The following is a 72,089-nucleotide window of genomic DNA, read 5'->3' as shown; positions in this document are numbered from 1 at the left end:
AATGTTGTGTTAGCTATTTACATTTCGAAGTATATATGTTCGATTCCCTACCATGTTTGTTATTTGTCATGCATTTTACACACGAAAAAATTACCGGTCTGGGAAATGTAGCGCGTACTGAAATTTTCTCTGTTTCCTCTTCCAGAGCTGCTGCTGTCACCAAGTTGTTTTTCTCTGTATTAATTAAAAGGGAGATGCGTTACACTATTTTACGTTATACTTGTCCTAGAAACCCCTGTAAAATCACAAACCAAATTGTTACTCACTAAGAAACTTGCTCGTAGCTTCAGAAAAAATACGCTTTTTTCAACAAAACATTGGTTGGTTGTTTTGTTAGTTTAAACAATATTTACGTTTACTGTTGCAATCCACTGTTGTTCCAAGCAATAACAATAATCGCCTGAGCTTTTTGTGCTTGCTTTAGTTTTGTTAAATTTGTGTAGCATATTTTCAAGCAGGGCTCTTCAACCTTTTTAAGGAAATCGCCCCCTTTCTAAGACACTGGTTCAAAATCTCACTCTGTGAGATTATTGTTTGTGTAAAAGTTCTGCCTCTTCAGCAGATGTGGACCGTTAGAATCCAGCAACACGAAAGCTTCAGTTAACAGTTACAGCCGAATGTGTTTGCTACTACCACACACAGGGTCCATTTCACGCGGTTGTTCCAACGCGTCTGAGAATTTTTTTACATCTTAGGCAAAATAATATTACAAATATGGGCAAACAATCGCATTTGTTTGTTGAAAACAGTGGAGCTTTACTCGGTAGAATCCCATATATTCAACATCAAATTACACTACATTTAACAAACTAAAAAATACAAATACTTTGCAGTTTGGAAAATGCTAGTGGGCCTATGTGGTCTGTGAAAGAGAAACAATTTTGAGGACAAGCTCGTTACCGCCGTTGCATTGAAAAAGTAAGGCCCATCCGTCACCATACACAGCAAATAAGGTGTCCCCTGTGGCAAGTTAAATGTCCAAACTTGCTTTCGAAACAAAATGTATTCAAATAGCATCATGATTAAGCTGATGTGCCCCTCGTACCTTTTTTTGGTTTGAAAGACAAATAAAATCTGCTAGTAAGTTAAAGTTAGCTGAGTCTTCCAGTTCTGAGTCTTCAACATACTTATAAAATCAGTAAAAGTAAATCGCCCCTCTTTGAAGTAAAATCTCCCCCGAATTTAAAAATTGTCACCATCGCCACCTCGGTGGACGGGAACCCTGTTTCAAAATTTCTAAAGTAGACCTAACAATGCTTGTTAACTTGGTGGTCTAAAGATGATGTTGGATAATCACACCCACAGACAAACCTCAAATCGAATACATTTTACCTGGGCTTGTCTTGTCAGATGGTATTTGTGAATTTGGTTGAACCTGAATGTAACAAAAATGATGTTGATTAGCAAATGAACACAAAAATTAAAAAAATACATTATTACCGGCTCTGGTAGTGTTACATTGGTTTGTTGTGAGCACTCTATAAACAAGAAGTCATTTTAAGTACGTTTACATAAATAAGTTCAGTAATGGTTCCAAGCATAGGCGCCGAGTAGGCGGTGGCGGGGTGGCCTTGGGTTTGTAAAGCACGGTGGCGGCCCCCGTGGATATTTTGGTTAGTTGTAGCGGTATCGCAAGAAATATCGTCAAATCTGAAGAAAAATGGGAACAGATTTGCTTTTAAACTAGCGTGCTGGCGATTCAGTAACAAAACGTGGCTTAAAACTGCCACCAGTTCAGGTTAGTGCTTTGTTTCTGACGTCAAACACACGATTGTCTGCCAATGAATGTTTGCCCATTGTTGTGTACAATGCAAATGTGTTGTAATAAATGATGTACGCATCAGTGACGTCACGCAAAATGACGTCATTTTAACCTCCGCCACCTTGCATTTTTGAAAACTCGGCGCCTATGGTTCCAAGTCAGTAATGCAACTTTTTGCCAAGTGACTGCAGCAGGTAACAAAAACTCACGACACAATGCAAATATTTGTTTAAACCGATTTTGTCACAGCAAGAAACTTTGTTTAAACGTTACTAATACGACTTTTTACACTCTTTGTTACTTAATTAAGATAAAATTAAGCAAACCTTCTAGATCCATAACGCTGTTGCAAAGATTATTGTCTTGGGAAACAACGATAGTCGAAGATGTTTTCCGGTTGCGCCAACCCTATACATATCCCAAAATTGCAATAAACAAAGTAATAAAACGAAACAAGTCAAAGTTTACACAAACAAAAACAGGACAAATTTTCAAGTACTTGTCATATTTTGATCCATCCAGTGCCATTTGCAATTTAGTTACTACTATAGTTCAGTAATAGTTGTGCCAAGAAAGTGATGCGCCGAAAGGAATAAGATGAAAACTACCCTGTTACAGATTGATACTGGCAGACCATGATTGTTAACAACTGTAAAGCATGGTTAATGGTTGGGGATGTTGCAAGTAATGCGGAGTTGTGAAATGCAAAAACTGTCTTTGGACTAGAATTTATCTCGTAACAGTGTGACATTTTTTGCCAACAACGTAATTTTATTACTTACCTTTCTTTTACGTACGAACAACAACTCCTCCTGAAACGAAGAAAACACAACGTAGTAGGACGTTAAGTAATAGACAACACAACGTAATAGCGGATAGGATGGTGCAGATGTGAAACATGCATGCTTTACATACGTAAATGTTTGATTTGTTTCTCGCAACAAACAAGTTATCAAATTTGTGGTTTGTTATATATTGGTTTGTTTTATTTCATTGATTCTTTATTTAAATGAAATATCCAAAATCTCAGGTTTTTTTGTAGTTTTTTATTTACAGAAGTTTCTATGTTACCGAAGTGATGTGATTGTAATTTACAAAAGATTAAATAACGAAAATAGGACAATATTTTATGTCATTTATCTGGTGTCACTGGCAACACATTCTCAAATTGTGCTTTAAAATAACTTATTGCGGAAGTAGTAAATGTATAGTAGCAGTTGTGGAATGAAACTGTTGTGCCAAAACGAACAAAGCCACATAAGAAAAAATCACCCTATTTTTAAGTTTTTTTTTTATTAATTCCCACTATGGTTTGAAGAACGTCAGCGCGAATAAAGCCTTACAGATTCATCGTGACAAACTCATGTTTGTCAACTATTATTGAGCACAGGTAATGGTCCAGTATGCTGCATAAATGCGGATTACACGGAAGCAAAATCATCGTTGGACCTTAATTTATTTCTCAACACTGCTGCATTTTCAACGCATAATCTAAAAGTTTTACTTACATCTATTGCCCCCTTGAACTTCTCCGCCTGAAAAGAACAAAACACTATGTTAGAGCATTTTTCACAACGATCTGTTATTTGCAGGTTGGTAAGGTTCAGTATGCATAAAACTAGTGACTAAATACCCAGCAAACATTAAACGAAAAATATAAAACCAAAACAACAATTTTTGTGTTTGATACACACTGTCAAAGATCATATACACATGCAAAAAAGTTCACGACCAAATGGCGAATCGTTTGTTTTGACAACTTACACAAAATCGCGTTTCATTTGTTGCTATTGTTTGTGCCACCTGAGTGAAATCAACCAACCATCGCAATTCCCCAAATCAAAAAATAGGATACTGAAACTTTGACACAATAATCATAGCTTAAAAACTTTTCAGCCAAGAAACGTTTGAAAAAAAGTGCAGAAACGTTGTTTTTATTTATTAATGCCCGTATTTTGAATTAATATACATCTATATCAGAGGTCATCAACCCTTTTTACAACGGGCCAGGTAGATTTAATAATGATGCACAAGATGCCCATAGTTTTCCAGTCAATACAGCGTCTGTTTCTAACCTACTTAGCGTGGCAATTATAAGATACCGCCAATGGATGGTCTTTCTAAAATACTATTTGAGGTATACTGTTGCGAAGGTTAATTTTTAAAGTTAGTCTCACCTTTCTGAGCAATGTTCCTACATTAAGAAAGTTAGTGCGGATAAAGCGTTACAGATTCATACCGACAAACTCATGATTGTCAACAATTGGTAATTACAGTTAATGGTTCCAGATGCTGGACAAAATGCAGATTTTTAACATAATTTAAAATTTTTACTTACCCCAATTTTATGTTTGAACTCCTCCGCCCGAAAAGTTAGCATTTATTACTACGTTTCGTCCTTACCGGGTTTTATCTTTTTATTTATTCATAAAACTTAGTGAATATAAAACTAGTGACTAAATTACCGGTAGATACAAACCCAAGCCATTTCTTTACCGATTTTACTTCAATAGTTTCGCTGCCAGCATTCGGAGTGTTGATTGACTGTTTCACTGTTTTTTCTTTGAATGTTAATTTCACAAATTCGTTTTTCGCTAAATTAAATGAAAAAAGTCTAGTTTCAAATTCTTATTAGTTTTCATTCAAAACTACATTAAAACATTAACCAATGCGGTGATCTTCAACAACCACTTTAGAATTAATCTTTTCATGTAGATTAGTTTTTAAATTTCTGCACGTAACATACGGAAAAACTGACCTTTTTTGCTTGATTCCTCCATACCTTCACGTTCTCTTTGCGTTTGCGATCGTTTTAAAACACGTGCATCTATAATTTAGGCAACAGACTAAAAGTGAAGCAAAGTGAATACTCATACGCAATAAATGACTTTGCCAATGTGATGTTTCCTATTTAGCTTTTGTAGTTGAGAGGTTGAGAAACAGACTTAATTTCTGTAAAGCTATGTTTCAAATCCAACTTATATGTCCACAATCCAAGTTGTAGAAAAACGTAAAATATTTGTTTTTTTTATCTATTTTATACGTTTGTTATTAATTATAATGTTATTTTGTAATGCTGTGTTACCCACAACGTTGTTGGCAACGTTTTTCAATATGGCACCCCGAATGTATTTCAGACCAGGCGTCCATTGGCGATAATAGAAGTTTAGGCATCTATTTCATGCAAACAAAAAGTTCGGTTTCGGAAAAATTTGAAAAGTTCGTTCGGAACAAAACTAAAGCATTGGAAACGTCATATTCGGCCAAAATTTGTCGGCCAACCGAAACTTCTGTGCATCACTTGTTGTAACCAAAGGTCTGAAATTATTTCTGTGCTTACCTTACACGGCAACTTAATGAAATTAAAGGTAAATGTATTTTAAAATTGACAAAACAGTGTTTTTTAAGTCTTTACTTTTGCCTGGAATTCCTAACAAGTTGGTACGTAATTTGATGTGTGTGCAAATGTTTGCAATTAAAGTCCTGGTAACGGTTTTTTTAATGACGAAATGAAAGACTTATTTAAGTAAGTTTATCGAGCTTATTGTTTGTGCATGTGACTGTTGTACTGTAACACTTTTATGTTTGCTGAGAACCAATGCTGGTGTGCAAATAAGTGCTGTTTGTACAACAAAGAGGAACTAGACAGTGTTGCGTACGTGACCAAGCAGGAAACCGTAGTGCGGTGGTCAGTGCAAATACACTCTGCACAGATTTTCTACAAAAATTACCCCCTCTACCCTTGCATTGCGCATACAATATAAATTACATCTTACCTGTGTGAGACCACTTCGGATCACTCATAGCAATTTCAAAACAAGACAATGATAGTTACTGTAACGACTGAAAGCAAAAAAAAAATTTTGCGACTATTATTAATGCTTCATGCATTTAAACGGACATATGACGTTACCCAACTGACTTATCTCATATTATTTTAGTTTCCAATAGAGTTTTAAACCCAAAATCAAGAGACATAGGTGTTGTTGTATTTGAGGAAATCGGCGGCTTGACCGCAACAAACTTGTGGTGTTGACTTATTGCGATTTTGCTTTGCCTTATAACCCACTTCAAAACTTCAGAAATAAGCTTACTTAGTGATGCACCTACCAATTTCACTGCTATTTGGGTTCACTTGTTGACAGTTGAGTAAAGGCCTAATTAAATCTGCTTATTCAATTAGCCCTTACTAACAATTACTTACATGCTTATTGCCTGTTTGTACACGTGATGTATAAAATTTATTAAAATCTAGTTAACAAGATTTACCTGCTTTAAACAAAAACGTGATCAAGCCCGTAATATAAGCATTAGATTAACGACAATTGCTGATCTGTCAACTTTTGATGAACGGCGTCGTATAGCTTTGGTAAAGACTTGCACTTAGTTGTTCTACCACAGAGTCACCGAACTGTTCTACTGATTGCTAACTTACTTGCCCTTTGAACCCCAATCAATCAAGTTTGGTATTGACATAGTACATGATAAGAGCTTAAGACAATATTAGCCTAATGCAAAAAAATATTTGCAGAGTCTGTCGTACCGTTGCGTGAAATATTAGCTCTTTCGCCGGTAAAACCAGTAAATGGATCGCACGCTACCCATAGTGACTACAGAAACGTGCCGCTGACATGTGGCACAGCTGTAGATGCAGAAGGAAACATTCCACTACGTTACATGAGAGTGCGCTCACTTGAATAAAGAAAAACAAAAAGGGCAATGTATTCGATTGTTTGCGGGTTAAGTGCAGCATAATAGAAGAAATCTGAAGAAAAATGGGAACAGATTTGCTTTTAAACTAGCGTGCTGGCGATTCAGTAACAAAACGTGGCTTAAAACTGCCACCAGTTCAGGTTAGTGCTTTGTTTCTGACGTCAAACACACGATTGTCTGCCAATGAATGTTTGCCCATTGTTGTGTACAATGCAAATGTGTTGTAATAAATGATGTACGCATCAGTGACGTCACGCAAAATGACGTCATTTTAACCTCCGCCACCTTGCATTTTTGAAAACTCGGCGCCTATGGTTCCAAGTCAGTAATGCAACTTTTTGCCAAGTGACTGCAGCAGGTAACAAAAACTCACGACACAATGCAAATATTTGTTTAAACCGATTTTGTCACAGCAAGAAACTTTGTTTAAACGTTACTAATACGACTTTTTACACTCTTTGTTACTTAATTAAGATAAAATTAAGCAAACCTTCTAGATCCATAACGCTGTTGCAAAGATTATTGTCTTGGGAAACAACGATAGTCGAAGATGTTTTCCGGTTGCGCCAACCCTATACATATCCCAAAATTGCAATAAACAAAGTAATAAAACGAAACAAGTCAAAGTTTACACAAACAAAAACAGGACAAATTTTCAAGTACTTGTCATATTTTGATCCATCCAGTGCCATTTGCAATTTAGTTACTACTATAGTTCAGTAATAGTTGTGCCAAGAAAGTGATGCGCCGAAAGGAATAAGATGAAAACTACCCTGTTACAGATTGATACTGGCAGACCATGATTGTTAACAACTGTAAAGCATGGTTAATGGTTGGGGATGTTGCAAGTAATGCGGAGTTGTGAAATGCAAAAACTGTCTTTGGACTAGAATTTATCTCGTAACAGTGTGACATTTTTTGCCAACAACGTAATTTTATTACTTACCTTTCTTTTACGTACGAACAACAACTCCTCCTGAAACGAAGAAAACACAACGTAGTAGGACGTTAAGTAATAGACAACACAACGTAATAGCGGATAGGATGGTGCAGATGTGAAACATGCATGCTTTACATACGTAAATGTTTGATTTGTTTCTCGCAACAAACAAGTTATCAAATTTGTGGTTTGTTATATATTGGTTTGTTTTATTTCATTGATTCTTTATTTAAATGAAATATCCAAAATCTCAGGTTTTTTTGTAGTTTTTTATTTACAGAAGTTTCTATGTTACCGAAGTGATGTGATTGTAATTTACAAAAGATTAAATAACGAAAATAGGACAATATTTTATGTCATTTATCTGGTGTCACTGGCAACACATTCTCAAATTGTGCTTTAAAATAACTTATTGCGGAAGTAGTAAATGTATAGTAGCAGTTGTGGAATGAAACTGTTGTGCCAAAACGAACAAAGCCACATAAGAAAAAATCACCCTATTTTTAAGTTTTTTTTTTATTAATTCCCACTATGGTTTGAAGAACGTCAGCGCGAATAAAGCCTTACAGATTCATCGTGACAAACTCATGTTTGTCAACTATTATTGAGCACAGGTAATGGTCCAGTATGCTGCATAAATGCGGATTACACGGAAGCAAAATCATCGTTGGACCTTAATTTATTTCTCAACACTGCTGCATTTTCAACGCATAATCTAAAAGTTTTACTTACATCTATTGCCCCCTTGAACTTCTCCGCCTGAAAAGAACAAAACACTATGTTAGAGCATTTTTCACAACGATCTGTTATTTGCAGGTTGGTAAGGTTCAGTATGCATAAAACTAGTGACTAAATACCCAGCAAACATTAAACGAAAAATATAAAACCAAAACAACAATTTTTGTGTTTGATACACACTGTCAAAGATCATATACACATGCAAAAAAGTTCACGACCAAATGGCGAATCGTTTGTTTTGACAACTTACACAAAATCGCGTTTCATTTGTTGCTATTGTTTGTGCCACCTGAGTGAAATCAACCAACCATCGCAATTCCCCAAATCAAAAAATAGGATACTGAAACTTTGACACAATAATCATAGCTTAAAAACTTTTCAGCCAAGAAACGTTTGAAAAAAAGTGCAGAAACGTTGTTTTTATTTATTAATGCCCGTATTTTGAATTAATATACATCTATATCAGAGGTCATCAACCCTTTTTACAGCGGGCCAGGTAGATTTAATAATGATGCACAAGATGCCCATAGTTTTCCAGTCAATACAGCGTCTGTTTCTAACCTACTTAGCGTGGCAATTATAAGATACCGCCAATGGATGGTCTTTCTAAAATACTATTTGAGGTATACTGTTGCGAAGGTTAATTTTTAAAGTTAGTCTCACCTTTCTGAGCAATGTTCCTACATTAAGAAAGTTAGTGCGGATAAAGCGTTACAGATTCATACCGACAAACTCATGATTGTCAACAATTGGTAATTACAGTTAATGGTTCCAGATGCTGGACAAAATGCAGATTTTTAACATAATTTAAAATTTTTACTTACCCCAATTTTATGTTTGAACTCCTCCGCCCGAAAAGTTAGCATTTATTACTACGTTTCGTCCTTACCGGGTTTTATCTTTTTATTTATTCATAAAACTTAGTGAATATAAAACTAGTGACTAAATTACCGGTAGATACAAACCCAAGCCATTTCTTTACCGATTTTACTTCAATAGTTTCGCTGCCAGCATTCGGAGTGTTGATTGACTGTTTCACTGTTTTTTCTTTGAATGTTAATTTCACAAATTCGTTTTTCGCTAAATTAAATGAAAAAAGTCTAGTTTCAAATTCTTATTAGTTTTCATTCAAAACTACATTAAAACATTAACCAATGCGGTGATCTTCAACAACCACTTTAGAATTAATCTTTTCATGTAGATTAGTTTTTAAATTTCTGCACGTAACATACGGAAAAACTGACCTTTTTTGCTTGATTCCTCCATACCTTCACGTTCTCTTTGCGTTTGCGATCGTTTTAAAACACGTGCATCTATAATTTAGGCAACAGACTAAAAGTGAAGCAAAGTGAATACTCATACGCAATAAATGACTTTGCCAATGTGATGTTTCCTATTTAGCTTTTGTAGTTGAGAGGTTGAGAAACAGACTTAATTTCTGTAAAGCTATGTTTCAAATCCAACTTATATGTCCACAATCCAAGTTGTAGAAAAACGTAAAATATTTGTTTTTTTTATCTATTTTATACGTTTGTTATTAATTATAATGTTATTTTGTAATGCTGTGTTACCCACAACGTTGTTGGCAACGTTTTTCAATATGGCACCCCGAATGTATTTCAGACCAGGCGTCCATTGGCGATAATAGAAGTTTAGGCATCTATTTCATGCAAACAAAAAGTTCGGTTTCGGAAAAATTTGAAAAGTTCGTTCGGAACAAAACTAAAGCATTGGAAACGTCATATTCGGCCAAAATTTGTCGGCCAACCGAAACTTCTGTGCATCACTTGTTGTAACCAAAGGTCTGAAATTATTTCTGTGCTTACCTTACACGGCAACTTAATGAAATTAAAGGTAAATGTATTTTAAAATTGACAAAACAGTGTTTTTTAAGTCTTTACTTTTGCCTGGAATTCCTAACAAGTTGGTACGTAATTTGATGTGTGTGCAAATGTTTGCAATTAAAGTCCTGGTAACGGTTTTTTTAATGACGAAATGAAAGACTTATTTAAGTAAGTTTATCGAGCTTATTGTTTGTGCATGTGACTGTTGTACTGTAACACTTTTATGTTTGCTGAGAACCAATGCTGGTGTGCAAATAAGTGCTGTTTGTACAACAAAGAGGAACTAGACAGTGTTGCGTACGTGACCAAGCAGGAAACCGTAGTGCGGTGGTCAGTGCAAATACACTCTGCACAGATTTTCTACAAAAATTACCCCCTCTACCCTTGCATTGCGCATACAATATAAATTACATCTTACCTGTGTGAGACCACTTCGGATCACTCATAGCAATTTCAAAACAAGACAATGATAGTTACTGTAACGACTGAAAGCAAAAAAAAAATTTTGCGACTATTATTAATGCTTCATGCATTTAAACGGACATATGACGTTACCCAACTGACTTATCTCATATTATTTTAGTTTCCAATAGAGTTTTAAACCCAAAATCAAGAGACATAGGTGTTGTTGTATTTGAGGAAATCGGCGGCTTGACCGCAACAAACTTGTGGTGTTGACTTATTGCGATTTTGCTTTGCCTTATAACCCACTTCAAAACTTCAGAAATAAGCTTACTTAGTGATGCACCTACCAATTTCACTGCTATTTGGGTTCACTTGTTGACAGTTGAGTAAAGGCCTAATTAAATCTGCTTATTCAATTAGCCCTTACTAACAATTACTTACATGCTTATTGCCTGTTTGTACACGTGATGTATAAAATTTATTAAAATCTAGTTAACAAGATTTACCTGCTTTAAACAAAAACGTGATCAAGCCCGTAATATAAGCATTAGATTAACGACAATTGCTGATCTGTCAACTTTTGATGAACGGCGTCGTATAGCTTTGGTAAAGACTTGCACTTAGTTGTTCTACCACAGAGTCACCGAACTGTTCTACTGATTGCTAACTTACTTGCCCTTTGAACCCCAATCAATCAAGTTTGGTATTGACATAGTACATGATAAGAGCTTAAGACAATATTAGCCTAATGCAAAAAAATATTTGCAGAGTCTGTCGTACCGTTGCGTGAAATATTAGCTCTTTCGCCGGTAAAACCAGTAAATGGATCGCACGCTACCCATAGTGACTACAGAAACGTGCCGCTGACATGTGGCACAGCTGTAGATGCAGAAGGAAACATTCCACTACGTTACATGAGAGTGCGCTCACTTGAATAAAGAAAAACAAAAAGGGCAATGTATTCGATTGTTTGCGGGTTAAGTGCAGCATAATAAAAGATGTTGCTACAAACTCTTGATTTCACTTTTGCCTCAAGCAGTTTAAACAAGCCTGGCTGACTATACAAATTTACAAAAGACTTTGTATATTTGCGTGTCTATTTGACTCAAAATGACACATAAAAAAGGTTGTACGGAACGAATATGATGCGATTAAACATCACCTGAAAGTACAGATGACCTGACATACAATGCTCTACAGCAAATAAAAAACGTTTGATGACAAAATTGAAAACAAAAATAGTATTTATTTGTGTAAAAATAAATATTGTCTCTGGTTTTCGATAGCACGTCACGCGATGCAGTACAAAATGCTGCATTTGTTTTTCAGACTGCATTAAAAGAAGAAATACTGGATATTATTTAAAAAAGTACAAAAAAACACGAAAAAGAAATTTTCCTCAGCCGGTAAGAACAATTTGCCTCAGCCGGTAAGAACATATGCAAGTAATGAGGTATTTTTTGAAAAATGCGGGTATATAAGTAACTACACCGGAAGCACCTTACATTTCGTCTATGAACCTAACAATGACATCAAATCCAAATTGAATTGTAAAGCTTACATACTTAGAAAATACATTTTGGGAAATCAAGTCAATTGAGTCCAATGGATTGATACTTAAAAATTAAATTCGTTTAAACATTGTGTAAAATTTAAAAATATGTTAGTGGGCAAATAGCAGTCCGACAGAATTAAATTAACATTTTTAATACGTTTCAGGTTCCGTTTACATCACAGCAATATCTTCTGCCTCAGCCGGGAAGAACATGGAAACAGTTTATCCAAAAATTAATGCAAAAACTGTTTCCATTTTTATAAAAATGTTGAGTGTATTTTATTAACAGGTAATAATAGTCTGAATCACGATGTTGCTTGTTAACGTTTTAAATAAGTTTCGATCGAAACAAATGCTGTCTTTCTCAAAAACTTGGTAATTTATTTATTTTTATTAGTATAAATGTCAGTTCTTTTTTAAAGTCTCAAATAGATAAGTGACGATGAAACACTTTGCACTACCAACTACTTCACCAGCATAGGCTATGCGCATATTTACCATTTTGTGCAAAACATTTTTCACATTTGGTTTATAACTTATTTGTAACACTTAGAGTGAAGAATATGAAGGCTTCCCGTACGACAAAATTGGTCATTGAAAACAAATGCCCCCCTAATAAATAAACACTAAATTGGCGAGCGACTTTACCAAACTATTTTCTGTCATTCCTTTAATATTTTGACAAATTTTTGGATTTAAAACATGTCTAGAGGAACATAAATTCATAACTGGGATCAGCCCTGAAGCGTCGATGCAGACCAGCGATCACGGCACACTCATATATAAATCACAATTATGGGCTGATCCCAGTTATGAATTTATGTTCATCTTAACTGATACTGGTCAATCTGGCGATCCCCTACTACGAAGCTGACATGTGCAGCATACGAGGCAGGCAACGGTTCTTGTGATTCGACTTTCGGCGGCTTCTCCACTGAGCCTGTGCAACTCAGTTGGTAGAGCGCGAGTCCCGGAAAGACTCCCGCCGTGGGTTCGAATCCCACCGCAGGCTAGATGTTTCTAGCCTACGCCTTGCCACATGGTGGTATATGCTTGATGACCGGCTGATTCGGTATCACGTCTTTAATGGGCCTGGCGTACTGTGATGTCTAAGAGACTGTCATTTTTGCAACGATGGCATATGGATAATGTGATAATGAAAATATAATTTTGACTTTGATTAGGAAAGGCATTCTGAAAGAGCTATCCGTACAAGTTTTTCTCCTTTTTGATTTTTAGCTGCAGTACAATCCTTTCCTTCAAGGCGGTCAGATTATGATGGTAAGTACATTGTCAAGAAGAAAATATGTTAAATCTAAATAACGATAAACGTATTACTCCAAAGAATGGGAAAAAAATCCGCTTTTCTATAGCAAATAAACACTATTTCAAATATTTTTTATCATGTAAAAATTTTTTGCTGCCTGGGTTCTTGAAGAAACGAGTAACATAAATTATTACAGTTTAAATTTCTTTTAAACATTCAGCGGGTTGGCTCAATTCCTTAATTAAACGCTTTGCCTGTAAATAATTTGTAGGTCTCAAAATTATTCACACGTTGATTTTCAGGCACCGCCTGTTTCACCACAATATTTTCTGCCCCAAACGGTAAGAAGGTTATTAAAAAAAGTATAATCATTTTCTTATGGAGCATGGTGATAAAAAGTTTCATAGTAGGAGATAACTCGAATTCATTCATTTTTTACAATTTTTTTTAAACCGCTGAATCTTTTTGCCATTTTATTTTATTGCCTTAATAGTATAAACTCGTTTTTATTTAAGATTACTATCTAAACAAACAAAGCTATATCTTAGTATTGAACTGTGTGTAAACATTGGAAAATCGCGTGTGCTTCTAGTTTAATTTTTATAGTTTAATTTTTGTTTATCAAAAAGGAACTAAAGTAAAAACAATGTAACACAAAGTTTTGTTATTTAGGTTTCAAGTAATGTCGAATACGAAAAAAATGAATCCAGCATAAGTTCACCAGCTCAATATCAAGGTAGGAAAAACGTACGTTTAAAGAACCAGGGAATTAGATTGATTTTAATGCAGATTGCATAATGTTGAAACATATAATAATGGAGAGTTACTTCGTCACATTGTTTAATGCATTATAATAATTGACAGAAAAGTCTAAAGTATACATTCAATTTAAATTATACTCTTTACATGTTGTTTGAAATGATGTTATTTGTAAATAATGATTGAATTCAATTTGTTTATTACTGTAAAGGCATAAAACAAATATATGATAAAGATAGAGTGTGTTTACTGACTTCAGCTGATTGTTTATTGATGTTTCTCTATTTTGAACTTCACACAACGGCATTTTTTGTTTTTTTTTGGGGGGAAAGAGAAAACGGTTCCAAACATTACGTATGATGAAGATACTGGTGATGAATCTGATGACGAGAAGAAGGTGATCGAATATCATCGGTCGGACGTGAGTGAATAGATAATATGCTTATGTATAGAGTTTGTCACATTTTTTGTGAATAATCGGACCACAAATTGTTTGTTTGTTTAAATGTAAGTACAGAGTGACCCGAACACGAAAAAAGTTGTATAATTGTGGTGGTTTTAAACACAGATTGTAGATTAAAATTTTAAACTAACGTTTATTCTATGTTATTGGATTGTTTGTTTGTTTTACAACTGTTTAGCTTTCGCTTCGTTTGTGAAACAGTTTGGGGGTTGTCTTATTGTCTACCGTACTACGACTCATATCTCAATGTAATGATTGACAAACCGGCGAAGTTTCAAATAGTTGTATCAATGGTATGCTGTTTAATTAAAAATCAAGTTCATTAAAAATTACGTAATTTACTAGATACAATTGATTATTAAACTATCAGTTGCGTTTTGCTAAACCTGCAACAAACACAAACAAAGACGCATTTTAGTTGTATTTAAGGTATATTTTGTTTTTTTATTTTTACAGAGTCAGAGTAATGTCCAAAAAATTCCATCTGAGAAGGTGAAATGTTATAAAATTAAGGTTATACAGTAAACATGAAACATTTTATGGGTAGGTGTTTTAACTAATGGCTGTGTTTCGCAAATAACATACGTATTTAAGAAGAATATGATGGTTAACATACTTTGAGAAACAAACAATAACATTTGTTATTTACATGACATATAATTTAGGTTTCAGAAAAAGTGAAAATGGATCGACATAATTTAAACCGACCACCTCAAAACCTGGGTAAGAAATTTCGAGTTTATAAATTTAACAAAACTTTTAACGCTGCCAAGCATTTGATCTTCTTTCAGCCCGAATTGCATTCGACAATTTTAACCCCAACGGACAACCAGCAGAAGAATCAACACAAATAAATAGGAACAGGGATAGATTTCGTCACAATCAGTTGCAACGTAGCAGAAATGGGCGTTCTGCAAACTATCGTTAATTTTATGGCATAGAATGTAAACCTAAATCAAACTGTTTTACGTATCATTGCCGTAGCTTTCAAATGCTAAAATTATTTTTTTTTCATGTTTTGACATACGGTTTGTTGATGATGCAGGATAAAACTTATCAACTTTCCAATTAGAGTCCAATCAGATTTTCTACCATTGTTGTAACAGTTTTGTTGTACAAAAGTCACTAGTGCAGCAAGGTTAAATCGATAAAGCGATAGCATATTTAACATTTGAAAATATTACATGTTTTTGCTTATTTTACGAAACCATTTACAATTATTATTAGATTATGTTTGGATTATATCTCATTAAATAGGATTCGCATTTTTGTGACTTTTTAGCCGAACAAAATTGTTGCCTTTCTACTGATGTATAAGCATAAAGTATTTATTACGTCAAATTACATACGTTTATTGTCATCCACCAAATGCCAAAATAATATTTGAGGTCGGTCAACTGGCAAATAGAAAACCTCTTTGTTACAGCCACAGATAAACTAATCTTTGCCAAATTAGAATGTGTTTGTTGGTCCAAGCAAATCGTAGCGAACTGCAGTGTAATCTACGAATTAATTATTAATTTCGTTGCCTTAATACAGGCCTTTTTTGTGTAAGGCCATTTACATGGTACTTTCTTGTGACAAACCAACCAGAAAATCTCATTTATCCTACTGTTATGCCGACAGCAAAGCACGCACGAAAGTTCAAAACACTTTGAAAAAGGCGAAATGTTGTAGGAAAAGTTATTACAAAGAAATATGCAACCATGTTTTTTCTGTCTACTTTGTGTCATTGTAATAATAATAATAATTCAAGACTAAAATTTAAGTCGACCTAGAAAAATATCATGTAAATACAAAAATTTCAGTTTGCCTTTACAGTCAGAAAGCAACAAGATTGCCTTTACAGTCACACGTAAATTCTGTCGTAGGCGTGGAAAAAGGGAAACAGTAGTTTTCGCAATACCGTCATACAAACTGAATCAAGAAATATTATGTTTACCAAAGCCATCTGTTGTACAGCATAGCGTATCATATTCCGGTTTGTCACCTAATGCGTTGTATGATTTATAGAGGGATGTTATTATGTTTTGTAAGTGTAAACTGAATTTGTTTCGAAAGCTAAAATATTTGGAAATGTTTTTGTCCTGATTCCTGTTATAAGCTAAATAAAAAACACAAGTTTGACCCTATGTGATTATATTGTATATAACAGTTAAACATATACACAACAATACTTTGACAAAGTAATTTCATGTCAGCTATGAATTATGCATGTAATAAGTGAAGTGATGCATAATATTTGTTTGATAACAAAATTAACAAACAGCTTTATGAAAAACAGCTTTAATTTGTTATTTGTTTTTATCTTCAAAAAGAAATATTTTTTACATACACACAAACAATGCCATGTTAAGAATAATAAAAAATTCTTCTACTGGCGAATCTGTCTCGCATTGCGATCCCGGGTCAGTTTGCCCCATACGATGTAACCAGCTCCAATAATAATCACAGCCAGAAGAACAAACATCACAAGCTGGTAGCTGTTGCCAGCACCTTCAATAGCTTCGTTTCTTTCTCCTGTTGTATAAACGATAAAAAAGTCATGCTTAACAAAAACAAAATATGTGAAGAATTGTTTATTTATTGCTTTAGCCAACCTTGAAACGGACATGTGTTCGCTATACTCATAAAAATCACAGTATATGTCAAGATTGCAAGAGGCCGCCGAATCAGTCTGGTTGTTAAAGCAACGGATAGAAGAAAAAGAAAATTATTGATGGGATTCGAACCCATGAAAGATATTTTATGATAATTGCCTTGTTTTATTTACATTTTGTATGTGTCCTTTAATGCTAGTCACAATCTTATTTTTGAAACAAGACATGGAAATCAAATAAAAGCTGCGATTGTTACCAGTCAGGTTTATCACATATACGTAAGTGAGCAATCACCAAGACACAGCATACTTCAGTTATTATGCCCCAATATGTGTCACTTGCTGGATAGAACTACAAATTTGCTACGAAAAACACATGTATCAGCAATATTATCTAGAATAGATATTAATTGAATTTTCCTCATTGCCTTACCAAGCACGTAACCGGTACCTTGAACAATGTGCACTGGCCCTGCAGAAAGCAGTTGATTGTGACCATTGTTTTCAACAGATCGCCGTTTCCTACCAGAACAGGACTGCAAAAAGAATTAAACAAATATTGATATATCATGGAACACCAGTCTTATTAAAGGTGTCATACTGAATTAAGCCGATCACGGCACACACATATATAATCCATAGTGCGTCAGGCCGATTAAAGGCCAGTCTTCTAAACATTCCTACACGGCACGGTGTATTTTCCGTGCTATTACCCTATCAGCTGAACCAAACAAGAAGGTTTAAATACTCTTTAGTTTGTATGTAAGCTACGGACAGTAAACATCGTTTTTATTATGTGGTTCGGACCCGAGACAGCGGTATGGGGGTCTAATCCCGATCAAGTTTTTTTAGGCCTTTTTTTGGGTCAGACGCGCCAGACCACTCGGCCTTTGTACTGATTAGACAAATAAAATCTCATGAGTGCAGCTGGTGTCAGAAAATATACCGTATTGGCAAGCGAACCTAGGACACACCAGTTTGGAAGCAACATGCTTAACTCAACTCACCTGTTCAGGGCATTGTCCAGTTGAATTATGACAGACGGTCACGTCGCAGTGGATGTAGATAAATTGTTCCGAGTCCACGACCACCACGAAATTCTGGTAGGATTTTTTGTCTTTGAAACTAAACAAATTAAAAACCACTTTGTTATGAAACGATGCAATTGTTCCATTTTCAAGCTCGATTTGCATTTGCCAATTTTGATCCCAACGCACCACTAGCAGAAGAACATGCACGAGTGGACGGCGGTGAGTGTCGAAACCCGGACAACCAGTTGCAACCAGAACAAAACCAGTTTAATGCAAATTAATACTTGAAGTTTACAATTCCATGTTTGTAACAATAAGTGCACATGAGCTTTGTCGAAACACTTTGCTGTTAACTTCGTGTTCTTTTTTAAACAAAATTATTTGTTGGTGTTCTTGATATGATTCAAATATTTGTTTTTTAAAACGTTGATGAGTTACTCAAAAGTATTAAGTCTTATACTCTACTTAAAATAAGCACCTTTATTAGGACAAGAATAAATCAAAACAAAAGCAAAGTCCACGCACATTGACGAAATTTTCAATAAAATCAAGAAAAATATAAAAGATTTCACATTGTGTTTTTCATAATGAATACACAATCCTTGACCACGATTTGTAACAGTTTTTTTTAAAGCGTTGCTAATCGTTTTTGTCTCGTACACACTTACAGACTAACAGTGCTGCTTTCAAACCGACTAGGAAGTTTTGATATGTGCATATGCATGCCGTATAGTTGGAGTTTGTATGAATTAAATTTTGCTACTTTTGAACCACGCAATTTAGTCAAGAAAATGAACTACAATACATTGAAATGTAAATGAAAAAAATACGATTCCTTACAAACACATTCAGTATTTGTTTCGATGTAACTTTTGTACCGAACATCTGAAGTTATAATTACTGTTTTTCTTTAAATAACAAAAAAATGGTTTGCGATATCCGACTTCAAAACAAGAAACGATAAAAAGTTTAAACCTTTTAGGTTACACAAAATCTTAGGAATAGGTTTTATCATCTGAGGTGCAAACAAGTCGTTTTCTAATGATTACAAAAGGAATTGTCTTTGAAAACATGGGTGTTTTAACTAGAACTGAAAAAACTTAGGAGATGCGGGACCATTGGGCCAAAATTCAGTTTTTCATTACTATTTCTTTGAGCTCGAAGAAAAAATTGCCATTGAACAACTGTACTAGTACTACACGTTTTAACACACTTACACAAGGGCATAAGTTTCTTATTTGGAAATGCGTTGACAAGATATTCCGTTTTAAAAATTACAAAAATTATGGCTCAAAGGTCCTTACCCAATTGTCCCGCATCTCCACTGCATGTTTGTAGGCAATACAAAAACGATACATATTGATTGAAGGTTTCTACGTAGCTTTTAAACTATTCTTGTAGGTCAGAACTGCAAAATATACAAAGCTGAAAACCATTCGATAGTTGCAGCCTATCCTATTATCCGAGGTTCCATAACTTTCAACTGAAGCTATATTTACACTTTTTACTTTTGCGATTGTGTTACGTCACATCCTGGAAGCAGCGCGTCAAAGCGACGTGACGTGGTCAATGTTTTGATTCAGTTTCTTGTGCGGCTGCATGTTTCTCGTGGTAAAAAAACTTACAACACTTTGTCTGCAGTTTTAGATCTGCAAATTATCAGTTGTACAGTCTTTAGACAGAAACTAAATGTGCTTTTTAGAAGTTGAAGATAAACTGTTACGAGAGAAGTAAACGAAATTGTATCATGCTAATGTTAATGTAAGGACAATATGTATATATGAACATTATGTGGAAATCGTTTGAAACATTTGAGTTATTTGCCAACTATAACAAAACGTTACATTTTTCAATTGTTTTTAACCGTTACTAAATAGTTGAACACTTTTTTTATTCTACATCTGGTTGTTTTCCATTTATGATTTGACAAGTCACTTTGTGTAAATGTAGGTATTAGGGAAACAGTTGCTTTTTTGATTTTGTTTAAACGCAACTGACAAACTTAACGAATAGTATTTTGTATTTGAAAGCAAAGATTTCGAATTACAATTTTATTTAAGTGGTAATTAATTTAAAAATGCATAAAAGATATAAGAAAACAAAACATTTTCTAAACCAAAAAAGTCATTAAGCAAAAAAATAAACGTTTTGTGTTATAGTTTACAAGAGTTTCTAGCTAATTGTTTAAAATCTAAACATTTTTGTTTGATTTGATTCAGCGAAAAATAGGTTGTTTACTAAACCATGTCAAAGGACGCAACAGAGCAATCAGTTCATACATGAGCAGAATTAATGTTTATGTGGTAACACTTGCTTAGTCAAGATTAATAGCTTTCGAAGCAGTTATTTCTAAGACTATTGTTTTGAAATCTCTAAACAGATGTAGATAAACATGACAGTTTGTCAGTGCTGTCATGTATAAGTTTTTCTTTCTTTGACCACCACAGCCACCACTACCTTAGCAGTCACATCTACAATCAATGCCAGCACCACGGCAACCAAACAATGCATCCCACTGGGGTACAACCTTCATGTGTGGTAATACATTGCTATACATTTCCAAGGTAAATATGTAAGAACTGTTTCAATCGTAATACTTTTGAAATTTCAAGTATTAAGGGTAGCGTGCGGTCCATTCACTGGTTTTACCGGCGAGCCGTTAGAGCAGCGTCCTTAACCCAAGGCGTGGAAACAATAGCGTTACAAGAGCTAATATTTCACGCAACGTTACGACAGAGTCTGCAAATATTTGTTTGCAATAGGCTAATATTGTCTTAAGCTCTTATCATGTACTATGTCAATACCAAACTTGATTGATTGGGGTACAAATGGCTAGTAAGTTAGCAATCAGTAGAACAGCTCGGTGACTCTGTGGTAGAACAACTAAGTGCAAGTCTTTACCAAAGCTATACGAGGCCTTTTATCAAAAGTTGACAGATCAGCAGTTGTCGTTAATCTAATGCTTATATTACGGGCTTGATCACGTTTTTGTTTAAAGCAGGTAAATCTTGTTAACTAGACTTTGACAAATTTTGTACATCACGTGCACAAACAGGCAATAAGCATGTAAGTAATTGTTGGTAAGCGCTAATTAAATAAGCTGATTTAATTATGCCTTTACGCAACTGTCAACAAATGAACCCAAATAGCAGTGAAATTAATGGGTGCATCACTAAGTAAGCTTATTTCTGAAGTTGTTGAAGTGAGTTATAAGGCAAAGCAAAGTCGCAATAGGTCAACACCAAAAATTTGTTGCCGGTCAAGCCGCCGATTTCCTCAAATACAACAACACCTATGTCTCTTGATTTTGGGTTTAAACTCTATTGGAAATTAAAATAATATGAGATAAGTCAATTAGGTACGTCATATGTCCGTTTAAATGCATAAAGCATTAATAATAGTCGCAAATTTTTTTTTTTTTTGCTTTCAGTCGTTACAGTAAATATCATTGTCTTGTTTTGCAATTACTATGAGTGATCCGAGATCGTCTCACACAGGTAAGATGTAATATATATTGTATGCGTAATGTAAGGGTAGAGGGGGTAATTTTTGTAAAAAATCTGTGCAGACTGTATTTGCACTGACCACCGCACTACAGTTTCCTACTTGGTCACGTACGCAACACTGTCTAGTTCCTCTTTGTTGTACAAACAGCACTTATTTGCACACCAGCATTGGTTCTCAGCAAACATAAAAGTGTTACAGTACAACAGTCACATGCACAAACAATAAGGTCGATAAACTTACTTAAATAAGTCTTTCATTTCGTCATTAAAAAAACCGTTACCAGGACTTTAATTGCAAACATTTGCACACACATCAAATTATGTACCAACTTGTTAGGAATTCCAGGCAAAAGTAAAAACTTAAAAAACACTGTTTTGTCAATTTTAAAATACATTTACCTTTAATTTCATTAAGTTGCGCTGTAACGTAAGCACAGAAATAATTTTAAACCTTTGGTTACAACAAGTGATGCACAGAAGTTTCGGTTGGCCGACAAATTTTGGCCGAATATGCCGTTTCCAATGCTTTACTTTTGTTCCGAACTTCTTTTTAAATTTTTCCGAAACCGAACTTTTTGTTTGCATAAAATAGATGCCTAAACTTCTATTATCTCCAATAGACGCCTGGTCTGAAATACATTCGGGGTGCCATATTTAACAACGTTGCCAACAACGTTGTGGGTAACACAGCTGTCGCGTTTATAATAAGGTGTTGTACTCGATTTTATGAAAAATAACCTTGTGAGCTTTTCTGCTGATACCACAAAGCTGTCACTCAGTTTCAAAGCTTATATTTTCTTACACGAGGTCAACACAGCACCCTTTCCAAAATAGAATGACTTGCGCCTCAAAAACAAGTCCAAAAAACTGCAAGGCGCAGAACAAAACGTGCGCCTCAGGAAAGACGCGGGCAGTCACAGGCATGTTGCCATCAGCCACTTGTGCCGCAACCACGCACTACCAATTTGCGTACTGTCCGTACACACACGATGTAAATAGGCACACACACGATGTAAATAAGCACACACACAATGTAAATAAATTTGTGACAACAGCATTACAAAATAACATTATAATTAATAACAAACATATAAAATAGATCAAAAAACAGATATTTTACGTTTTTCTACAACTTGGATTGTGGAAATATAAGTTGTGGATTTGAAACATATCTTGTCAGAAATTAAGTCTGTTTTTCACCTTGTCAACTACAAAAGCTAAATAGGAAACATCATATTGGCAAAGTCATTTATTGTGTACTAGTATTTACTTTACTTCGTCTGCTGCCTAAATTATAGATGCACGTGTTTTGAAACGATCGCAAACGCAAGGAGAACGTGAAGGTATGGAGGAATCAAGCAAAAAAGGTTAATTTTTCCGTATGTTACGTGCAGAAATTTAAAAAATAATCTACATGAAATAATTAATTCCTAAGTGGTTGTTGAAGATCACCGCATTGGTTAATGTTTTAATGTAGTTTTGAATGAAAACTAATAAGAATTTCAAACTACACTTTTTTCATTTAATTTAGCGAAAAACGAATTTGTGAAATTAACATTCAAAGAAAAAACAGTGAAACAGTCAATCAACACACCGAATGCTGGCAGCGAAACTATTGAAGTAAAACCGGTAAAGAAATGGCTTGGGTTTGTATCTATCGGTAATATAGTCACTAGTTTTATATTCACAAATTTTATAAATAAATAAAAAGATAAAACCCGGTAAGGACAAAACGTAGTAATAAATGCTAACCTTTCGGGCGGAGGAGTTCAAACATAAAATTGGGGTAAGTAAAACTTTTAAATTATGTTAAAAATCTGCATTTTATTCAGCATCTGGAACCATTAACTGTAATTACCAATTGTTGACAATCATGAGTTTGTCGGTATGAATCTGTAACGCTTTATCCGCATTAACTTTCTTAATGTAGGAACATTGCTCAGAAAAGTGAGACTAACTTTAAAAATTAACCTTCGCAACAGTATACCTCAAATAGTATTGTAGAAAGACCATACATTGGCGGTCTCTTATAATTGCCACGCTAAGTAGGTTAGAAACAGACGCTGTATGGACTGGAAAACTATGCGTACCTTGTGCATTTTTATTAAATCTACCTGGCCCGCTGTAAGAAAAGTTGATGACCTCTGATATAGATGTATATTAGTTCAAAATGCGCGTAGTAATAAATAAAAACAGCGTTTCTGTGCCTTTTTTTCAAACGTTTCTTGGCTGAAAAGATTTTAAGCTATGATTATTGTGTCAAAGTTTCAGTATCCTATTTTTTGATTCGGGGAATTGCGATGGTTGGTTGATTTCACTCAGGTGGCACAAACAATAGCACCAAATGAAACGCGATTTTGTGTAAGTTGTCAAAACAAACGATTCGCCATTTGGTCATGAACATTTTCTGCATGTGTATATGATCTTTGACAGTGTGTATCAAACACAAAAATTATTGTTTTGGTTTTATATTTTTCGTTTAATGTTTGCTGGGTATTTAGTCACTAGTTTTATGCATACTGAACCTTACCAACCTGCAAATAACAGATCGTTGTGAAAAATGCTCAAACATCGTGTTTTGTTCTTTTCAGGCGGAGAAGTTCCAGGGGGGCAATAGATGTAAGTAAAACTTTTACATTCTGCGTTGAAAATGCAGCAGTGTTGAGAAATAAATTAAGGTCCAACGATGATTTTGCTTCCGTGTAATCCGCATTTATGCAGCATTAGGGACCATTATCTGTGCTCAATAATAGTTGACAAACATGAGTTTGTCACAATGAATCTGTAAAGCTTTATTTGCGTTGACGTTCTTCAAACCATAGTGGGAATTGATAAAAAAAATTCTTAAAAATAGGGTGATTTTTTTCTTATGTGGCTTTGTTCGTTTTGACACAACAGTTTCATTCCACAACTGCTACTATACATTTACTACTTCCGCAATAAGTTATTTTAAAGCACAAATTGAGAATGTGTTGCCGGTGACACCAGATGAATGATATAAAATATTGTCCTATTTTCGTTATTTAATCTTTTGTAAATTACTGACCACCCATCACATCACTTCAGTAACATAGAAACTTCTGTGAATAAAAAACTATAAAAAAACCTGAGATTTTGGATGTTTTATTTAAATAGAGAATCAATGAAATAAAACAAACCAATATATAACAAACCACAAATTTGAAAACTTTAAACATTTACGTATGTAAAGCATGCATGTTTCACATCTGCACCATCCTATCCGCTATTACGTTGTGTTGTCGATTACTTAACGTCCTACTACGTTGTGTTTTCTTCGTTTCAGGAGGAGGGGTTGCTCGTACGTAAAGGAATAGTAAGTAATAAAATTACGTTGTTGGCAAAAAATGTCACACTGTTACGAGATAAATTCTAGTCCGAAGACAGTTTTTGCATTTCACAACTCCGCATTATTAAATCAGTTACATTCAGTCAATAAAATTTGCATTTAATGAACCGATGACAATCACCATGTTTTGTTACTCTTACGTACACTGATTTCCTTTTCTTGAAAAATAATGAACTTGCAAAATGCATGCAGAATATTTTGCCAACAAACCCTGGATGTAAAAGCAAAACACAACTTAATTTGTCTTTAGTGTTAAGATTTGCATTTAATTCTCAGATAATTTACTGCGCACCTTCAGTAAGCAAAGGTTTATCGCAGGTGAGCAATGTTCAAAAAAATTGTGTGATGTTTCATGAAATTATATTCTGTGGTAAAATTTTTAGTTGATTGATGCATATCGCATAACCATGATTCAATAATTATGGGTCCCCTTCCCTGAAGGGGACACATATTGTTTTTGTCCGTATTTTTTTTTCTTTTTTCTGTCTAACGCTGGCTTGTGAGACGCGTTTGGTAAGGAAAGAATGCTCCAAATTTATTCAAATTTACAGAGATGTTAGATTATAATCCAAACTTGATGCTCCTGAAGTTTGACCCCGATTGACCCAGCGGTTCACCCACAGGCTCCCAAAACGTAAATTTTTTGAAACGGCTGTACTGACTAAAGTACAGAATCTAGGAGTTTCATGCTTTGTTGTTTGGTGCAATGTAAAGTTTTTTAAAGAATTTTTTATCTTTTTTCAGATTCACCCATTTTTTACCCTTTAAATCCCGAAATAAACGGTTTTAGTTTTAAGGCAGAAATACATGCCCTATAGTGCAGAAATATTTGAAAAAGTTAACAATGGTTTAAGCAGGATATTCGTTTAGTATTTAAACTTTTGCCGGTTACCTTTACAATCCATAATATGCGTACGCTATCAGTCAGATATAAGTCCCAAGGGAAGAATTCACTGGTTTACGATTAAGGCGGCAGAGCGGGAGTGCTCAGCTTGACGTCTGGACAGACGTTTTTCGAGACAGTCGCTTCGGTGATTAGTAATCAGTTTGTGTGCAGCAATGCTGTGTCGTTTTATTAAGTTATCACGCGCATTTTCAGTTTTGGCGCAGGTTTTACACCTAAGACGCCATTCGAACTCGATAAACGTACTTCGGTTTCGTTTATGTCAGGCAAAACATCGTTGATCAAAATAAATATGAAATTTAATAAACTTTTTCGAACGCCGCACTAAATGGTCTTTAAATTCTCGTTGTCAGCTTTGCCGTCTCATAACCATGGGTCACTAAAGGTCAACTAGTAGGCATTACAACACCGTTACGTATTTTTCGTGATAAATGTTTTTTTAAATGCTCGTTGTCAGGTCGGCCGCGGCATGACCACGGGTTACTTAAGGTCAACTAGTAGGTATTACTAACACGAACTTTCTTTCATCAAAACGTAGCGTTTTTTGCAACAAATTTAGGAATCAACGCTCAAGGCATGTATAAATTAGGTTAAACGGTGTTGTTGAACAGTGCTATTGAAAACGGTGTCAACAGGTCAAACAGTCGTTTGGCGTGTGCACCCTGAGAGGTTACTACAGGTCAATGGTTTTGCGAAACAAAGTTAAATAAAAAACAATTTGTTATGTGTACACTTGTAGCAAATTGCTTTTTAATTTAAAGTGTCTGTAACACAACTGTTACAGCTTTATAGAAAAAATTGTGTTTAAAACCGACCTTGGACGACAGTATCTGGGTCAAAACAAGAGAATCAATTGAAATTATTTGTTTTGTTCTTTTTTTAGTATTTGTAATTATATGACAATAATAGTGCAAAAAGAATACGAACAAAAAATTTTTATTGTTGAAAAGTCACCGCAACGTTTTTTTACTGTAAATCCGCATAAACACGCGTGTGGGGACCCATTAGTTTTTGTTTACAAAAACAATCATATGTGTAGATCAAATGATGTGTATAGTAAATTGGTAAATATCGTATAGAGTATATAAAATGGAAGTAGGCTATATCAGAAAGCCACCCTTCTAGTTTATAATGGGATTTATTTCTCCCCAGTTTAGGTTTGCTGAGTATTTAGTCACTAGTTTTATAACTTATTTACAGAGCTTAAAAGCGCGTCAAGGACACAACGTTGTAATAAACGCCCTAACACCGTGTTTTTTGTTTTCAGGAGGTAGGTATCCGAAGGTGGTAAGTTAAAAAAAATACATTCCGATGTAAAAAATGCAACGCTTTTGACGATTTCTCAACGTTTGCAGGAATATAAAAAATATACATACAAAAGTTGGGTCGTTGATATTTTCATGTAAAATTTTTAATCAGTTAAGTAGTCAAGTTGTAAGGACCGCTATTGAATCTATATCGTCAAAAATCAAAATTAAGACAACAATAAATCCACAAAAAATTAAGTCAGACTACTTTATGCGTAAAACAGCATATTTTTTTGATTTACACCGCAAGAATTATAGTGTAAATTTCCAACTAGAATCCAAGAGGGTCAATAACTTCTCCTACCATTACCTTGAGTAACCTCCGTTAAAATGGCAATGGCGTTTCAGGCCCATGGAGCAACAGTGTTTGAGATTGCAACTTCGTTTTTAACAGTAGCGGGAAATTTTCTTTTTTTAGTATTCTTTGTTCAGGCGATCTTCGTCCAGCTCGTCTGAAGAGGTAAAGTCACCATGTAGTAAAATTCTTGGCAAACAAATATATACTTAAGACACATTCACAGTTTTAGATCAAATTTTCTTGTGTAGATATATGTAGAAAATATCATGGAACCTCCACCCAACGTAAACCGACCACCTCCAAACCAAGGTAGGTAGTATAATTTGAAGGTTGACAGTGAATCTAGATGAACGCAACCATTTTTTGTTAATTAATGCGTCTTTTTTACAGGCCTATTTGCATTTGACATTTTTGACCCTAATGGACCCCCAGCAGAAGAACCAGCTCAAATAGATGGCGATGAGGGTCGAAACCCAGACAATCAGCAGCAAACAGAACAAAACCAAACTCATGACAACTAATGTTTGCTGCAACGTACATCATAATCATGCAGAACCAAACAAACATTGAAAAACATAAAGTTCCATAATGAGTTGTCGCCGCTATTGAAATATTAAACAGGTCGACAAAGCAATTAAACAAAGCTCGAAACTGCAAAACCACGCATATCTGCCGTGCCATGCAAATATATGGTTACATTGTGTCCTGCTTCACAAATTTGTTGTTCTACGCGCTTTACCGTCTTACAATTTGTTATACTGAACGTTTGGCGATTGACCAGGAGTTTAGCCACTTTGGTTCAAAGTAGTACAAAATTCAACGATTTAACATTTAATGAATAAAAATTTGAAAGTGGATCAGACCATAGATTTAAACCGCCAAATTTAAAGTCAAATGAAAGCAAAGAAATTATTATGGATTTTCTTCGAAACATAAGTATGTAAAATGTGTATTTGTTTGTGAAGATTTGCTTCATCAGATTACAGACGTTTGCAGTAGGTTGGTTTGTAAACGAAACTAAATAAAACGTTGGATACAAGCGATACACTCGGTGGAAGCATTAAGTATAAAATAAAATCGTATTCAGTCATCATAGTAAAAAATCCCAACTTGCTAACAAAATCCAACAAACATAAGCTTGTTAAGATTATTTCCTCTTGATATCTAAAAATTATTTAATACTTCAGTAAAGGTTTTGACTATTAAACTTCATTCTGGCTGTGACTGCCATTTCTAAACTTTTATTTTAGTGATGTTTAGTGGTTCCCATGAATTGTGCAAATGTAGCAATTAGTTTCAAAAACAGCTCGTTTGAAAGGGAATTAAAACAAGCTAACGTTATGGAAATTGCTAACAATGTTTCAAACTTTGTAATACTTCTCATCACAATTTAATTAAGAGACACATGCTAATCTAAACTAGAAAATTGAAAAGCAAAAATGTGACTTTGGTGGTTATATAACCAATACACACACACAGTATTAATTGCATCCGATTATATTGTTCTACAATCACAGAAACAAAAAAAAAACTTTGACAAGGTATCTGACAACAATAAAGCAGTAAATATTACATGTACTGTAATGACTGGTTTTGAAAACTCTAGCAAATTTAACATTCACAAATTTGAGAATAAATCGCTGCCTAGTTTGTTGTTTTGATGAAAATAGCGACTTTATGTCGTGAGAAACAACACAATGTTGTTTGTGAAAAGTTATTACGAAAAGTCTTCTACAGACCAATTTGTTTAGAATTTACATCTTGGGCAATTTTGCCCCGTACGAGGTAACCGGCTGCTATAATTACAGCAACCAGAAGAACAAGTAAGAAGATGTTGCCAGCTGCTTCATTTACTTCACCTCTGTCTCCTGGAGTGTCTGCGATAAAAAGTATGTTTAACTTAGATAAACATATATGCGTGCCAAAGCATTTGATACTGGAACTAGAGATTAACACCTCATACTGACTAAAAATAATGCCACTCTTGTATCAACTTCGAAGTAGGCCAAGCTTGCGAGAGATTGAAAGCCAATTCAAAACGAAACTTTCAATTTTGATTCCTGCTTAAGGCAATGTATGTTTCTTTCACACAAAACAAAACGAAAAGTGACTTTAGGAGTCAAGCTATGCATAAGTTTGCCAATATGGTCGACTGACACGTTCACCCGACTTGTATTCAATAGTTTGTGGGTTTTAATCCTGTGACGGCAGCTTGCGTTTCACTGGGCAAGAAACTTTGGAATTGCTCTAACCCAGGGAAACCCGACGGATTGCACTACATTAACGTCCCCTACGCTATAACGTAGTTGCTATAAATCTAGCAGCTCGACCGTGGACTGACTGTTAGTTAACGCATTCAGGTGTTGCAGGCTCATCAAGGATTAAAATAAAACAAACAACAATATCACTTTAAGGCGCAGTAATGTCAGTCATAGAAACAGGCGAAATCTTTGATAACTGAGGCCTAAAATAGCCCAAGAAAATATATCCCTAAGAGTTTTAATTGGCAAATACAATAATTTGAGTAGTTACAACATAGGCAACTAAAGTATTTTGTCCTGAACCAAGTTAATCTGCAGGAAAGAAGATTTACTTATTGAGTTGGTACCTTGCGTAAGAAAATACTTGGTAGTTTGTAAGATGTGCACTGGCCCTGCAGAAAGTCGCTGGCTGCGTCCATTGTTGTCAACAGATCGTCTTTTTCTTCCACCACACATCTGCAGATAAGTGTTATATTAACATTTTTTATCATTTACTCAGCTGTGAAAATCAAGAAGCTAGAAGCTAGAACCTGAAAAACCTTAGACATATCGTGTTTTTTCCCGGTGTATTTCCACTAAAGCAAACTTATTGAAAACTATTTAAGTCAAATAGAAACCACCAAACTGTGCAAGCAGTTCGAGAACGGACTTATCGTGAGCTTATCAAAACAAACAAACTCAATTCACCTGTTCCGGGCATTGACCAGTTGAGTTTTGACAGATGCTCACGTCGCAGTGGATGTAGATAAATTGTTCTGCGTCGGTAAAGTTTGTCCACACAAAGCTCATCAGCTTGAACGTTGCAAAGTTGGCTTGGTAATTTCGAAGCAACATTTTCGCGTCGGCAGCCTCGCCTCCACTGGGTGGCGCAACACATCTACTCATATTGGCACAAAATTACGCAAGGCTAAAACAGTGTGCCGTTCAGTTTTATGAAAAGCAAGAGTACACACTACAAATCCAATGCAAGTACTGCTTACCCGCTTGCTACAACAGGGTAGTTCGGCAAACCACTGGAGTTTTCAACTCGTGTCACCCAACATTCTTCAAGCTGTGCTCAAACAGTGTACCAAATTTATATGAACGGTATCTTATATATATTTTGGATGTTCAATATTAAATCACGGAATAAGGTTTGTTTTAGATGGGTTTCAAATTTTTTTTAAAGGCAGGCTTGAAGATGGAGTTATGTTTAAAAAACAAAACCAAGTTACACACTAGAGTACGGACCAGACATTTTGGGTCGATTCGGATGTTATTTTTTACCAGCTGGGTTAATTCGGACCTGACTTTACATTGTATGACCGTAACCATTGTAATTGCATATTCTGTACTATTACAGGCTTTATGTATACGCCTGTCAAACAAACTTTTGGGCTTTAGCCGGCTTATTCAAAACGATTCGGGTTGGGGCTTGAATTTCGGGTCAGCTCTCAACTATGTTGCATACAAAGCAAAACAATGACGTAAGTAACACATTTCTGTTTAACTAAAAAACTCAAGGGTATCATGTGAGTTTGTTATCCATTTTGCTTCAATAAGTTTGTTTTACTTTTTACCTGGACAATAAAGTCATCGTTGCTTGAAGAAATTTCATCAAGTTTAACTTCAGCAAATATGTAGTTGGGCACAGTGACTTCCCCAGGCAAGCTTTCGTTTAAATGTTCGTTTGTAAAAAGATTTAGAGCGACGTCAAAGTTTCCAGTATTCTCGGCCGAAATTTCAACGGATCTGCACATTGTTATTTCGAACATAATTAAACATATTTCTATAGGGATTTAGAACTATAGTTTCATTTTCTTGTTTTTATTGGTTATTTGTCATAATGTTTGGCTAGTACTAGTGATGATAAAACTAACATTGCACATTGAAATAATTACCAACTGATGTCGTGTGCCATGTAACATATGGCTTGTGCCTTTGTTGTTGCCTTACCCAGCTTGAGGTTGGACATTGGATGACGTGAGAAGTTGATCGGGTTCAAATAGACAAGTCACATTGAGCTTGTTTTGCACGTCGCGTTGGATCACGGCAGTAGACGGAGCTAGGAATCTCCAGATCAGGAACGACACTGACACCATATCGTTCTCATTCTGTTATTACAAAAAATGTACGTAATCATTCTCAGTACAAACGCAAAAAAGTTTACAAAACCAAACAATGTTAATCCTTTATTTTATTGGCGCGTTAAATTCAAATACCATTCATCTTTGCTAACTATGTTTTTTCATTGTTTAAATATTAACCGATGATTTGCCTGAGCGTTGTTAATCAGTTTATGCAGCGTCAATATATAAAATAATCGCATGTTACCTTGTAGGCACCTTCACACTGACCAATGTCAAACACAAACACCGGGTCTGCCCCCGTGACCTTGCAGTTGTCATTAAGTAGAGAAAGGGGAGTTTCCCTGTCCAATGCGATGTAAAGTGTGTCACCGAGTTCATAATCTAATGTCGTTTGTTCATCAGATGTCACCCTGCGAATATTATACTGTAGAGTGTTTGTACAGAAACCACAAATAAAACACGTTTAAGGCAGCATCTTCAAACCAACTGCCTACTAAATTAACAACACTTTTTAGCAGTTAATCTTTTTTGTTGTTGTTCGGCTCCGTTAATTTTTGTTGTTGTTGTGTAGTCGCTTGGTCAGAGAGCAAATGTAGCGACCAATTGCACTAAAACAATCATCAAGCCGGATATAGCTGGACAACGACAAAATGATATCAAGCGCAGAACGGTTGCTAAAACGAGTATTATATAGCAGTGACATTTCAATACATTTAAAACGCATCTGCCTTTTTTAATGTGCAGCGTAACTGCGTTTAGAAACATTTGGTTCTGACATTTCAATTTACCATCCACTTCTTACTTTGTTATAACTCTGGTGCCTACATTTCATTTGTACAAACGACTTTTTTGTGTCATGTCTAAAAACGCCATACCCAAATTATTTTTTTCAAAATCACCCAACCATTATCAATCTCTTAAGGTTTATTTAATGTGAACCTAAACAAATAAACTAAAGAAGAACTTACGGGATGGTCAAACCTTCGGCCTGGCACACGCTCATTGATTGTTCCGTTTCTACAAAAAAATATTACTTTACTTTTGCACAGTTCACACTTTTGAACGAAAGAACAAGCACTTTGCTGCATTGGATAGATAACTGCTTCAGAACCGTTTACCAAGCTTGTGTCTCGAACACTAATTTATTGGCGTTACTCATATATGAAGAACCTGATGGCTTTTAGAAAGCAAATTGCTGTCACCTGATGCAAGGTTGACCGTCGCATTAAATCCCTGCTGAGTACCAAAATTATCGCTGACAAAGATAAGAGTAAGATTTGTTGCACTAACTGTGTGATTCAATCCCCCATCATAATCTCCAGTCAATCTTTCTACATTTCCTTGGTCGTCTTTAAACTGAAAATAATTTCGCACCAGTGACGAAGTGTAAACATTCATAAATTGCTGGTGCATGAGTCGCGAACAGACGAAATTATGAGGCCGTAAAAACAATTTTGAGGTTGGTCAATGGATTAAAACTTTGTTGCTAGAATTTTGGGTTCAAAAACCGCTTTGACTGGATTTCGTGGGTCTGGAAAGATTTGTTAGCGGCTTAGATACAATTGGATACAAATACTACACACAACATAGAAAATGCAACGTAGCTGGTGACCTAACAAACAGTTAGGACATGACTGCCCTTAAATTAATCTCTATCTGGGAGTAAAAAGAGAATCTTTTTCTAGATTTTCAGGCAACGGTGGAAGGTTTTTAGCATAATTTAGTTACACACTAAAAACAAACATGCTGTTGGTGAAAAAGCGATCTCAGGTTTTCTCAGGTTTGATTTAAACCTGATTCAGTCTGTTTGATTCTGATTTGAAATTTAAACACAAATATCGACTCACTTACGTATAAAAAGTCACGAGTATCCTCAATGGAAAAAGTGGAGAATTGAAATACCAAAGAGCCGCTTCTTTCCAATTGAAATCTCCAAACACAACCTATATAGACTGGATAGTTACTGGGAAAGTTTGGAGACTGTAGGTTATACACCGGACCGGTAGCATCTTCCCCGCACAAAGTAGCTAAAAATATTAAAGAATTATATGAGCTGTCATGCTTAACTTCAAATGCACAATATGCGTTGGTTGTTTGATAGTTCAACTGCACACAGTACAGCCGGTAAAAACAACTTTGGATAGCAAGCACATCTAACCCTGATGTTCTGTCACCGGTTTTACTGATGATACTAAACAGAATACAACTCTTTGCTTGTAGCAACTAAAAAGAACACACAATAAACTAATTTTCTTGAGTCCGAATTCATAAACTTAACGGGATAGCCTAGTTCAAGAAACGATTTTTCAGAATTGCACATTAAATCTTTTTAGAAAACTTGTTAAATTTGACTTACCGGCGTGTATGGCAATTTTTAGTATTCCCGTTGTAAGGTTCGTGACACAAGATATATAAGCAGTCGAGCTTTCAAGAAAAACCGGATAAGATAAGCCTCCATCTTCCAACGTTCCAGCCAAGGTACCTTGCTCGTCTGATCCCTCGTAAATCTAGATTAAACACAATGAGACTAATGGTCAAAGTTTACACATTAGTGGCAATCAGTTCAGTTAAGACTTGTTACCGAGATTGAACGTCTGAACCCTGAAAGCCAAACCCGAAAATGAGCCTGTTTGGTTCAAAGCCAAATTTCGAACTTGTTCCGAAAACCGCGTTGTTTTAATCAAAACTCCAAATCAAATCTACGACATTTTTTTTAAGCCGGCAATATGAAACAAGCCAGAAATCAAGTAAAAATAGTTAAAACACAGTCAGTTTGGTTCGTTACTTTAATCGTCTATTTGAGGTAAACGTGTTATATGTGCACATGTGTCATACAAACATTTTGGTTTTTCGAAAACAATTAATCAAAGGCTAGCAAAACGATGCAGGCAGCTCGAAAGTGCACTTTCCATGGACTCATTGTGTGCAAAATGTCCGCCCTAGAGGCCAAAAAGACATACACCAACAAGATTTTGTGTATACCAAAGTCAAAGGCTTTACTCATAACAATTTACCTTACAAAAGTTGTCTGCAGCTAACTCTCCACTTGTAAAATAAGCAACCAATCTAGTGGCCCCCGTGGAGTGGATGAAACGTCGAGTATATGTGGTACATTCTGGTATAATGGTCATTCTTAACCCACCTGTAGTTATTTCGCCTGGGTGACACCGACCGTCGGACACTGAGCATAAAACTAACCATTAAAAATCAAATCAATCTAAAGGTATCGAGCCATCAAATAATAAGTTGCAGACAGTGCACACTGTTTTGACCTATAAGGTCGCATTAGTGCAGCTGGTGACGAGAGATCGGCCGCATTGGCTAGTGTAACCATTCAACGGCACTCCAGTTTGCTGGGAGTATCGGGGTAAAAACCAATGCCTCACCTAGTCTGGGCGATGCCACAACTTGGCATAAACCACAAAGGAAACTGGCTCACACAGGCCATGCAACTGCATTTCTATACTATTCTGACACTAATAAGCTGCTACATAGCGTGTCACGCTTAGCTGCAGCGCGGCTTTTCACCATTCGTGTTTTCGCGGTTTACGACAGGGCAACTTTGCGTCGATATTATAGGCCTGGTAAATATGTTTTACCAGTTCACAGGCACTCTGTTTCACGCCGAGCCCATCAGACCTGAATAAATTGGTTAGGTCAAAGCATTTGTTTGATTTCAATCATTTCAAAACTTACTGAACTAAAAAGATTCTGCAGCGACATGATAGTTCGTTTTTTAATCTTGTTGATGGTGATGGAAAACCGTATTTTGAGGCTCATCTGCCAACAACTCAAAACCGTTCGTGCAAATGCAATATTTAAACTTACAGCAGTTTTCAACGTTTTTATTTGATAAATTGCATTATTTATCTATGTAGTTTGGAAGTTTTATATGCCGCCAGTAAAAAAGGTTTCGAATGGCTACGTTTTATTGCGTATGCTATATGCCAAAACATACTTACCTCGATGTAATAAACTCATCGAGCAGACGAAAAGAGCAACCTTTATCAGCCAAATTGACATTTTGAATGTCTTATTAGAGAAAAGACAACTGTTTGTACCATCAACTACACCTGATAATATACAATACATATAAATCATTTGAAAAGGCCAAGTTAATACTACCAATATACTTACAACAATATGTATTTGCACATAAACTAGTTCGTACGCATATTCCTGCCTTTCAATATTTAAACATGTTGGCAGCAACTTTGTCTAAACCATTCTAGCAATACCAGTATTATAATGCTCCCTCTCAGCTGCAACACTTCGTATGTGTCAAGCGAGTTTTCTCATCTACGTTATAGCATACAGTGTCCTACTTAGAGCTATAAGCACCGCAAGCCCCGTAACACAACGCAGGTGATTCAAACCGGATCAATACAGTTGCGTCGGTTTTCCTGTTAAAGATGCCGCTACATCTAACTGCGTTAAACGCGTATTACGTTTTTCACGCGAGTCGTCGTTCTTGTTTCAAACTCCGCTGAAGCAAGCTGCAGACAGTGCACATTGTTTTAATCCACAAGTCCCGTCATTGCAGCTGCTGATTTTTGAAACGCCACTCCAGTTTGTTGGGAGTAACAGTCTGATATAAAACGTACTATTTGAGATTTTAACCATCTATATGTAATAAATCTTATAATAAAAGTTTAATAGTAAGCTTTACAGAACACGTTTTAGTGTTTACAGCAGTTTGCACCATTTTTAATTTCATTCGGCTAGACAGCATTTTGCCCCGGTCTACATTATACAAAAAAAAAACTTGCACATAAACTCACAAGTCCTTTGGCGCCCAAGTTTAAAATTGAAATGAGCAAGATCAAAGCCCCACCCCTTACCTAACACGGTTAGTTAGTTTGCAGGGCTCTCCACGACTGGACACCCCCTCTTTTACTTACACCTTTAAATCGTTTGCTATACAAGGGTGTATACGAGGGTAGAGCTACTAATAAAAAAACTTGGGACAGATAAAGTTTACTAAATTCCGATAGATTGCGTGAAGAGCACAGGTATTTAAATAAACGTTAAGACTTGGATAGAGTAAGGAACTAACTTTAACATTTGAACTAAGTTTACAAGTTAATTTAATCTTGATTATTACTATAAAACCCTCACCTCAACAAATCTACCTTGGCAATTTACAAATGCTCTTTGTGCCATCTATCGGCATTAAGCAAACTTTGTCCAATACCAGTTCTTACAGTTGAATCAATCAGTCCGTGACTGAATTGCTGAATCAGGTGTTGCAAAAGCTTTGTTTAAACCGTTTCAGCTATACCAGTATCATAATGCTACATCTCAGCTAAACGCTTCGCATGCTTGAGGTTTTCTCATATGCTTTAGAATAAACTGCGGTCTACTAAGAGATTAGCGGCGCAAACCATCGCAAACCTCGTAACACAATGCAGGTGACTCAAACCGGAACAATACAGTTTCGGCGCCTATGCGGTAGCGATGCCGCTCTATGCAACTGGGTTTAATGCGTAATACATAACTCATGTGGTTCGACTATATTTATGGAACCTGTGTTCAATTATTTCGTTACATTTCTAACCGTTTTGGTTTTATTACTGAAAAAAAAAACGTTACTTTTGTACTTAAATCCTCCAAAACATTCGGCAAAAAAGCATAATATTTCAGTATTTGCTGTTCTTTTTTAAATAAACCATCTCGCATTCAATGCCTTGTTAAATTTAAAACCCAATAAATCTCTATTGCATAGTTACTACCACATCAAAAAATGATGATGCCAATTATAAAGTCAGGCCTGATTTATTAAATATCAATCCACAAATCTACACAAAAGCACACCTCGTTTCAACCGTAACTCATTCCATAAAATGTTTAATGTATGTAAAATTTTGTAAGATTCATTTGTGAAAACTTCTTATTTGTTTATTAAATGCGGTTTTACAGTTATTAAGTTGATTATGTTTCTCCCTGCTATACCGTTTGGTGTGCAGCCAAAGGAGCAACGTACGGTGCTAGAAATACGATTTATCTTTTAAGAGACTGTCTCTGTGTAGAACATGCAGAACAAATCGGTGCGTACATGTTGCAATAAGCCAGTTTCCTGTTTATTACACCGAAAAGAAAAGGACAGTGCTGTCAGTTTGCACGGTGTAGTTTGAGACTTAAAATACGTCTTAGTTAGGTATTCAAGACAAGTTTTTTAAAGTTGAGTTTTTGTATTGGTTTATTGCTACTTTTTACCATAAATCAGACAGTACTTCATTGCAGTAGACATAATCCATCACATGTGTGCCTGCCTTTAACTAGAGTCAACTTAAAACGGGTTAAATGACACTCATTAAAAAGCGTGGACAACAACGTCAACCCTTTTTTTCAAAAATCCCAAATTCCCCTTTTTACCGCATGCGCTAGATCGTTTGTAAGCTCAAAAATGCAAACTTGCCTTGACAATAGTGATTTCGTTAAGTGTGGTTGTTGTTTGGTTTACACCAACTGAACAGATTATATGTTAGGATATTTCCCTCTAGTGCAACGAGTCCAGGTCTTTTCACAGCTGAGACTTAAGTTACGTCAAGTCAGTAAAAGAAACGAATCAATGTGGATTGGAGTCCAGCCACTGACTCGAGTCTCTATATCATTTATTTTTATTTACATTTTGTTGCGACACGGCACACTCATATATAAATCTTAGTAAGCAAGGCCATTAAAAATTCATACCCAATCAGCAATTGAGATCAGTTGGTAGAGCGCAAGTCATGTAAAGGCACCAATCGTGGGTTCAAATCCCACTGCATGCTTGTTTTTCAAGACTTTGTCTCGCATATGTTGGAATACTTGGGATATCGACTGATTCGATATGACGCTTTTCATATGCCCGGTTTACTATGACTCAGACAAACAACTACCTTTTAGATTTTAAGTGAAAGATTTTCTCTATTTGTGTCATTTCTTCAACATTGGAGAAAACTTCTTGCACTCACTCCCTTCCTTTTCACGATTATGTCATGTCACTTCCAATTAGTCAGAAAAGTGTGATCTGACGTATTCAATGCTTTGACGTTTCTGTTGAAGTGTCTCTGTACAGTTATTGTTTCTTAGAGATACTTTGTGAAAAACTTTGTGATGCAAGTTTATGTGCAAGTTTATGTGCAGCTTAATGAATACTAAAGATCTGTGAAGCTTCGCTTCAACGAAGGAGTTGCTAAATTGTGTAAATTTGTACATTTATAGGTTGTGACGGCTTGGCAATGATATAACTTATTGGTTTAGATGGATATTCATTTATTATCTTAAGGTCATTTATCATTCATCATATAATCTTGTAAGTTAGTACGTATAGTTAATATGGCAGTGATATTATCTAAAACAACAAAAATTAGTTAAAGCGTATGTCTAAATCATCCAAAAATTGTAAGTTAATAAACCAGTTAATCAAAAAGCATACTTCAAACTTGTTAAAGCAGTCTCAGAGTTTGCTGGACAACAATTTGAATAAGTTGTCACCATATAGCTTGAAATTTTTTTAAGAAGAAATCTTTTTATGCCACACACTTGATCGAAGGCCGTGCTGATTATACAAAAATTATGAAACTGTAATTGAACCAAAGGAGCATCAAAGAAAATTTAAATTTAATTACAGTCCTGTTAATGCGTTCCGTCGTTTTATCATTATTTTGATGCGAGCTATATGCCCATCTGTATGCCTGCAACTAACTGATACACCAAACTAAGAAACAATTAATTACCTGAGCAAATAAACAAATGTCATTCAACACGGCGGAAAAAGAACCACAAAGTTCGGTGTGGGATGAACAGCAAAATACCAAAATACCGGTAAGTGCAAATGTTTTGCAAAATTTAATTCCCATTTAATTGAATTAGGTTATAATTAACAACATTTTGGCGATATCGGCAGTACATTCTGAGTTGCAAAATGGTTCCGACAGTAATAACTTGATTTCTAAAGAAATATTGTTCAAAGTTATATGTGTAAATGAATAGTTTTATAGTTTGCATTGAAATGCTTCCAAAATATTGTTCCAACCACTGAAGATGAGGGGTATTTATTAGGTGACGTATTTTTGTTTTTATTTTTTGCTAAATACACAACACACTGTTGTCATTGAAAAAACAACTTATCTTTTTATTTTTCAGGTTTCTAACAAGGTTACATGCGAAGAATATAACATTGCCTTTCACCGACCACCACCAAACCAAGGTTAAAAAACGATAAACTTTGCAAAAATTTGTGTATGTAATGGGTCACTTTTATCAGATCGAATAGCATTTGACAACTTTGACCCAAACGGAATCCCAGACCCACCGGAGCAATCGGATGGCAATGAGGATCAAATCCCAAAGGATACACAACATACACCCACGCAGGTTAGATAGTTATTTTTATTTCGTTGTCTTTTCAAACCCCCAGGGGAATAGTCTTTTACACTACTATGAAATACTTGGATTTGGAAAAGTAGTCGCGAATTGGATTGCAAAAGTCGTCGCAGGTTAACATCAAAACATTTATAACAAAATTTTGTTCAAAAATGTGCTTATCCTTTTTAACATATAACACCTCGTTTCGACGTGATATATAACAACGAGCGAACTAAAGTAACACATTTAGTAACAAATCATATTGTTGTAATATGTCACCATTCATATTCAAAAGTGCAAAAAACTAGATAATTTAAAATAAATAAAAAAAACTGTCCTAATGGCCAATATGATACAAAAAGTATCGTAGTAATGCAGGGTATTGTACAATATGTCTTATTTGTAAAAGTGCAAATGTGGCATTTCAAAGACATTGGTATTCAGCACAGTTAGAAAAATCAATAAAGTCTAAAATTGGATTTCAAAACTGATGATTGTTTAATCATTACAGAAAAATAAGTAGAAAGTCCAAAAGCTTATTTCAAAGCTACTAACAAATACCGATAAATGACGTAAAGAGCGCGGGTATTTTAATTTACAGTAAGACTAGAATAGATTTGGAGACCAAATTTAACAAAAAACTGAGTTTTTGACTTGATTTTATTGTTATTATTATTATGGAAGCATAGACTAAACCGAGTGATCTTAACTCTCAGCACTTTTTACACAAACTGCTTTTAACATGTTTGAGTGTGCCACATACCGGAACTTAGCAAACCTGTATATTAAAAGTTTCTATATTATTAGTTTTAGCAGAGTTACTTTTCATGTATTGATTTGTTTACTATAATTGTATTATCTCTATTATCTTTTTGCCATCTCGACTTCCAAGATCATTTATATAATTCCAACAATGGCACATCAATTTAATTGTTGTATTCCTTTTTTATGTTCGGGTTTCAGTTTGGATTATAGAAAAAGATTTGATGCGGGTCTAAAATTGGTGCTCGATTGTTAAACAAATCAGCAAATACCTACAATGCACCTATGTTGAACAGGATTATAGGTGCTCTTTATTCATTTTAGGGGCTTTCAGAAATCTGTAAATTATGGCTGATGGACGTCATTGTAATATACCTACTCTTTTGAAATTTTGTTGCTTTTTTGTTTTGTAGTTTCTGCCTTGTCCACCATTTCAGCCATCGAACCAAGTAAGAATAATAATTAAAAAACAGTATTTAGTAAAAATATACAAAAAAAAATTTAAACAATTTTTAATCATAGATGAAGACCGTTTACTTTACTTCAATATTCTCTATTCTATTAACTTTGTTTGAACGGTGTTTTTGAATCTCAGTTAATAATTTTAACATTTAGCAGGTGCAAACAAACTAACTAAAAACTGTCACAAATCTATGACACTAAGTCAAGCTCAAATTATTTTGTACAGATTTTCAACAAGGTTAAGATGAGAGAATTTAATTCAAACATTCCACCTCCACCACCGCTTCCTGTAAACCAATGTAAGTAGATTATGTTGAAAAACTATTGCTGTCGTCGTTGGACACTATTTTTGATGTTACCAAACAATCATTTCAGCCCGAATTGCATTTGACAACTTCGACCCTAATGGACCTCCAGCAGAAGAACCACCTCAAGTAGACGACGGTGAGGTTCGAAACGCGGACAACCAATTGCAAACAGAACAAAACCAGCCTCGTACCAACTAATGCTTGCCTAAATGTAACTTACATTAAAAATTATGCTTTTGCGTTTATTTACAAAAGGTTTAGAATATTGTTGGTCCTTTCCAATGCAGATGGATAAATTTGTAATACACCTTATTGTATTAGCCTAATTACGATTTGGAAAAGCTTCTGTCATAAATTGGGCTACGGGATGTGGAGATTAAACTCTCATTGCGCGTAGAAGTGTATGTTTTTTAGCTATATAATATTCAATCAATATATGTTTCTTCCAACAAGTAGCTATTAATATCATGATGCGTGGCTTTTAAACTTTCCGTCTGAAATAAAAATCGCAAAATGCAAAATGTACAGCTTATCCGATAAGAGCGCCTGTTGAAAGTACGATACCATATTTTCACTTCATTTTGAGAAGGTTTTACGTCACATCCTGAAAGTTGCGCGTCAAAGTGTGACATGACGTGACCAATGTTTTGATTTTGTTTCTTGTGCGTCTGCATGTTTCTCGTGGTTAAAGCCTCTACAGCACTTTGTCTACACTTCTATATGTGCAAATTATCAGTTCTACAGAGCCCAGGTAGAAAATAAATGTGCGTTTTAAACGTTCAGGATGAACTGAGGAGTTATATGAGATGGCTACGAAATTATATATTGCTAATGTTGAAACCTATTACATGTATACAGACGTACTTGAAGTGCACGGACTTTTGCCTGTTTAATTGCTGGCCTTTCAAGTTTCTAAAGTTCCTTCAAAAACTCTATTTACGAAGTTGTGTAAAACAATAAATAAGTTACGACATCATGAACATTTTTTGCACAAGACCAGTATAGAACAATGTGTTAAGTGTTATGAACACGGGGTTTAGATATTTAACAAGGTTTAGAAGTTAATAATCAAATCATTTACAATACTAAAGCAAGTATAAAAGTCAAATATGACACCCTTTGTACAAAGTGGGTGAATGTGTTAGAATTTGGATAAAAGAGGACGATATATATAATTAAACATGTGACTTTTTTGCCAAAGATGAAAAAAATTTTCAAACCATTTCCAATTGTGTTTAAATGTTACCTGAGAATTGAAGACTTTTTTATTCTACATCTGACTGTTTTATCATCAGTGACTTGACAAGTCACTTTGTGTAAACGTAAGTATTAGGGAAACAATGCATATTGCGCAGTAAATTCATTCTTTCACTTTTCAGCGGACTTTGTTACACAACGAACAGAACTTTTCCTACCGGTTTGCTTGAATCGTTCTAAATCAAAACGTTTTCTATGCCAAAAAAGTTATTTAAAAAAAAAATTATTTTGTGTTATAGTTTACATGAGTGAGTTTCTAGCAAATTGTTTAAAATCTAAACATTCTTGTCTGATTTGATTCATCGAAAAAGAAGTTGTTGAATACAACAATGTCACAGGAAGAAATGGAGAATTCACTACATACACATGAAGTAAGTAGAATTAATGCGAAATGAAACATGTGTTTATCCTGCTAAGTGGTAACATGTGTTTATGTTGATGTTTTTAGATCTTTGAAGTAGATTAATATAAACATTACAGTTTGTCAGCGCTGTCATGTGTATCAGTTTTGCTTTTGTTCTTAGAATCGAAATGTTTTAAATCCAATGTTTTTCAGAATCTGACTTCTCCACTACATCTACAGCCATCACCACCTCCATTGTATTTACAACCAATACCAACACCACCGCCATTGCCATCGCAGTTATATTTACAAGCAATGCCAGCACCACGGGCACCAGGCAATGCATTCCCCAAGGGTACAACTTTAATATGTGGTAATACATTGCGATACATGTCCAAGGTAAACATGTACAGGCAAGAACTATTTTATTCGTAATCCTTTCATAATTTCAAATATAACTATGAATTTTGGAAAACGATATAGAGATCTGTTCATAAATTATATTGTGAAAATAACGGCTTTAATAAACGTAAAAAACGACATGGTTAAGTGTTTAAACGTTTCGGTAAATGCTCATACTATCATCAGCGATATGAAGGCCACATGAGTTATACACACTTGTTGCTGTAAAAAAAAGCATGTCGCTTTTTTACGTTTATTTGGGCCGTTATTTTCATCATTAAACTATAAATTTATTTGCAATTCGTAACAAATACGGGTTCTAGCAAACTAAATATTTGCTAATTTGGCAAAAAATGTTAAAAAAGGAAAAAGTTTTGTTTATATTTTTGACAAGTTTGCATGCAAAGAGGAATCAGTCATACCGCCACCACCTTTCGGACCACCAGCAGAACCAACTGAAATGGATGGTAATACGAATAGAAACCCAAACAACCATCTACAACCAGAACAAAACCGACCTGTTGGTACCTAATACTTAGTGGGGAGCAAGTCTACATATACGGACATAATATTTATCGTAAATTTGCGTTTTCGATGATTTGCATGGTTTTGTGATATTGCGTATTGTTGTATCTAAAGATACTACATCATTATCGGTGACAGTTTGAGGACATATATTCAATAAAAAACATCATTATCGGTGACAGTTAGAGGACATCCATTCAATAAAAACCACGTTGTGGCCAAAATTAATGGGTTTTTGTAAGGCACAATAGGTAATGTGTAGCCAAGCAAAGTAATCCAATTACGAACGTTGTTTACGAACAAGGTGTTGCTGGAACAGATTGTTTCTGGCCAAAAATACGGTATGGGATACGTCATGGCTCGTAAAAATGCATAGATTTGTTCAAAAACGTTTGATTCGTTTCGTATGAAAATTTAGTTGTTTGGTTGTTCTTATTTTTGGTTTCAAGTCGATGGCAACCCTGCCTATAGCCGACCAATGCAAGGGCTTAACGTAGTTATATTGACTAATTCTCCTGAGGCTAATGTATGGTTTCAACCGACGTTTCGAGTACTTATATTGTTTACGATACTGTTTCGATTGTTCCAATTTATCAGCTGACAAAAAGTACCACGTAAACCAAGCCCAATTACGTCACAAATACGGTGTGACGTTATTTCAGCATTTTGAAATTTTTACCCTCAGCGACAATGCCAAAATTCATAACAAGCAATTGTACAAATTGTGTTCCATTCGAGCCTGGTTCGGGCCGTTTCTTGAAAAGAACGGGCTTTCTTTAGGCCTGACTTTACACTCTGTGTCAGTATTTTTTAATTATTTTAGTTAGCTAAGTACCCAGTTGCTGGACCTGACCTATTTTAATTAGCTAAGTAGCCAGTTGCTGGACTTGACCCTTTATCCGTCGATTCCAAGTTTAACAATTATAGGTAACTCCCTTTAACATCTTTAATTAAAAACAGTTTTTCATCCTGGCATTTGGAGTTGTAATCTATCAAAACATTTAAACTTGCTTTGTAAAAACTACATTGTACAAATGCAGACTAGCTTTTTGCATTTTAATCTTGATTACACAGTATACAACACATTTCTCACAGGGGTGGTACAAAATACCGCATGTGGTCGCATATTACGGTATGTTGCGGCATGATACCGCATGGTTTTCTGCTCGAGTACTATATGGTGTATGAAATGTGAGAATACAAGCCCCAACAATGATAAATTAGACCAGATGCTGGTATTATTTCAATTACAAACCCTCACCCAACCCGAATAGCTCTAACTGTCAGCGCTTTCAAAAGTTCGGAAAATGATAATTTCGTAAAAGCATATTCAAGTTTTTTACAACTTTCGCCCGTGTGATAACATGCGGTCACATGCGGTCACATGTGGTATACTATGCGGTCATATGCGGTATCATGCAGTATTTAGTACCACCGTTCTGACAGCACACACTTTACACAAAAAATAAATGAATCACAGGAAATTAAACACAAAAAGCTAATTTACAAACCAATGAATGTATTTAAAATTATTTTGGTTGCACAAACACTTAGCATTCCGTTTCAGAGAAATTGGCAGTTTACGCTTTAAGGCAATTATACAAACATATTATTATAATAAGATATGCAATTCCATCAATCAATTCGACATGTTGCAATGACAACCATTTTTGAATGATTCACAATTAGCGAGAACAATTATTTCCTCAACTGCAAGAAGTTAAGATGAACATAAACTCATGAACGGGTACAGCGCTGAAGCGTCCATGCGAACCAACGATCAAGACAGATTTATATCATTAATCAAAGAACGGCAGGCCGTATAAGGCGTTATCATGAATCAGTCGGTTACCAAGCATTCATACATGACAAGGTGTAAGCTACAAATTTGAGTATTGAGTATTTAATTTTCCATGACTATAATTGTTTTTTTGAATTTTTTTTAAATGTTCAAGTTGAATTGTTTTCAATTTTAGAATGCTAAAATAGTCAACACAATAATGCAGACAATTTGTAAATTAAAAGGAAATTGCACGATTTACTCCTCCAAAATTGCAACGATTTTTCGAGCAAAATGTCGTATACGTTTTTGTGTTCAAGGATGAAATTTTACCCAACCACTTCAATCACTCTGTCGCCTTCTTGAACGGCACCAGCATTATACGTCACAGTCAATTCTGTTGGGCGACTTGTAATTGCCCGGATAGAAGTTACATTTTGACTCACATATTTTTTGGCCCTAGTAAGTTGATCTTCTATTGCTTTTGAGTAAAGCAAGGGATTGAGAGCGCTGTTGATTGGAAGCAACAGACAAGCACTCAACACATAGGCATCTGGTGGCATCCTGATTCCTCCAACACTCAAATATCCCATGATACAAATTGGAATCCAGCAACAGAAGTCGGTAAAAATCAACCTCGAGATTCTTTTCTGCATTTTGGAGCTGACATCATTGCTTCTGGCTTCTTTCATTCGGTTGCTTTGTTTGTAAAAAAGAACGTATGCAACCACCATGTAGATGAACATAAGGAAGTTAATGGTGATGAGGAAAGTTGAATATTCCCAAGCAAACTCATTGGTTATGGCAAATAAGCGTGGCATACAAACGCTTGTTTCCCCATAATATCCAAACTCTCCTTTGATTGGGTTGCGAGGAAATGCCATTCTTATAGTTTGTTTCACATCGTTCCAACCCTCCGGTTCTACACCAGTAATTCTTTCAGCAAGAAGTGATATGTTTTCCCTGGAAACAAAATCATTTCCAAAAATGTTGTTTGGAAACCAGACATCAGTTGTAAAATATTCTGAATTGACTTGAAGTAAGGGAATAATTGCCAAAGCCGCAGCCAAAATCCAGCAAAACAATTCAGCAAGTAAAACTCTAAGAACACCCATATTTCGGATTGTAAATGGTTTGAAAGCTGATGCAAGACGAAACGTTGTCATGGCCGTCATTGTAAACGCTGATGCCTCTGAAGAAATAATCGCAAGTGCTCCAAGTCCTGAACACAAACTACTTGATCGCCATTCTTTGTCAAATAGACAATACGAGCCAGAAAATTGTGTGGCTTGCACTATAACTGTAAGCAGATAAATTCCCATCAGGAAATCTGAGCAACAAAGGTTAAGAATAAAAACACTGGTGTTAATAAAAACATGTTTATTCCTGTCTGCATTCCATAAGCTATAAGCAGTTGCAATAAACACAAACAAATTTCCTACCAAGGCTAACACAGCTGTTATCCAAAAACATACTCGGTAAATTGGATTAGCAATCATTTCGTTGCCATCTGCAAACGCATCTTTAGCCAAGTTCACGCATTCGTCACTTCCGTCCGAACAATCGCGAATTCCATTCTGCACCAGTTTCCATTCAACCGACAAGGGTTGTTTATTTGTACAATAAAACCTGACTTTTTCACAACGGCATTTGCTTTCATCAGTTTCGTTGTCACAATCGATAATTCCATCACAAAGTGTTTTTTTGTCAATAGAAACCTTTTCTTTGCTTTTGCAATAAAAGCGAACACTGTGACAGAGTCCTGAAAATTCATCTGAACCATCGTCGCAATCAATTTTTCCGTCGCAAGCCTGTGAGATGTCCATGTTAATTTTTTCTTTGGATAAACAATTAAATCTGTTATGGCAATTCATTTCCCCAAACACCCCAAGCTTGTCCACTATTCCATCGCATATTGAGTTAAACAAAAAGTCAAATTTAACGCCCAAGTTTAACCAATGCTGAAACCAATACCTTAATGGTGGATTGTCAGTTTTTGCACACTTAAATACTTCATCAAGTTTAAGGTGTTTGGTGTCATCTGGCAAACACTGAGTTTGTTTCACGTTATTAGGAGCCGAGCAGTATTTCGTGTTTATTTGGTTAACACATTGCACACTTGAATTGCACAACTTTCCACTTTGATCTATACAAACAGATTTATTTTGACAATGCATCTGATTTGACGGACAAGAACCCCTTATATCTTTACACAAACTTTTATTCAAACATAAACACTCATCAGACATATCAAAACAGTCCACAATACCGTCACAAACTTGCTTTGGTGATATGATTAACTTTTTATCCAGGCACTGAAAACATTTGAACTGTCCGTTGACGAAACAAAGATCAGATTTATCAGAACATTGAGCCACTGAATCGTAAACGTTAACTTGAGGCAAAACGCAAACATCTTGTCTCGATGATCCAGAGCATTTAAATCCAAATCCTGATTTGATTTCATCGCTTTTATCACTACAACTACTAACTAAGTCACAGAAGTTGTTACCAGCTATTATTTCTTCATTTTCACAAATAAAAACCTTCTGGCAATATTTATTTTTTCTTTCGTTGCAGTTTGATGAGACACAAATCACATTCTTGTTTTCACAACGGTTGATGTCATCAGCACACGACGGTTGGATTACTGTGTTGCACTCTTGTGGGACTGGAGAATGTACAAGATACCTGACAAGCTGCTCACTCTTACAAGAGGTGGCAAACATTGTGCAAGATTGACATGTAAAATTTGTGATTGAACACATTTCGTCACTTCCATCAAAGCAATCCCTAATTCCATCACCAATCCAGTGAAAATCTATGCATCTGACTTTAGATGGGTAACGTTTGTTACCAGGATCATACGGACATTTCGCGTAAACTCCAGAGCAGTTACATGTGTAATGTGTCTCATCACTACCATCAAAACAGTCATTATTTCCATCACATAACAAAGATCGGTCAATACAACTTCCCTTTGTTCCAATGTATTGTTTCGTGGCAACACATGCACATTGAAACTTTTCGGCGGGGCAAGTGTAATTAATTTCATCACTCCAATCTCCACAGTCTTTATCTCCATCACATTGATATTCTTTGTAGATGCAACCATTATTAGTTGTGCAGTTCTTTGTTTTGTAACAATCACATTCAAACGTATCAGCTGGGCAAGTGCAATTAACTTCATCACTCCAATCTCCACAATCATTCCGCCCATTGCATTGCGATTTGTTTTTTATCCAACCACCATTTACAGTTGTGCAGTTCCTTGTTTTGTAACAGGGGCATTCAAACATATCAGCTGGGCAGGTGCAATTAACTTCATCACCCCAATCTCCACAATCATTCCGCCCATTGCATTGCCATTTGTTTTTTATGCAACCACCAATTACAGTTGTGCAGTTCCTTGTTTTGTAACAGGGGCATTCAAAGGTACCAGCTGGGCAAGTACAATTAACTTCATCACCCCAATCTCTACAGTCATTTCTACCATCGCAAACGTAATCAATTTCGATGCAACCACGACTTTCGGTACAATTGTTTGTTTTGAAACAATCACATTCAAACTTATGAGCTGGACAAGAGCAATTAACTTCATCACTGCCATCTATACATTCTATGTTTCCATTACATTGCACTGGCCAATATTTTCCACATCCAATTACACCTTTACAAGTTGTATTGAAGCAGTCACACTGAAACCTGCCTTCAGGACAATAATCACCAAACTCATCACTCCAATCACCGCATTCGTTGCTCCAGTTGTTTACATACAGCATTTCAATGCACTTTGGTTGGTCTCCACACCGACCAAACTTGTGACAAGCACATTCGAACATTGAAGAAGGGCAGATGCAGTTGGGACCGAGGTACGGTTTCTCGCACACCGAAAGATTTTCTGGTTCTGTCAAAAAAATAAGTTTTGAATAAATAGTAATAATAATAATCAACGGAAGTCTAAGTCAATAAGAAATAAAGCAGAAATGGAAATGTGTTTTGGCCCGACTCACAAGTTGATATATATTTATGGTTTGCAAAATGATGAAAAACACGTGCATTTGTTTTCATTGTGTAAATGGTGTCGTTTTTTTCGTGTAATAGATTTCAGCTTTTGTTCAAACCGCGATATTAAAGACTAAAGCCTAACATTGAAGGTTTATCAAATAAAATGATTTGTTACTTGTATAAGGTCGTGGAGCGAGACTGAGATCCTCACCCGGACATTCACCTTCCACGCATCCGACGAAAAACAACAGAAACAATAACCACATCATGTATAAGATTTCTATGCAACAGCTATCAAAAAGACGTATCCTTGATTGATCTATAAAAACATACAACTTTTGCATGTCATATAGGACGGTCTTTTCCAACCTATGGGTCGAAACGAATAATGGAGACAAAAATACAACCAAACTAGTACAAATTCATGTTCATTGGTCGCGATAAACCACAAAACAAAATTTGTTCAATTCCAGGTCAAAACTTATTGCAATGTTGAAAGCACATAAAAAAATTAGGCAAAACGAAACCTTAACTATTCAAGCTAAGATGAATATATTCTTACTGGGATCAGCCCTGAAGCGTTGATGCAGGCCAGCGATCACGGCATACTAATCGAAAAGCCATAGTACACCAGGCCTGGCTATTACAGGCGTTATACCTACTACGAAGTTCACATGTGCACCATACAAAGCAGGCAACGGGACTTTTTTTCGGCTTTTTTTCACCGGGCCTGTGTAGCTCAGTTGGGAATGCTTGGGTGACCTTTTTTGGTAAAAATGAGCATGAATCTGAAATAAAGTAAGACTGTAGAGCCATGAGCTCTTGGTGGTCCTGCGTAACTCGCTTTGTGAACCCCTAAAGAAGTGGTCGGCAACCGCCGGGTCCCGGCCCCGTGCCGGTCCGCGAAGCGTTCGTTACCGGGCAGTGTACTTTTTCAGGTTAAATGCTTTGAAACATTTTGCCCATGTATCCCGGGGTCAGCGGTACAAAAAAGGTTGCTGACCCCTGCCCAAAACGTCTGTGGCCTCTAGTATAACAACTACTGGCTAATAGCTTCAACTAAACTAATAGTGTATTTTATTAGATTAATACTAGTTGCTGTAATTTTTTTTTGATTGAATTATTATTAGTTATTATCGGTCCCTTTCTACGTAAAAAAAATAAAACATCTGTACTGCATGATTAAATGACATAATCTGAGAGTTTCATGCTTTGTTGGTTGGTGCAATGTAAGCTATTCTAAAGAATTTTGTAACTTTTTATTGGATTCACCCATTTTTACCCCTAAACCCCAAAATAATAAGTTTAAGGTCAAAAATACAAGCCCTAATGTGCTGAAATGTTAAACAATTGGTTGCAGTAGGTTATTCGTTTGGTATTTAAAAATATGCCTTAATCGGCCATATAGTTACTTGTACAGCCCATAATATGTGTATACTGTCAGTCAGATAGAAGTCTCAACTCTCAAGGGAGTAATTCACTTGTTTACGATTAAGGCGGGTGAATGCAGCGGGAGTGCTCAGCTTGACGTCCAGACGGACGTTTTACGAGACGGCCGTGTCGGTGATTAGAAATCAGCTGTTTTGGCACAGCTATGCTATGTCGTTTTATTAAGTTATCATGCAAATTTTCAGTTTTGGAAAATTGTGTTTAAAAACTGACCTTGAACGACAATATCAAGGTCAAAGCATGAGATTAAATTAAAAGTATTTTTCCTGTTTTTATTTACTGTTTTTTTGTAATTATATGACAATAATGATGCAAAAAGAATACGGACAAAACTTTTAAAGTGGGGTGAATGCTAAAGTTGGTTAGGTTTTTCCTTAAGAATCTAAAAATAACCAGGACGTTTGTTAACCGTAAATCCTCACAAACGCGCATGTGGGGACCCATTCGTTTTTCCTGGCAAAAACAATCATGTGTAGATCAAATAAAGTGTATAGTAAATTGGTAAATTTCGTATAGAATATATAAAATGGAAGTATATCAGAAAGCCACCTTTCTAGTTGTATTTAGAGTAACTCAATTAGTATTATAGTTATTTTGTGTGAATAAATTGTAATTTGTATTAATAAATTGCATTGAATAGTGTTTTTTTGTATGACTGAATTAATATAATTAAATGTATGTTGTGTTAGTGAATTAGTAATAGTTGGTGTATTCTGTTCGCCTAATTAATAATATTTAGTGTTGTTGTGCAACTGAATTAGTATTAGTTACAGTATTTTGGTTGACTGAATTAGTATTAGCAACTGTATTTTGTTTGACTGAATTTGTATTACTTTAGGTATTTCGTGTGACTGAATTAGTGTTAATTACTGTGTTTTAGTTGACTGAATTAGCATCAGTTACTGAATTTCGATTGAATTAGTATTAGTTAATGTTATTTTGTATGACTGAATTAATATTGGTTATTGTATTTTGTTTGACTAAATTAGTATGAGTTAGTGTTATTTTGTATGACTGAATAAATATTGGTTATTGTATTTTGTTTAATCAAAATTATTATGAGTTAGTGTTATTTTGTATGACTGAATTAATATTGGTTATTGTATTTTGTTTGACTAAATTAGTATGAGTTAGTGTTATTTTGTATGACTGAATAAATATTGGTTATTGTATTTTGTTTGACTAAATTAGTATGAGTTAGTGTTATTTTGTATGACTGAATTAATATTGGTTATTGTATTTTGTTTGACTAAATTAGTATGAGTTAGTGTTATTTTGTATGACTGAATAAATATTGGTTATTGTATTGTGTTTGACTAAATTAGTATGAGTTAGTGTTATTTTGTATGACTGAATTAATATTGGTTATTGTATTTTGTTTGACTAAATTAGTATGAGTTAGTGTTATTTTGTATGACTGAATTAATTTTGTTTGACTAAATTAGTATGAGTTAGTGTTATTTTGTATGACTGAATTAATATTGGTTATTGTATTTTGTTTGACTAAATTAGTATGAGTTAGTGTTATTTTGTATGACTGAATAAATATTGGTTATTGTATTTTGTTTAATCAAAATTATTATGAGTTAGTGTTATTTTGTATGACTGAATTAATATTGGTTATTGTATTTTGTTTGACTAAATTAGTATGAGGTAGTGTTATTTTGTATGACTGAATAAATATTGGTTATTGTATTTTGTTTGACTAAATTAGTATGAGTTAGTGTTATTTTGTATGACTGAATTAATATTGGTTATTGTATTTTGTTTGACTAAATTAGTATGAGTTAGTGTTATTTTGTATGACTGAATAAATATTGGTTATTGTATTGTGTTTGACTAAATTAGTATGAGTTAGTGTTATTTTGTATGACTGAATTAATATTGGTTATTGTATTTTGTTTGACTAAATTAGTATGAGTTAGTGTTATTTTGTATGACTGAATTAATTTTGTTTGACTAAATTAGTATGAGTTAGTGTTATTTTGTATGACTGAATTAATACTGGTTATTGTATTTTGTTTGACTAAATTAGTATGAGTTAGTGTTATTTTGTATGACTGAATTAATATTGGTTATTGTATTTTGTTTGACTAAATTAGTATGATTTAGTGTTATTTTGTATGACTGAATAAATATTGGTTATTGTATTTTGTTTGACTAAATTAGTATGAGTTAGTGTTATTTTGTATGACTGAATAAATATTGGTTATTGTATTGTGTTTGACTAAATTAGTATGAGTTAGTGTTATTTTGTATGACTGAATAAATATTGGTTATTGTATTTTGTTTGACTAAATTAGTATGAGTTAGTGTTATTTTGTATGACTGAATTAATATTGGTTATTGTATTTTGTTTGACTAAATTAGTATGAGTTAGTGTTGTTTTGTATGACTGAATTAATATTGGTTATTGTATTTTGTTTGACTAAATTAGTATGAGTTAGTGTTATTTTGTATGACTGAATAAATATTGGTTATTGTATTTTGTTTGACTAAATTAGTATGAGTTAGTGTTATTTTGTATGACTGAATAAATATTGGTTATTGTATTGTGTTTGACTAAATTAGTATGAGTTAGTGTTATTTTGTATGACTGAATTAATATTGGTTATTGTATTTTGTTTGACTAAATTAGTATGAGTTAACAACTTGATTGCTTAAGACGGGATTCTTAAACCAGATTCGCACGACCTAATTCGAGTAGTGTACGGACGACTGAAGCAAACCAGAGAACCAGTCTACAAAAACACAATTTCGAGTAACAATTTCGACAACAAGCCTGGGAAGGCGTTTTAATTGTAAGAGAAGCTCTGCGTCTCCATCAGAGAGTTGATCATCGTCATCTGGTTGGATCGCATTACGTCGAGCTCCGCCCTCCGTTGGCTTTTGGTCCTCGCAACAAGGAGAGCAACCAACCGTCATAGATTTAAACGTTCATTGCACCCCGTCCAAGAACAACTCCCGGTTCAGAGAAGAAGGAGCTACACTCAGTTAGTGTTATAGTTCCTGTCTTTTCTTTGACTGAATTAAGTATTACTTGGCATATTTTGTTTGACTGAATTAGTTTTGGTTGGTTTATTCTGTTTGACTAAATTGGTATTAGTTAGTGTATTCCGTTTGACTAAATTGACTTTATTAGGTGTATTTTAATTGACTGACTGAATTAGCATTAGTTCGTGTATTCTGTTTGACTAAATTGGTATTAGTTAGTGTATTCCAGTTGATGAATTGGTATTATTTGGTGTATTTTGATTAACTGACTGAATTAGTATCAGGTTGTGTGTTCTGTTTGACTAAATTGGTATAAGTTAGTGTATTCCGTTTGACTTAATTGGTATTACTTTTATTAACTGAATTAGTGTTACAGTTACCGTCTTTTGATAAAGAATTAGTGTTATAGCTAGTGTTATTTCTTTGACTGAATCAAGTATTACTTGGCATATTTCGTTTGACTGGATTAGCATTGGTTACTGTATTTTGTATCACTGAATTAGTATTAGTATTGTATTTTGTTTGACTGAATTACTCTTAGTTAGTGTATTTTTATTAACTGAATTAGTGTTACAGTTACTGTCTAATGTTTGACTGAATTAAGTATCACTTGGTGTATTTTGTTTGACTGAATTAGTACTAGTTAGTGCGTTCTGTTTGATTGAATTACTATTAGTGATTTTTGGTTCACTGAATTAGTATTATTTTAGGTATTTTATGAGACTGAATTAGTGTTAGTAACTGTGTTTTGGTTCATAGTGTTTTTTGTGTGACTGAATTAATATCATTAAATGCATTTTGCGTTACTGAATTAGTAATAGTTGGTGTATTCTGTTCACCTAATTAATAATATTTAGTGTTTTTGTGTAACTGAATTAGTATTAGTTACAGTATTTTGGTTGACTGAATTAGTATTAGTAACTGTATTTTGTTTGACTAAATTAGCGTAAGTTACTGCATTTTGGTTGACTGAATTAGTATTACTTAAGGTATTTTGTGTGACTGAATTAGTCTTAATTACTGTGTTTTAGTTGACTGAAATAGTATGAGTTACGGTTATTTTGTATGACTGAATTAATATTGGTTATTGTATTTATGTTTGACTGAATTAGTATTACTTAGTGTATTCTATTTGACTGAATTAGTACTATATATTTTGTGTATTCTGTTTGACTGATATAAGAAATGTCTCTAGTTAATGACGCTGCAGTTTAAGTCAAAAAGACAGCAAGAATTACAGTACGGTTTAAACCATTTCGAATTCTAGGAGTTTTTACTGATAGCAGCACTCAGACTGACCTAATAACTGTTGCACACGTAAGTTAGTCAATACCGTTGTCTGACCTAGTTTGCCTAGAGATATGACATTGGCGTTCCTTTGATGATTGCACTCCAACGATTGCTTGGGATAACGAATAAACGAAGAGTATTATTGAGTACTATTTGAAGTGTTCGCTGAACAACGCGAATGCTGCAGACGAGTTCGTTAAACCAAAGTCGCACGACCTAATTCGAGTAGTGCACAAACGACTGAAGCAGACCAGAGAACTATTCTGCAAGAACACAATCTTGAGCAACACTTTGGAAAACCTGCAAGCCAGGGAAGGCGTTTCAATTGTAAGAGAAGCTCTGCGTTTCCATCAGAGAGTTTATCGTCGCTATCGGTGTTGGATCGCATTACGTCGAGCTGCGCAACAACGAGAGCAAGCAACTGTCATAGATTTGGATGTTTCTTGTACCCCGTCCAAGAACTACTCTCGGTTCAGAGGAGATGAGGTTGTTACACTGTATTAGTGTTACAGTTACTGTCATTTGTTTGACTAAATTAAGTATTACTTGGCGTATTTTAATTGACTGAATTAGTATTATTTATATTATTTTGGGTGACTAAATTAATGTAAGATGTGTTTTCACTGAGTTAGTATTTGTAAATGTATTATGTTTGGTTGAATCAGTATTAGTTACTGTATTTTGGTTAACTGAATTAATATTACTTCGTTTTTTGTTTGACTAAATTGATATTATTTTTGATTGACTGAATTCACAATCTTTAGTGTTTTTTGTGTGGCTGCATTGGTATTAGTTACTGTATTTGGTGACTGAATTAGTATTATTAAATGTAATTTGTTTGACTGAATTAGATTTAGTTAATGTGTTCTGTTTGACTAAATTAATATTATTTAGTGTTTTTTGTGTGATTAAATTAGTGTTAGTTACTGTATTTTGATTTAATGAATTAGTGTGAATAAATGTATTCTGTTTGACTAAATTAATATTATTTTGTGTTTTTTCTGTGACTAAAATAAGTATTAGTTACTGTATTTTGTTTGACTGAATTAGTATTATTTGAGGTATTTTGTGTAACTGAATAAGTATTAGTTACTGTATTTTGTTTGATTGAATTAGTATTGGTTGCTGTATTTTGGTTAACTGAGTTATTAATTGTTTTTTTTTGACTAAATTGATGTTAAATTGATATTAGCATTATTTTATGTATTTTGTGTCACTGAACTATTGTTAGTTACTTTATTTTAGTTGATTGAATTAGTAATACTAAATGTATTTTGACTGAGTTAGAATTTGTTAGTGAAAGCACTAAGAACAACGAAATAACAACCGCTTCACAGTGCATCATCCACAAAAAGCTAACTGAAATCTCATACTTAAAAAACTTCGCTTACAACTTGAACTTTCGATCATTTTAAGCACAGCAGTCACTTGCACCATGCTAGTCACTGGAGAAAATGACAACAATTGCCTGGATCTAAATGCCACCATTGGCTGATATAAAAAATCGCAATAAATTATCCTAGGAGAAATTTTTTTTTTTCAAATGAAAAATGCTCTACATCAGTTGTTCTCAAACTTATACTAATCGCGTACCACCTGGCGACTTTTTCTAACTCTGTGTACCACCTAAATCTTCGTGGTCCTACTGAATTCGTGGAGCGAACCCCTAAGGGACCGCGGACCCTAGTTTGAGAGCCGCTGCCATAGAAAATTTTGAACTCAATCACTAAACATTTACCTCGCACCTACTACTCTAGCCTGCATATCACAAAGGCCAGGGTTCTTACGGTATATTTATAGTTTTATATTTTGTTTACACGGAAGTACTAAGAAGGGAAGATCCTTTCGAAACCAGCAAGATATGAAGACGGATTAATAAGATTCCCCTAATCGTGCACAACCAACAGTTGACAGATGAAGTCTATTGATGCGTATACGGAAGTTGAAATATACACGGACTTTGTAGTTCATAACGAAAGCAGGATATAAGCTTATTACTTTAGCTATATCCCAAAGCACGTTCTTTGCTTGACTTTCGACTCCTTATATGGAAACATCCAAACAGGATATGCATGGCATGAGTAATTTGATTAAAAACGATGTATTGCATTAAGTTCAAGGGGAACTCGTAAGCTTGCAAAGTCGTGCATACAACAAGCGTTATGGTTGATTGTACGAAGCTCGTTAGGAAACCCACTTTAAGCTTGTAAAGTGATAGATGTAACAACGCAATGGTTGACTAAACGAAACTTGTTAGGAAACCCGCATAAAGTGTGCAAAGTCATGAATGTGACAAGCGCGATGGTTGAATACACGATGCTCGTTAATAAATCCGTTCAAGCTTGCAAAGTCGTGCATGTACCAACCGCCATGGTTGACTACACAAAGCTCATTGGGAAAACGGATTTAAGCGTGCAAGGTCATGCATGTAACAAGAGCAATGGTTGACTGCACGAAGCTCGTTAGGAAACTCACTTTAAGCGTGCAAAGTCGTGCACGTAGTAAAACAAATGTTACATGCATAAGTACTTTGTCTTTTTCAAAAAAGCCCACATGCTAACTAACTAAAACGGTGCTCACAAAAGTGCATTCATTACCGTAGAAAAGGGGCGCGTTGTTTGGATTTTGCTATTGACGACCGCATCACAGGTACTTATTTCACTAACAGCCGCCAATGTGTCTACGAAGAGTAAATATTTTTTGCCCTAACAGTCTCTTCGCAATTTTCTCGAGCACTCGAGGTCCAAATGCTTCAAGTCTGTCTGCATTCACGTGGCGGATCCCTAAGGGACCGCGGACCCAAGTTTGAAAACCGCTGCCATAGAAAACGTTGAAATCAATCACCAAATATTTACCTTGCACCTACTACTCTAGCCTGCATATCAGAAAGGCCAGGGTCCATGCGGTATATTTATAGCTTTATAGTTTGTTTACACGGAAGGACGAAGAAGGGAAATTCCTATCGAAACCAGTAAGATATAAAGACGGATATATAAGATTCCCCTAAGGGTGCGCAAAAGACAGTAGACAGATGAAGTCTATTGATGCATATAGGGAAGTTAAACTTACAATGGACTTTGTAGTTCATAACGAAAGCAGGATATATCGCTTTAGCTATTTCTCAAAGAACGTTCTTTGCTTGATTGCATTCAACTTCTCATAGAGAAACTTCCAAACAGGATATTCATGGCATGAGCGATAAGACACCATTGAAATTTGCACAACAACGTGAAGTTATAAAAAGGGGAACTTTGATTAATTGAAAAGAATACTGCATTAAGCTCGAGGGGAATTCGTAAGCTTGCAAAGTCGTGCATGCAACAAGTGCGACGGTTGACTACACGAAGCCTGTTAGGAAACTCACTTTAAGCTTGCAAAGTCGTGCATGCAACAAGCGATTTGGTGGAATGAACGAAACTCGGTTGGAAACCCGCTTTAAGGGGGCAAAATCGTGCATGCAACAAGCGCCATGGTTGACTGCACGAAGCTCGTTAGGAAACTCGCTTTAGGCGTGCAAAGTCATAGATGTAACAAGCGCCATGGTGGATTGCACGAAGCTCGTTAGGAAACCGGATTCAAGTGGGCCAAATCATGCATGTAACAAGCGCTATGTTTAAATGCACGAAGCTCGTTAGGAAACCCGCGTTTAGGCTTGCAAGGCCATGTATGTAACTAGTGCTGCGGTTGACTGCACGAAGCTCGTTAGGAAACCCGCTTAAAGCGTGCAAAGTCATGTTTTAAAACAAATGTTACATGCGCAGTAGACTCGACGTAGTAGATTGGATAGATTTTGTCTTTTTCAAAATAAAAAAGCCCACATGCTAACTAACTATTACGGTGCAAACAGAAGTACATTCTTTGATGTAGACAAGGGGGACGTTTTTTGGCTTTCGCTATTGACGGCCGCATCATAGGTCTATGTTTCAATAACGGTAGAACTACTAACAGAGGAATTAGTATAGCCCCTGGTTGAAATAGGTGGCGCAACGGAGCATAGGCGTTTATGGTGCTGACTCAGCAATTTATTTATGGCACCATAAATGTCTATGCTCCGTTGCGCCACCTATCGAACAAATTTCAACCAGGGGCTATACTAATTCCTCTGTTAGTAACTCTACCTTCAATAACGGCCGACAATGTGTCCAGGGTTGCCCGGTTGGCCCGTTTCCGGCCAGAATCGAAAAAATGATTATGTGTACACTAAGAGTAAATAAAAAAACAGCACCTCTAATGTAAAAATCCTGTTCTTAACTCATGCAATCCAAGATTGATGTTTCAACTTCGAATATCTGCATTCAAACTGAATAGCATTTCTGTGTTATTGTTAGACAGCACAAAATAATCGAAAAACTTTTATATAATTTTGTTCCACACATCTTTTAAACAGAACAGACACACTTTAGGTAAGGCAAAAAATACAATGAAATAATGTACCACTTTGAGATGGTTTGTGTGATAACATAAATAACTCTATTTATAGAGGTTTGCAAACCTTGACAAAAACAATTGTTTTGGCTATTTGTTTGGCAAAGATTTTGCTAAAGCTGGCTAAACAATGCATCTATAAGCTCATTAAAGTACTAATTTAACCATTTTTAAGTTGAATATATATGCAACAAATGCTATGGTTGACTGTGACTGGCTTTTGAACATACAAGGCATACCAAAATTTAAATTGCAAATAAACCAAGCCTAAAAACCATACAGTTTAGAGGTCATGTAAAAATCACATAAAGGAACTATTTTAAAACATCACTGTACATGATAGAAAGATAACATCTTTACATAGGTCAAACATATTAAAGTTTTTCAACAACTAAAGCACTAGCACCACCACCGCCATTACAAATACCAGCACATCCAAATTCCCCTGGTTTTAATCTATGGGCCAAATGAGCCAAAATTCTGGCACCGGACATGCCAATGGGGTGCCTAAGTGACACAGCACCCCCGTCAACATTCATTTTAGCCGAGTCAATGCCCAAAAGTTTAATATTCGCCAATGCCACAACACTAAATGCCTCGTTAATTTCCCATGATGCAATTTGGTCTTCTCGGACTCCAGCCATTTTAAGCGCTTTCGGTATAGCAAATGCAGGGGCAACTGGAAAGTCTATTGGTTCAACGGCGGCATCTGCAAAGCCAACAATTCGAGCCAATGGTTTTAGACGAAAATTAATAGCTGCTTGTGCTGACATAAGGCATAATGCAGCTGCGCCATCGTTTAATGTGTTTGCGTTGCCTGCAGTGACAGTTCCATTTTCAGCTTGAAAAACCGCCTTCAGTTTTGGAATTTTGTCGAAATTTACTTTTTTGAATTCTTCGTCTTCTGAAACTGTGATGTCGGGTTTCCCACGCTTTCCTGAAAAAAGAAGAAGATAAATTCACATTAATTAATCATGATCAAATAATACCGTATTTACTCGATTGTAAGCGGTGGCTTATATTGTTTTTTAGCTGCTGTTTGTGCGGCTTACATTTTTATTTTGTACCGAAATTATTTCTATACTCCAACATTTTAAATTATTTGGGGTTCAAAACATGTATGCATGTACATATATGTTCTGTTGGGTACAGCTATCAACGTAACTAACACATATTGGCAAATAGCGGTTTACATTATTTTTTTAACACCTCAACATGCGGCTTACAATCGAGGGCTGCTTATAAATGAGGGCGGCTTACAATCGAGTAAATACGGTAACTTTGGAACACTATGTGTGGATCTGTTTATAATTTAATGGTGAAAATAACAGCCCAAATAGTGTTTTTTTATTATATTGTCTATTGTTTTATGTTTTGACTGATAACTGGTAAAGTAGAAATAACAGTTGTTATTTAATGGTGAAAATAACGGCCCAAATATACGTAAAAAGCAACATGATTTATTTTTTTAACATTTCGCCAAATGCTCACGCATCATTGGTGATATGAAGAGCCACATCAGTTAAGCCCGTTTATATATACTTCATATCACTGATAATGACATGAGCATTTGCCAAAACATTTGAAAAATAAAGCATGTCACTTTTTACGTCTATTTGGGCCGTTATTTTACCATTAAATAACAACTGTTATTTGTACCTTACCAATTATCAGTTTAAACTTGAAACAATACACAACATAAATAAACAACATTAATTAATATTCAAGTACGCTGCAATCTGTACATGCTGTTATAGCATAAAAGGTATTATCAATACAGCAGATTTTGGTAGGGTATGGGTTTAAAGCCTTTTACTTCTGTAACAATCTGGCATGGTGTATATGGCTATGCTAGCTTGTACAAGCAATGTCTTGTCACCAAAGTGTTAAATAGAGCATATATATATCAATCATGTTTCATATGCATATATAAGCTATTGCTGCCAGGCATATAGCAAGTTTATAGAGCTCTTCTGGCAAATGTATTTTTATTCTGACATTTCAATGTCCTATGCAGGTCGTCTTCATCAGGGTAAATATCACTGAATGCGACTAGTACAGAGCACAATAACAAAGGAAAATTCATGAATTCGAAAATCAAATGTCGGAATAAAAATACATTTGCAAGAAGAGCTCTATAAACTTGATTTATCAAACATGTATCATATGCAATCAAATTGTACAGGAAGTTTTATCCAATATTTGTAAAATATACTTTACAATTTACCTTCAATAACAACATCAACAATTTCATCTTTAAACTGCCCATCTTCAGTAGCCTTTGCACTTCTTGTATATGACTCAATGGCATATGCATTTGCTCTTGACGAGATATTGAATGTTTTTTTGCACTATTCTATCCACATATACCCATGTGAAATTTCCCGTAAGCATCAGTCAAGCCATCATGAACAATAAGGTCGATCATTTTTACGCCGTCATACGCTGGTGGCGTTCGTGGCATCACAAATGGAGCATTTGACATGCTTTCCATGCCACCCGCCACCATGACGTCTTGGTGTCCACACTTGATTGATTGCGACGCTAATTAATTTCATTCCAGATGCACAGACTTTGTTGATTGTTGAACACGGAGTGCTTGTTTTTAATCCTGCACCTAAAGACAAATATGAAACAACATGGATAGAGTGTTGCCCTAAAAAATTCTGTAGAAACAAAGGTTGATAAATTACCAAACATAAAAACATAAAGCTCAAACATTCTTGTTTTTGCTCAGCCAAGATTCATTGCATAATAAGTACAAATGAAAAGTAAATGTAGAAAATTTTTACAACCTGAAAGCAATGCCATTTTGAACATGGCAATTTTTAATTTGTATATCCCACCCTTATGTCTGCAAAATACTTTGCAATGGCCGTATAAAATATTACTGCTGGATAATACAATATTATCCTAATCAGGTAGAATATTGCTTTAACATGTTTTGATCATCCAAGTGGGCTTGCAAATTAATCTTTTTAGTGCAATAATATTTATAATACTGGAAATTGATTTAATTCAGATTCGTCTGGGCTAAAACATTTTCTTCTGTTTTTTTTTACCAAAATATACGGCAAATGCAGGTTTAAAAATAACCGCTGACATGTGGCACAGCTGTAGATGCAGAAGGAAACATTCCAATATGTTATATGGCAGTGCGCTCACCTTAAAAGAGCAAAACAAAAAGGGCAATAATTTATTCGATTCTTTGCGGGTTCAAGTGCAGCATAATAAAAGATGTTGCTGCAAACTCTCGATTACACTTTTGCCTCGAGCAGTTTAAACAAGCCTGGCTGACTGTACAAATTTACAAAAGACTTTGTATGTTTGCGTACCTATTTAACCCAAAATGACACATGATAAACGTTGTACGGAACGAATATTATGCGGTTAAACATCACCTGAAAGTACAGATGACCAGACATACATGCAAATGATCTACAGCAAATAAAAAACGTTCGATGACAAAATTGAAAACAAAAATAGCATTTATTTGTGTAAAAATAAATATTGCCTCTGGTTTTTGATAGCAAGTCACGCGATACAGTGCACAATGATGCATTTGTTCTTCAGATTGCATTAAAAGAAGAAATGCTGGATATTGTTCAAAAAAGTTCAAAAAACACAGTAAAGAAATATTGCAAGTATATATGGTTGTTTGAAATGAACAAAACTTAAAAAAGTTAGATTTTTTTAAATATTAAGCTATGTTTTGTTTGAATGCAATACAGCGAGCATTAGTTGTTTGAGTGTCTTTTTGTTGTGGTTGTAACTGGTTGAACTGGTTTCGACCCTCATCACGTGTTGGTTGTTCTGCTCATATTATGGTCGAAATTGGAGAACGCATTTCGGGCTATAAATAGTTTAACATAACAATGATGTTCACTCAAATACACAGACAATATTCATGTGAATTCTTCCTACCATTGTTTTGACTGTCGAATTTATTATGATATCCTTGATGTCTCATCTCAAAGAAACCCTATAAAAGGTAACACAAACTGAAAACGACAATATCAAAGCTACATGAGGCAAACAATTACTCTCACAATCAATCAAAGTTTACCGTGTTTGACGAACTGTTTCCTATATTCGCAGTATACTAAACAAAAACAAGTACGTGTTATATGCTGCTAGGTTGAAACCGTTTTTTTCTTAACTTGTTTTTAGTTTGGTTAAGTAAAAATACAACCAGTGATTTAATGCTGAAAACACATTTAGGTTTCTGCTAAACTATTGCTCGACTAGAGTGTCACTATTTTTCTTATTGTCTTTTTTCTATTCTTTCTTGTAGTTTATCGTTCTGTGTCGAGTGATGAATGGATATATTGTTAACAAGTGAATTGAAACGCATTTTAAAACTTACGTTTGGTGGCGGTTCATTACACTCTTGATTTCTTGCCAAACACAATAAAGCACATGAGCAGGACCTTGGCCGAATGGTCCGGCGCGCCTGACCCATATACAGACATAAAAAACCTGATCCGGATTCGTCCCCGGGAGCGTCCTGGGTTCAAACCCCGTGAAAAAAAAAATAATAATAAAGCACATGCACCCATATTGTTCTCCTATGTAATGGTTCGGAACGAGATTTTTTTTTGTAACAAAATTTTTGTTAGCATAGGTAACGGTTTCTAACGACCACATAATGTTACAATTTTTGTTCGGAACATATTTTTTCAAGTCAACGAAAAACCGTTAGGTGGAGGTAGAGGTCTGCAAATTTTAGCATTCAAACCGCACAGCTAAATTAATTTTATGTGTTTATTAGTTCGGAATTTTGATGAAGTGAAACTTTTCAGTGGGAAAATGGGGCTTAGGGATTCAACAACAATGTTGCAAAAAGAACATTGGAAACATTCAATAGCAAAATGGGGCTTAGGGCTTCAACAACATTGTTGCAAAAAGAACATTGGAAACATTCAATAGCAAAATGGGGCTTAGGGCTTCAACAACAACGTTGCAAAAAGAGCATGCAGCGATGAAAATAAATGATTATTTACATAAAAGGGAAGTGAACACCGAACATTGGAAACATTCAATAGTAAAATGGGGCTTAGGGCTTCAACAACAAAGTTGCAAAAAGAGCATACAGCGATGAAAATAAATGATTAATTACAAAAAAGGGAAGTGAACACCGAATATTGGAAACATTCAATAGTAAAATGGGGCTTAGGGCTTCAACAACAAAGTTGCAAAAAGAACATACAGCGATGAAAATCAATGATTATGTACAAAAAATGGGAAGTGAACACCGAAAATTGGAATCATTCAATAGTAAAATGGGGCTTAGGGCTTCAACAACATTGTTGCAAAAAGAACATTGGAAACATTCAATAGTAAAATGGGGCTTAGGGCTTCAACAACATTGTTGCAAAAAGAACATTGGAAACATTCAATAGTAAAATGGGGCTTAGGGCTTCAACAACATTGTTGCAAAAAGAACATTGGAAACATTCAATATTAAAATTGGGCTTCGGGCTTCAACAACATTGTTGCAAAAAGAACATTGGAAACATTCAATATTAAAATTGGGCTTCGGGCTTCAACAACATTGTTGCAAAAAGAACATTGGAAACATTCAATATTAAAATTGGGCTTAGGGCTTCAACAACATTGTTGCAAAAAGAACATTGGAAACATTCAATATTAAAATTGGGCTTCGGGCTTCAACAACATTGTTGCAAAAAGAACATACAGCGATGAAAATAAATGATTAATTACAAAAAAAGGAAAGTGAACACCGAACATTGGAAACATTCAATAGTAAAAGGGGGCTTAGGGCTCCAACAACAAAGTTGCAAAAACAACATACAGCGATGAAAATAAATGATTATGCAAAAAAAAAGGGAAGTGAACACCGAAAATTGGAAACATTCAATAGTAAAATGGGGTTTAGGGCTTCAACAACAAAGTTGCAAAAAGAACATTGGAAACATTCAATAGTAAAATGGGGCTTAGGGCTTTAACAACATTGTTGCAAAAAGAACATTGGAAACATTCAATAGTAAAATGGGGCTTAGGGCTTCAACAACATTGTTGCAAAAAGAACATACAGCGATGAAAATAAATGATTATGCACAAAAAAAGGAAGTGAACACCGAAAATTGGAATCATTCAATAGTAAAATGGGGTTTAGGGCTTCAACAACAAAGTTGCAAAAAGAACATTGGAAACATTCAATAGTAAAATGGGGCTTAGGGCTTCAACAACATTGTTGCAAAAAGAACATACAGCGATGAAAATAAATGATGATGTACAAAAAAGGGAAGTGAACACCGAACATTGGAAACATTCAATAGTAAAATGGGGCTTAGGGCTTCAACAACATTGTTGCAAAAAGAACATACAGCGATGAAAATAAATGATTATGTACAAAAAAAAGGAAGTGAACACCGAAAATTGGAATCATTCAATAGTAAAATGGGGCTTAGGGCTTCAACAACATTGTTGCAAAAAGAACATAAAGCGATGAAAATAAATGATTATTTACAAAAATAATGAAAATGAACACTGAACATTGGAAACATTCACTAAGATAATAAGGTTAATGGCAATGCAAAACAGAAATGCAATGATTTTAAGTTTCCAAAATAGCTTGGGACATGTAAAATGTAAGTAAATGTATGTTTGTTTTGCAGTCAATAAATTAGGTAATTTTAAAGCTGCATCACAGACTATCAACTACAGTGAGAAATATGAATAGAAAATATATGAATAGAAAAAAGTTATTTTACAGAAACAATGTAACTGCATGACATGTTATTTTAAATAATTTAGAAAAGTCTTCTCTTTTTTGGTGATGCTTCAGAATTTGAGCTGCATTTTTCTTTAGTTGGTGTACCTGGAAGTAGACAAAAAAATATTAATATTTCTTGGAAAGATTGCAATTTTATATTATTTCATGTACGTTTAATGGGATGTCATTAGGCTGTTACAATTATCCTACTTGCATCTGGTATTACTAAGCTTTAAAAAGTTCAAGTCTAGTAAACTTACATAGCGACTATGGAATCTTTTAGCTTTATAAAACAGCTTGTCTGCTGGCCACCTTGCTTTGCATAAACCACCTTCAGGAATTTGAGAGAAGTCTTTAAATTTCTTGTTGTCCAATGTTTTTAAGTCAGAGATTCGAAAAATTTGTAAAACTTCATTATCGTCCACAAACTGAACCATTATATACAATGATTCATCTGCAACATAATATAAATAGTTGTAAATACAATTATAACTGCCATGACTTGGACTATAACAACTTCAATGCACTATGTTCAGAGGTAGTTCATGACAGCAATTGGTTGCAATCAAGTAAACTTGTCAGTTATTAAAATTGCATTGAAATAAATAAAATACTAAAAGCAAAAAACGCAAGCCTACCAGTGCTGAGTTTTTGATTTTCTGACGTTGTGGTTGCGATTGTTTCTCCACTTTCTGTGACACAGTAAATGAAATTAGACAAGTATAATATTAAGTTAGTGCAAAATAAGCGTAACTCTAAAAATAACGAAGTCAATATATTTGACATAACAGTCAAAATTCTTGCAGAGTTTAGTTTAAAATTTCCTTCTTATGGCAGGAAGATGCTTGAGTTGTGACTCTTATGTCAAATTTATTGGCATTGCTGCTTTTGTATAATGTAATATAAAGTTAGATTACACCCCCAATGGTCGTTATGGAATGACTGTATAGGTGGCAAGCACACCATGTACAACTAGAGTGCTTACTTATAACATGTGAATGCCTGTCTAACATTGATTGTAGTATGTAAGTCATATACATACCAGTTTCTGACGACTCCTGATCCGGTTGAGATTGAGATATATCTTCTGTACAAAACAAACAACTATTTAATATCATATTAAAACATACTTATATCATCTAGAATATAATGATGAAAAGGTTTTAACTGACCAAATTGCGAAACAGAAACTATTGAAGAAAAATCCTGTAGGGTAGTTGAAAATGAATTAGTAAACGGGTGCTTACTTGAAACCACCTCCTCCATAGCCATCCTAGCTGTTTCAACAATTTCCAAAGGATGAGACAAGTCATACACCCGATTTGCCATTTCGATTGAGTGCCCCTCGGCCCTGGCAACTGCTTTTTGAACTTCTGCTGGAGCATCTCGCATTTTGGTTGTTATTACTTTTCTGACATCAGTTGCTGAAACTGCCATTTACGTTGATAGAAACCAGTTTGAAAAGCCTATTGAATGTAGTGGCAGTGGCTTCCATTTCAGCACCAGCAGTAACCAATGATGGAAAAGCTTGAGATTTCTCTCCCGGCTTATGTTTCAAAAAAGCCCATGCATGGTCAGATGCAACCTTGAGGTGATCATATTCAAGTTTGGACAAAACAATGCAACCATGTCGATTTTGTTCTTTCTGCTTTTCAACTAAAATTGAAAAATTCCTTGGGCAGTTTCCTCTTTTCCTAACAGTTCATCTCGCCTCATTCCTCTAAATATTCCACCCCTGCATCCTAGTCTCCATATAACACGACAGAAAATGTCGCCCAACAAAAGCTCCAATTGTTTTTTTTTAACTTTTGGTGTGTCGAGATCCTTAAGCTTCTTTCTACTTTTTTCTTTTACATATTGTTCACGTTTCTCTTTCTGTTTCTTTCTGAATTTGTGGTAGATGACGCAACGGAGCGTAGCCTTTTACAGTGACAATAAGTGCTGAATCAGCAAGTTGCATATTGTTGACTCATCAATTATTGTCAAGACCCATAGCTAGTTCAAAATGATTCTAAAGAATATATTCCTTTTTTTGCAACATTAGCTAAAGCATTAACAAAAGTTGTAACAAAAGGTGTGTTACAAAACGATAAAATACTTTGGTTGGTAAATTGTTGCTTCCATTCCAATCAAAATTACACACATCAAGGTACAATGAACATGAAACAAAACAAACACGAAACAGTGATAGATTTCATCATTTTAATAGAATACATAACACATCACTGGATAACGTACACCCATATTTTGCACATGGCTTTAAACGATTTTGTTAAAAGTGATCATTTCTGTTGTTGTTCTAATCTTTGGCAATTTCTGTAGTTCATGCTTTGATTACATCTGTCGTAGAGTACTTGTTTTTAACCAGTGCACTTGAAACTTTTTTTCATACTTCTAAAGAAGTGAATATTTGATTGTGTACTGAGAGGAATGCAGTGTTTACAGACTATCTAGTGCTACATTAGCGAATTTTTATGTGAACAGTAATGTTATGACGTACAATATCAGCTCCAAAATTTAAGACTTAATGCAGCTGAGAAGCGCACATCGTCATCATTCGCAAGGAACGACCGTTAAAATTAAGGCGCGCTGACATACAGACAAGCACCTTTCGATTATAAAATACGAACGGTTTGACATAAATTCAAACGGTTTTCACTGGCCAACTCCAAATTTCACTTAGAAACAGCATGCAAAGTTATAGGTCATTCCAATGAGTAAATCGGAATTCAGAAGCGTACATCATCATTATTCGCAGGTCACGACCGTGAAAATTAAGGCGCGCTGACATACAGACAAGCACCTTTCGGTTATAAAACACGAACGGTTTGACATAAATTCAAACGGTTTTCACTGGCCAACTCCAAATTGCACTCAGATACAGCATGCAAAGTTATAGGTCATTCCAATGAGTGAATCGGAATTCAGAAGCGTACATGGTCATTATTCGCAAGGAACGACTGTTAAAATTAAGGCGCGCTGACATACAGACAAACACCTTTCGGTTATAAAACACGAACGGTTTGACATAAATTCAAACGATTTTCACTGACCAACTCCATATTTCACTCAGATACAGCTGGCATAGTTATAGATCATTCCAGTAAGTAAATCGGAAATGAGAAGCGTACATGTTCATTATTCGCAAGGAACGACTGTTAAAATTAAGGCGCGCTGACATACGGACAAGCACCTTTCGATTATAAAACACGAACGGTTTGACATAAATTCAAACGGTTTTCACTGGTCATCTACAAATTGCAGTCAGATGCAGCATACAAAGTTTCAGATTATTCCAATGAGTGAATCGGAATTCAGAAGCGTACATGCTCATTATTCGCAAGGAACGACCGTGAAAATTAAGGCGCGCTGACATACGGACAAGCACCTTTCGATTATAAAACACGAACGGTTTGACATAAATTCAAACGGTTTTCACTGGTCATCTACAAATTCCAGTCAGGTGCAGCATACAAAGTTTCAGGTCATTCCAATGAGTGAATCGGAATTCAGAAGCGTACATGCTCGTTATTCGCAAGGAACGACCGTGAAAATTAAGGCGCGCTGACATACAGACAAGCACCTTTCGGTTATAAAACACGAACGGTTTGACATAAATTCAAACGGTTTTCACTGGCCAACTCCAAATTGCACTCAGATACAGCATGCAAAGTTATAGGTCATTCCAATGAGTCAATCGGAATTTAGAAGCTTACATGGTCATTATTCGCAAGGAACGACCGTTAAAATTAAGGCGCGCTGACATACAGACAAGCACCTTTCGGTTATAAAACACGAACGGTTTGACATAAATTCAAACGGTTTTCACTGGCCAACTCCAAATTGCACTCAGATACAGCATGCAAAGTTATAGGTCATTCCAATGAGTCAATCGGAATTTAGAAGCTTACATGCTCATTATTCGCAAGGAACGACCGTTAAAATTAAGGCGCGCTGACATACAGACAAGCACCTTTCGGTTATAAAGCACGAACGGTTTGACATAAATTCAAACGGTTTTCACTAGTCATCTACAAATTGCAGTCAGGTGCAGCATACAAAGTTTCAGGTCATTCCAATGAGTGAATCGGAATTCAGAAGCGTACATGCTCGTTATTCGCAAGGAACGACCGTTAAAATTAAGGCGCGCTGACATACAGACAAGCACCTTTCGGTTATAAAACACGAACGGTTTGACATAAATTCAAACGGTTTTCACTAGTCATCTACAAATTCCAGTCAGGTGCAGCATACAAAGTTTCAGGTCATTCCAATGAGTGAATCGGAATTCAGAAGCGTACATGCTCGTTATTCGCAAGGAACGACCGTGAAAATTAAGGCGCGCTGACATACAGACAAGCACCTTTCGGTTATAAAACACGAACGGTTTGACATAAATTCAAACGGTTTTCACTGGCCAACTCCAAATTGCACTCAGATACAGCATGCAAAGTTATAGGTCATTCCAATGAGTCAATCGGAATTTAGAAGCTTACATGGTCATTATTCGCAAGGAACGACCGTTAAAATTAAGGCGCGCTGACATACAGACAAGCACCTTTCGGTTATAAAACACGAACGGTTTGACATAAATTCAAACGGTTTTCACTGGCCAACTCCAAATTGCACTCAGATACAGCATGCAAAGTTATAGGTCATTCCAATGAGTCAATCGGAATTTAGAAGCTTACATGCTCATTATTCGCAAGGAACGACCGTTAAAATTAAGGCGCGCTGACATACAGACAAGCACCTTTCGGTTATAAAACACGAACGGTTTGACATAAATTCAAACGGTTTTCACTGGCCAACTCCAAATTGCACTCAGATACAGCAGGCTTGTCAAACTCGCGGCCCGTCGGCCGCATGCGGCTCACGAACAGTCAATAACAATTGTAGTATTTTTTTAGATTTTTTTGATAAAACTAAATTTTTCTTACTTTTCAAAGCTATTATTTAAACAGACATTTAGCAAAATTTAATTTGTAAATACAAATTCTTATGAATAGAAACGATATGAATTAAACCGTTCCTCAAACCTTCAGTCAAGGCTGTACAATCTGCGGCCGTACGGCCACATTAAAATATATGTACTGGCGCCCGTGATGTAATTAAAACTGCTTTGCCAAAACTTTTGATTTTCAAACTGCCCGAAACAGATATTGTGTTACTGAAAAGAGTATTACAAGCCTAGCAGTCACATGC

General features: G+C 35.2%; 3 protein-coding genes, 3 long non-coding RNA genes and 1 pseudogene across 7 annotated transcripts; 3 read left to right on the top strand and 4 right to left on the bottom strand.

Annotated features, from left to right (window-relative positions):
• Positions 1–1,326: 1,326 nt before the first annotated feature.
• On the bottom strand, positions 1,327–2,164 carry LOC145218721 (uncharacterized). Its single transcript, XR_013857706.1, has 3 exons — positions 2,089–2,164; positions 1,441–1,478; positions 1,327–1,375 (listed from the first exon to the last, which is right to left on the bottom strand). It is a non-coding gene; the product is annotated as an uncharacterized LOC145218721 (long non-coding RNA).
• A 19,349-nt stretch (positions 2,165–21,513) lies between these two features.
• LOC145218717 (uncharacterized) lies at positions 21,514–24,315 on the top strand. 2 transcript variants are annotated; one of them, XR_013857703.1, is made up of 4 exons: positions 21,514–21,573; positions 22,881–22,949; positions 23,114–23,211; positions 24,174–24,315. It is a non-coding gene; the product is annotated as an uncharacterized LOC145218717 (long non-coding RNA). The 2 variants fall into 2 exon arrangements; XR_013857702.1 differs by lacking the exon at positions 24,174–24,315 and having other exon boundaries at positions 23,114–23,817.
• Positions 24,316–26,693: 2,378 nt separating this feature from the next.
• On the top strand, positions 26,694–28,315 carry LOC145218718 (uncharacterized). The gene is made up of 3 exons (XR_013857704.1): positions 26,694–27,620; positions 27,707–27,767; positions 27,849–28,315. It is a non-coding gene; the product is annotated as an uncharacterized LOC145218718 (long non-coding RNA).
• A 638-nt stretch (positions 28,316–28,953) lies between these two features.
• Positions 28,954–35,855, bottom strand: LOC145218715 (scavenger receptor cysteine-rich domain-containing protein DMBT1-like). The gene is made up of 13 exons (XM_080086126.1): positions 35,751–35,855; positions 34,803–34,969; positions 34,145–34,295; positions 33,640–33,815; positions 32,991–33,144; positions 32,757–32,805; positions 32,033–32,198; positions 31,655–31,812; positions 31,279–31,450; positions 30,700–30,770; positions 30,407–30,596; positions 30,067–30,175; positions 28,954–29,335 (listed from the first exon to the last, which is right to left on the bottom strand). Exons 1-13 carry the CDS (start codon positions 35,809–35,811, stop codon positions 29,190–29,192), a joined length of 1,770 nt encoding a protein of 589 aa, XP_079942252.1. The 5' UTR covers positions 35,812–35,855; the 3' UTR covers positions 28,954–29,189.
• A 3,555-nt stretch (positions 35,856–39,410) lies between these two features.
• On the top strand, positions 39,411–41,870 carry LOC145219292 (uncharacterized). The gene is made up of 6 exons (XM_080086672.1): positions 39,411–39,597; positions 39,919–39,982; positions 40,040–40,149; positions 41,316–41,351; positions 41,591–41,663; positions 41,740–41,870. Exons 1-6 carry the CDS (start codon positions 39,526–39,528, stop codon positions 41,868–41,870), a joined length of 486 nt encoding a protein of 161 aa, XP_079942798.1. The 5' UTR covers positions 39,411–39,525.
• An 18,614-nt stretch (positions 41,871–60,484) lies between these two features.
• Positions 60,485–62,654, bottom strand: LOC145219290 (acetyl-CoA acetyltransferase, mitochondrial pseudogene; annotated as a pseudogene).
• A 2,142-nt stretch (positions 62,655–64,796) lies between these two features.
• Positions 64,797–68,923, bottom strand: LOC145219176 (uncharacterized). The gene is made up of 5 exons (XM_080086564.1): positions 68,132–68,923; positions 67,927–67,971; positions 67,523–67,576; positions 67,145–67,338; positions 64,797–66,989 (listed from the first exon to the last, which is right to left on the bottom strand). The coding sequence occupies exons 1-5, from the start codon at positions 68,319–68,321 to the stop codon at positions 66,879–66,881; spliced, it is 594 nt and encodes a 197-aa protein (XP_079942690.1). The 5' UTR covers positions 68,322–68,923; the 3' UTR covers positions 64,797–66,878.
• Between the last annotated feature and the right edge of the window lie 3,166 nt (positions 68,924–72,089).

This window comes from Phallusia mammillata, chromosome 3, assembly GCF_965637545.1.
Source record: "Phallusia mammillata chromosome 3, kaPhaMamm4.hap1.1, whole genome shotgun sequence".
Lineage (NCBI taxonomy): Eukaryota > Metazoa > Chordata > Ascidiacea > Phlebobranchia > Ascidiidae > Phallusia > Phallusia mammillata.
This window is presented reverse-complemented; position numbering and strand designations above follow the sequence as displayed.

Bases quoted from the DNA above. Each gene is read 5' to 3' on its own strand.
- LOC145218715 (XM_080086126.1), bottom strand. From the start codon at position 35,811: ATGTCAATTTGGCTGATAAAGGTTGCTCTTTTCGTCTGCTCGATGAGT. The intron at 33,816-34,144 runs GTAAGTCAAATT...TAATATTTTTAG, and splicing joins AAAAATTGCCATACACGCCG to CTACTTTGTGCGGGGAAGAT. The intron at 32,806-32,990 runs GTGACAGCAATT...ATTTTTTTGTAG, and splicing joins GACGGTCAACCTTGCATCAG to AAACGGAACAATCAATGAGC.
- LOC145219176 (XM_080086564.1), bottom strand. From the start codon at position 68,321: ATGGCAGTTTCAGCAACTGATGTCAGAAAAGTAATAACAACCAAAATG. The intron at 67,972-68,131 runs GTAAGCACCCGT...TGTTTTGTACAG, and splicing joins TATGGAGGAGGTGGTTTCAA to AAGATATATCTCAATCTCAA. The intron at 67,577-67,926 runs GTATGTATATGA...ACTGTGTCACAG, and splicing joins TCAGGAGTCGTCAGAAACTG to AAAGTGGAGAAACAATCGCA.
- LOC145219292 (XM_080086672.1), top strand. From the start codon at position 39,526: ATGTCATTCAACACGGCGGAAAAAGAACCACAAAGTTCGGTGTGGGAT. The intron at 39,598-39,918 runs GTAAGTGCAAAT...TTTATTTTTCAG, and splicing joins AGCAAAATACCAAAATACCG to GTTTCTAACAAGGTTACATG. The intron at 39,983-40,039 runs GTTAAAAAACGA...CACTTTTATCAG, and splicing joins CCGACCACCACCAAACCAAG to ATCGAATAGCATTTGACAAC.